Source organism: Lutra lutra, chromosome 2 (assembly GCF_902655055.1).
Source record: "Lutra lutra chromosome 2, mLutLut1.2, whole genome shotgun sequence".
NCBI classification, from domain to species: Eukaryota; Metazoa; Chordata; class Mammalia; order Carnivora; family Mustelidae; genus Lutra; species Lutra lutra.
In genome coordinates, this window is record NC_062279.1 from 141,332,215 (window position 1) to 141,403,008 (window position 70,794).

At 56.6% G+C, this 70,794-nt stretch overlaps 1 protein-coding gene across 9 annotated transcripts; it reads right to left on the reverse strand.

Moving 5' to 3' along the window:
- Positions 1 to 8,906: 8,906 nt before the first annotated feature.
- On the reverse strand, positions 8,907 to 57,916 carry FAM53A (family with sequence similarity 53 member A). 9 transcript variants are annotated; one of them, XM_047718607.1, is made up of 5 exons: positions 57,531 to 57,916; positions 47,901 to 48,127; positions 38,876 to 38,930; positions 36,493 to 37,097; positions 26,906 to 27,568 (listed from the first exon to the last, which is right to left on the reverse strand). In XM_047718607.1, exons 2-5 carry the CDS (start codon positions 47,976 to 47,978, stop codon positions 27,263 to 27,265), a joined length of 1,044 nt encoding a protein of 347 aa, XP_047574563.1. In that variant the 5' UTR covers positions 47,979 to 48,127; positions 57,531 to 57,916; the 3' UTR covers positions 26,906 to 27,262. The 9 variants fall into 9 exon arrangements, 8 of the variants coding, with proteins under 8 accessions (XP_047574562.1, XP_047574563.1, XP_047574561.1 ...); XM_047718605.1 differs by having other exon boundaries at positions 36,493 to 37,100; positions 57,645 to 57,914; XM_047718604.1 differs by having other exon boundaries at positions 36,493 to 37,100; positions 57,561 to 57,914.
- Positions 57,917 to 70,794: the final 12,878 nt, after the last annotated feature.

Here is a 70,794-nt window from a genome sequence, read left to right on the forward strand (position 1 = left end):
TGCTCTTAGGGTCCATCCTGGTGGGGGCAAGAGTCAGAATGTCCTCCTGGAAAACGTTCCATTGTGTGGATCGTGTGTCCGTTTCGTTTATCCATCTGTCCGTCTGTCCATCTGTCCATCCATCCACCCATCCATCCATCCATCCATCCTTCTATCTGTCCATCCATTCTTCTATCTGTCTATCCATCCATCCATTCTTCCATTCAGCCATCCATCTGTCCATCCGTCCGTCCGTCCATCCATCCATAAATCCATCCGTCTGTCCATCTGACCTCGAGGGTAGGGTCAGGGGGAGACTCGATACTGCAGGTCAGAACCCACCAAAACCCCAAGGGTTCTCTGGCCTCAGAGCAACACACAGTAGGTGCTCAGTGAAGGCCCCCACAGTGCCTTGAAAAGTTCCAAACCTTTGAGCACCAGGCTCAGATGCAGCCAGTCTGCTGGCGGGGTGTGTGTGTGGGCGGGGGGGGGGTCAGCTCCCTAGACAGGTGGACAGGTAAACGGGGAGGCCCTTGAACCCAGGGCGGGCGGCAGAGGGTGGCTGGGCAGGCAGGTGGTGCCAGCAGGCCTGGTCCACCGGGAGCGGGAGCACCTTGGGGCCAGGCCCCAGCGTCTGATGCAGCCTTGAGCAGCACTCTGCTCCCCCCAATTGCCCTCCCAGCCTCCCAGGGACCAGCAGAAGTCCCTGACTGTGGTCTGACACCCGGGGTCCCTGCCTAGTCAGCAGGGCCACCACCCACAAGGGATCTGGACCCCAGGCCCCTCCTGGTGCTCAGCTGGCCAGGTGGGAGGGCTGCGGGGGGGGGCAAGGCCTGGAGCTCTGAGCACCCCATGGGTGCCCGTTGGCCTCTATGGAGGTTGGGACGTTTATCACCCACTGTCCTTCACCGGCCCCCTGCTCCTCGCCTGAGGGAGAGCCGTTTGGACCTGCCCAAGCTGAACAATACAATATTTCTGTTGAGCTGTGAACTTGATTAATAATTTGGAAATGAAATCAATATGGGCTCTGCTTTCCATTCCTGGAGTATCTTCGTGCACAGGGACACTGCCAAGCCAGCTGGCGTGCTCAGACAGGGGCCACCAGGCGGGGCTGGGCGGCCAAGATCTGCCGGCCAGACTCACACTTGCCTCTACTCCACCGCAGAGCCTAGCACCTGGCCTTGGGAGGGTGGCTGTCCAGACTGCAGTGGGCAGCCTTGGTGACCTCGAACCTCCACCTGCATTCCCTCCTCCCCCCCCATGTCCCTCAAGTCATGGGGAGGCCCCAAGGTTACCTCCATGGGAGTCTCTCAAAACCTGGGCTTCCATGGAGGCCTGGGAGACGGTGCCTCAGCCCGTTTCCCTGAGGTCATCTGTGATCCTGGAGGGTGGCTGCAGAGCCCCCTGCCCTCCTCTTGGTGGCACTAGCTCCTCCCCCACTCCAGGATCTTCCTCCAGGGCCACCACACCCCTCCCACTGCACTCACCCTGCTAGGGCCCACGGGGCTGGAGCCCCCACGCCTCGATCCTCCTGCTCACGCTCAACTCCTGTAGATCCAGCCCCCAGACCCACAGCTGCATGAGGGAAAACCTGCAGGTTCATCTCAGTGGGAGCAGAGGACGGGTGTGTGAATGAACGGACAAACGAATATATGAATGAATGGACTAAAGAGAAAACAAACCCATGGCGAGGCTGAGGCCCTACCACAGAGAGTACAGAGGAGGTGGGAGGTGGGGCCCAGAGGAAGGTGGGGCAGGTCCTGGGATGAGGAAGGGAGCACCAGCGTGAGGGTCACCCCACCCCCTACTCCGGGGCTGGGATGCTGGGGCCACTGCACCTGCTCCAGAGAGAGGGCCCTTTGGGGTTCACAGTTCCCAAGGCCACCGTACCATATGCCCCAGAGTCCCTCCTGGTCATGTCCCTCCAGCCGCCCGGAGCAGGTAAGCCCTGTACCCCCTGGGGCCATACCCCCGCAGCAGCAAGTGTCCAGATGGCCCCTCTCCAAGGTGCTATGTTGGGGGTGTGGGCCTCCGCTGGGGCTGCTGGGGCTCTAGGCGCTGGGGCTGCCTCCACAGCCCAGCCTCCCCCCTGTGTTCCAGCTGCACCGTGTTAGTCTAGACCTCATGGCTTTCACCTGCCTGGTGACCTTGGGCAGGTCCCTGAGGGAAACAGGGGCTCAGGACAGAGGCCTCAGACCGCCCCGGTGATGGGTTTCACCCCAGCCCAGGGGCAGGGAGGGCATGGTGGGGGCAGACATTTCTGTCCTCACTTGGGCAGCAGCTCCCCCTCCCCACATCACTCCCTCTGCTCAGGCCAGAGTACAGGGGGCTGTGGGGTCCAGTGCCCGGGACCCTGGAGACCCTCCTGCCAAAAGACTCCAGTCTGATGCCTGGATGTCTGCAGTCATCCGACTCCCCATCTGTCTAGAGACCAGCCCTCCACGCAGGCCCCAGCCGTGGGGGGCAGCTCTGGCCTGGCCCCAAATGCTGTCTACCAGCTCCCCGACACCTCCGGTCCGGGACAGCACAGCTGACAGGGCCCCTCCTGGGCTACCTCCGGCTCCAGGGAGGACAGGTGGCTCCAGACTAAACAGTCAGGAGTGTTCCCGAGATGGCCCCGACACACAGCCAGACACCGTGCCCAGCCCTGCAGTGTCAGCCTGGCTGCGGAGCCCCAGGGTCTCATCCACTCCGCAGACAACATGCCGACACGAAGAGGTCCCTAAGTCAGCCCAAGATGCTCCGCGGGCCAGGGCAGCAGCACCCCCACCCTCCCACAGTGGGCTGCTGCACACGCAGAGGCCGATGATCCCCGCCTGGGCCCGCAGCTCCCCGAGAGCCAAAGTGCCTTGACCCGCGCCGGGCGAGGGAATGGCTGTACAGGAGCCATTGACCGGCAGCATTGATCCCCCAGAATGTATCGCACAAATCATTTTGCACTAAACTGCGGAATCGATGGAGAAATCTCCCGGAAAATTTATATTAAAAGTCTCTGTTTGCCTAAATGAGTTCCCTGTGCCCCATATTGAATATTTGGCTGATGAATTGAATGGGTTTAAATTTGAACATTGCAGACCCATTAAAGAATGAATTCTTAAATCAAACCCTGCCATTTATGATTGAAATGAGATTTCCTCTGTGATGGGCCAGCCGCTATATAAATCAGCCCTGCGTTTTATACCGAACCATAAACAAGACATAATTCTTTTAATACACAACAGGTGCCTTAAATCTTTTGATGCATCTTGTATTTATCTGAAGTTGGGATTGCTGTATTTACACCAGGTCCCATGGGGGCCTCTGCGGGTGCTGCCTGGGGAAGGGGACAGTGGCCATGCCTGTGGGATCCCACCCCCACCCTGCCGAGAAGCCCACAGGGGCCAGGTGAGGCCAAGCCCGGGCGTCCAGATGGGCCCCCAGCTGGGTCCCCCCTTGTGAGCACATACTACACACACGCTTGTGTGTGCACACGCATGCACACTCTGATAGCTCCTGTGCGCGCACACAGGCACACGTGTGCCCACGCAGACCTGCAGACGTGCACGTGGACACACAGAGCAAATTCACACACACACACGTCACAGTGCTCCAATCTGTACAAACGTGTGTACACGTGCAGGTCACACAAGCGTGCCCTCCTGTGTACACTCATTGACACACACACACACGGCAGATGGCCAGGTGTACACACGTGCACACGCACCCAGCTCTCCGCAGAAACCAGGCCCCGTGGGCCCTCCCTCCGCTAAGCGAGTCTCCCCTTGCACACGGCCCCTTCTCTGTGCCACAGGCTCCACCCCCACCTGCCTGGGCTCCTAGGGGCTGGGAGGAGCCCCACCACCCCCCTACCAAGCTGGCCCACTGCCCATGCCAGGTGGGACCTACACACACGTGTCCCCCAGCTGCCCATGGGACCCACCCTCCCACACGCCAACGCGTCCTCTGGGAAGAGCGAGACCAGCACCAGGAACCATCAAGTCATTAGAGATGCCAGCTGGACACCCAGGAAAGCTTCCTGGGGGAGGCGATGCCAGCACTGAGCTGAGAGCAAGTGGTCTCCCCACCTTGGCTTGGGGGTAGAGAGCAGGAGCATCTGTCCTTCTCTCTCCTGAGCCCCTCCACCCAGTCCCCCCTGCAGACTCAGGGTCCCCCCAGCGCCTGGGCCTCCCACTCCCGGGCCCTCGCTGCTGAGCTCAGCTGTGTACATGCAGGGGGCCCAGAACCCCCACCATGTATAGCTAGCACCCCAAACCTGTGCCCCCAGCCCAGGCTGATCCTCTGCCCCGAGCCCCTAGGCCGAGCCCAGCCCCCCCAGACCCCAGCTCTGGTGTCCTCACACCCAGAGCTCACCAGCTCGCGCTCCTCACCACTCGCCTCAGCCTCTTGCCCCAGCCCTCTGTCCAGGTCTGCTACACGGCGCCCAGAGCATGTGCGCAAAAGGCCACCCAGAAATGCATCAAGGCGGGGGTTTGAAACGTCCACCCTCCCCCACGCCAGAGCCAGAGCCAGAGCCGGCCGGCCCCTCGGCTTCTCCCGGGGCTCCCATCTCCCTGCCCAGATTGAGCGGCTCCCGAAAACAGAAGAGGGACTTCCACCACAGCTCCCCAGTTGGGGCAACACTGATGCCGAAACAAAGCCCAGGCAGGCAGCACAGGACAGAACAGCAGAACCCAGAGGAGATGTGTGTGGATGCGTGTGTGTCCACGCGTGTGTGCTCACAGGTATAGACGCATGCATTTTAAGTGAAATACTCTGACTTCTGACTTCTGAGCAGTGATGTGCTCCTCGTGACCAGCAGGACGGGCCTCAGAAAGTTCGTCTGTGTGACTCGGCTCCACCAGGAGCCCAAGGCAGAAAAAACACACCATCAGCTCAAAACCATGTAGAAAGGACACTTGGTAAACATTGCTTTCTGGTTTTTTAATCTCTCCCACACCAGGGGCGAAGGGAGACAGGATCATTACACGGAGAACATGGAGCTGTCCTCCCAGCTCTGGCTGTGCACACAGATGGAGTCCACGTCAGCAAGTTCTGGAAGCGGGTACGGAGAAGCTGGAAAACTGAACAGACTAAGTGAGCCAGTAACTCACAGAGGGAGGAGAACCTGTCAGTGACGTGGTCGCCCCGACAGGAACCGGATTCAACACCAGATACATGTTGCCCAAGTGAAAGAACTAGGCCCAGGGAGACAGGATGTGCGAGGACCACACGCCAGGCCCACGTGGCCAGGCCACCCGGCATCGGCCATCAAGGGAGGGAAGAGGGGGGCGGAAGACACGTCCACAGATGGATCTTAACTGGAAGGTCACAGGGGAGGGAACAAGGGAGGCCTGGTGCCAACATAAGCTCCAAGGCTGCAGTCTGTTCTCGCCGTCCAGGGCTGCTGCACTCTGGAGCCACAGCCCGGGCTCCTGGGGGAAGGCAGGGTCGGCTTCCTGGGAGCCTCTGGTCGCAATAGAACCGTGTTTCATGCGGCTTCTGTCTGAAGGCACCTTATTGATTCTGCTGTTGGCTCCTCAAGGAACCAGCCACTGACATCGCCGCACCTCAGGCCTGAACAAAACCCACCCCGCCCGCAGTTTTCTCCGTGGGCCCATCTCAGCCTCTGGTGTGTGGAGCCCCGGGTGGGACTCCAGCACCATGGAGGGGGGAGGGCGCGTTTTCAGCCATGGAGTCACAGACAAAATCACAAAAATGCGGGACATGGGGCACTAGACAGACAACAGACAGGACACTGGTTTCCAGGGTGAGCCGAACGAAGAAGGCTGGGCACTGCCTCCTCCTGTCTCTGCAGGAGATGTCGGGTCCCGCTCTGTCCTCACTGCTCTGGCTATGTCCCTGAACGACTGTGGACACCATGGGCTTACAAACAGGATTTAGCAAGCAGGTGAATTCGCTATTCCAGGATCTGTGAATACTGAATATCGGCTACAGAAACAGCACATGCACCGTTCCAGAAAGCCATGCACACAGTGAAGGCACCATGTCTGCAGTCAGTGGGGGCAGGAGAGGAGCCATGGGCGCAAATGCTGTGGGGATACTGGTTGGTCGTTTTGACAGAGGACAGCTGGCCTTGCCCGCACCGGTCATCCCCCCTCCCTGGGAGGGAGAACCCCCACCACATGCCTCCTGCCCATACTCGGTCGCAGACCACGAACCGCACCACAGGCCAACCTGGGGGTTGTTTTGAAAGGCAAGGGGAGGGCGGACACAGAGGACAGTGAGCCACAGTGAAACAAAACGTAACATGGAACAAGGTGTGGGAGCGTGTGCCCGGGGCATGCGGCAAGGAGGGCACCTGCCCAGGCAATGGTTCAAAGGCCATTCATGATTGTCCTTGTTTGTTTCATTTCATATCCAAACTTAACCCCAGAGCACGTGAGTTTTGATGTGTGATGTTCTCGGTATCACTAGTTTCTAAATTGCCCTTAATGGCTGAGCTTTTGTTTCCCCTTTGAATCAATGGTTATTTAGGGAATAAAGAAAGAGATTACATTTTTAGCGGGCTGTGAGGATGCTTAGTTGGTCTGGCTTTTGTTATTGATTCTGAGTGTTATTATATTGTAGCCAGAGAATATAAATGGGGTCACTTCTGTTTGAGAAATTGACTCAGATTTTCTTTGTGGACCATTAGATACTTCTTTTTTTAATTTTTAAAAGATTTTATTTATTTATTTGAGAAAGCGCGCGTGTGCGGGATGGGAGAGGGGAAGAGAGACTCCCTAGCGGACTCCCCACTGGGTGCAGAGCCCCACGCAGGACTCCACCTCACCACCCTGAGATCGGGACCTGAGCCGAAACCCAGAGTCGGACTCTGAACAGACTGAGCCACCCAGGCGCCCCATCCCTCTTTTTAATTAATGTTCCCTAAATGCTTAAAATAAAGGTAATCTGAGGGTACAGTATGAGGCTTGAGACATCCACATGAACGCATTTTCATCTGGCCGCTCCCCCCGGGTCCCTTCTGGCACTCTCCCTGCAGTTAGTTGTTCTTTAAAATGCTGTGCTGTGCGTCACAGAGTTTACACCTCCTGTGTCCTCACTGTGGTGTTTACCTCTTATCAGTATGAATGGACTTTGTCTCCATTTTAATGCTTCCTTCCTTCCTTGAACTATGCTTGGTCTTAAATGCCCATAGATGTCTCAGCACTCCTCCACTCAGGACAAGGAGGATAATTCCTGTCCCCCGCGGGCAGGCGAATGGGACACGGTGACCCGCTTCTCACAGAGCGAAGGACAAGCGTTGTGTGTGACTTTAGAGGTCACACGGGCATCGCAGTTTCCCCTCCAGCAAGGCCGCACGCAGAGGACCCAAGCCGGCCCCCAAGTCCCAGCCAAGGCTTTGGATGACACAGCCAACCGCTCACCCATCACCCAGCGAGAGACCCCCAACCAGAACCCCCCAGCCATGCTGCCCCCCAATTCCTGCCCTGAAGAAACTGTGAGACAAGCTGTTTACTGTTTGAGCTGCTAGGTTTTGGGTTAATTTACTGCACAGCAAAAGGATAACTGACCCAGTTTGGTGACACTCATACCTCACTTCCCTCTACAGCTCGGTGGGAGGTGATTCTGTGTTGGGCGCAGGTGGCGGGGTCCTGGCAAGAGGAGAGACAAGCCAGCCCCAACGAGGAAGCTGCAGGCTAAGGTGGAAGGGCACATGCGCAAGCACAGGAGTGGCAGGGCGAGCGGACAGAGGAGCGGACGCCAGCATGCAGCACCCTGCCCAGCAGCAGACACCCGCTGCCTGGACACAAACACAGTCATCATGTGGTCACACGGCGTCCCACTTACCCATGTTTGTCCCACAACCGCAGGGTTCTTGCAAGGCTGGTCTTCATGCTTCCTGCTCCCTCCACTTCTGCCATCAGCTGAAGACTTAAGTTTTCGTTGCTTTTTTCCCATTAGTGATTTTAAGAGTAAACATGCATTCTGTGTTTTAAAATTTACATATGGGATTGCTTCTCGGCCTTTTGGCTAAGATCAAGTGTAAAATTTACCTATGGTTATGTTTGTATCAAAACCACAACCTTGAACTCCATTTCTCAGTTTACCGTTACACTTATTTAGATTTATCTTCCAGGAGAACATCTTTAGTAATTTTTAAAGGAAGGCTACACAATGGGATATTCTGAGTCCTTTCATCTTGCAGAGTGTATTTCAATATCTTTACACGTTATGGAAATGATTAGATCATAATCTTGTTTCAAAATCTTATCACTTATTCACTGATGACACTATTGTTCACGTGGGAACCCCTGACCTGGCGGGCGGACTGGAGGACGCCATGGTGCTCACACCTCACCTCCCTCCCTCCATGTGCCCTGGACCCGGTGACTCGCATCTAACGCATAGAATCATGCAGGGATGGGCATCACTTCTGGGATTTAGCCATGAAAGACGGTGGCTTCCTTTCTGCGCATATTCCCTCCCTCCCCTCTCTTGGGCCACTCACCTGAGGGAACAGCAGCCACATCAAGGGGCAGCCGGGGATGGGCCTCAGGTGGGTGAGTTTCAAGTGGATCCCCACCCACCCCAGGAAGTCATTGGATGAGACCATGGCCCCAGCCAACAGTATGACTTGGGAGACCATGAGCCGGAGGCCCCCAGTTAAGCCACACCCACTACTGACCCTTAGAAACTGAGATTGTAAATAGCTATTGTTTTAAGCAAATAACTTCTGGGAATGATAACTAATACCCTGAGGAATCCACAAAACGACTACTGACAAACAGCTCTAGTGAGATCACAAGTTCAAGGTCAATGCACAAAATTCAGTTTAATTTCTGCAAGTTGATAGTTAACAATCAGAAAATGAATTTTTAAAAATCTATTTAGGGGCACCTGGGGGGCTCAGTCGGTTAAGCCTCTGACTCTTGGTTATAGCTCAGGTTACGATCTCAGGGTCATGGGATTGAACCCCATGTTGGGCTCTGTCCTCAGTGGGGAGTCTGCTAGAGATTCTCCATCTCCCTCTGCCCTCTCCACAACTCGTGCTCTCTCTCTAAAATAAATTAATATATATTTTTTAATCTATTTAAATCAGCACCAAAAATGAAATGCATGAGAATAAACCCAATAGAATGTGTGAAAGACCTCATGTGGATAACTGACAAATCAGAGACAAATACACAGAGACACAAACTGTGTCCGGAAAACTCAGTCAGGTTGGGACAGAAATCCTTCCCTAAACTGGCACATAGATTTAACACAATCCCAATCAAACTACCAATAGCCTTTTTTGGTAAAACTTGCTGAGTCATCTGGAAACACAGAAAGACGAAAACGGCCCAAAATTTTTGAAAGAAAGGAAAAGACTGGAGGACGGCACTATCTGATTCAAGGCTTACTCTAAAGTCACAGGAGTCCCGGCAATGTGACCGGGCATTGAGACAGGCCAGCACCATCTTCGACCATAAGTCAAGGCAACAAAAACAGGCCCATGAATGCACATGGCCAATTTACGCTGACGAGACACCGATGCTTGTTAATGGTGCAAAGCAGGTCTTCTCCAAAAACAGTGCTGGGACAGCAGGTGAATATGTCCGCTCCCTCACACACTCCCCAAATTAAGTCACGATAGAGCGCAGATCCAAATCTAAAAGCAGAACTATTAATCTTCCAGGAAAAAGTCACCAGAGAATATCTTCATGACTTCGGGGTCATTTGGGGGTTTATCTGTAGGGCTTTTGAGGTTTTCATTTAGTGGTGGCTCCTCAGTTTGCTTGCGTCTACACCACACCAGGGTCCCCATCCAGAATCACAGGACCACATCGTGGCTCAGCGGCAGGCAGCTGCAGGAGGGAGAGCAGCTGGCTCAGGAGTGGAGGCGGGGAGGGAGGCCCAGGAGCCCTGCAGGCTTGCAGCCCCAGCCCCTCAAGAATCACATGCCAGGGGCGCCTCCCACCTGACTGGGGCCTCAAGGCGGCGGCTGCTGTGGGCATGTGTGCAGATGGGGTTGGTGGCAAGGGAGCACTGGGCCAAGGTGGGGCCCCAGGGTGCAAACCGCTGACCGTGTGAGCCCCAGCTCTACACCCCAGTGTCCCCTGCTGCCCACCAGAGGCGACCCCGACCAGTGAGCCCGGCTGGGGATCCGCCCAGTGCTGGCAGGGAGCCGGGCCTGGTGTGCACCAAGATGGCTTCACGGTAGACCAGCCAGCAGCTAAGTGGTCACCCCGTCCTTCCCTTGCCCCCGGCACAGAGCGACACTTGCCATCGGGTGTGGACAGGGGAATATCCCAGGACCACTGATCCAGCCCCAGAACCAGCTGTGCACACCTCCCCGTGTCCCCCTCGGGCAGGACCTTGGGAGTCTCCTATTGGCAATGGAAGGAACCCCATCCCCAGGCATGCCGAGAGGAGAAACAAGCCCAGACTTGTGGGGGCCCCGAGGGCTCAGGGGCTGTCCATAGCAGCTGTGAAGTGCACCCTGAATTAACCCAATACATAAGCAGGTTATTCAAACTCAGGATGCCCTGACCTGAGTTGCGGGGACACGTGAGAGGCTGCAGGGGTGCCTCTGGGGACTCCCAGCCACGCCCAGCCTGCAAGTAGACACAGCATCAGAGCAGCTACACGGGGGGCCTGTGCCCTCGTCCTCCCTCGAAGCTTCAGGGCTGCTCGACCGCCCTCCTGGGCTCTGGCGCCTTCTACGCAGAACAGCTCAGCGGTCCTAGCACACGGGAGGGGCTATCCCCCCCACCTCACAAATAAGTGCCAGTGAGGGACTAGCCAGGGTGCTGTTCAGTTGTGGCCCCCTCCCCTAGCGGGGGGCCCCCCTCGCCCCCCCAGCATGTGGAATGAGGTGGGGAGCTGAGACCGCTGTGCGGTGGCCACTGCCTACCCCCAACCCTGGCTGCCCCAGGCCCCTGTAACCACTGGACGGCATGTGGTGCCTGCAGGACCCCAGGGTCCAGCCAAGTGGAGGTTGGGGGGGAGGCTGCTCTTGACCTTCGTGTGCCCTCTGGCCTGTGCACACAGGGGCTGTGCCCTCCAGGACACAGTCCTCTCCTGGGCCCCCACTTGCCACCTCTGCTTCTTCCATCACCTGGGCCGTCAGCCCTGCCCACCTCTGAAATCCTGCTCTCGTCCAGGCCTCCTAGACCCCCCTTTCCTAAAGCTGCAGCAGCCACCCCTTCCCCTACCCCCCCACCACCGCACCACCATCTCTGGGGCTCAGGCAGGAGGGCCCTGGGACCTCCCACAGGCCAGGGAAGCCACGTGTCCACTGGGGGCCAGGAGGCAGGAAAGGGCCCTGAGCCAGGAGCGCAGACAGGCAAGGGGGGGGAGGCCTCAGTGGTCCCACAGGTCCCACAGTGCATAGAATCCCTGGGACCCGAGTGGCTCCCCTCCAATGTCTCATGCAGCCACCTTATCTCCATGTTTTATCTCGTCTCCACATTTCCTGACAATAAGTTAAAAACCCAGCAATGCCTCATACACGTGGTTTCATTTTCTCAGGGAGAGCGGTCCAAGCGTCTTTGGCCACTGCCACTGAATGAGAGGACCCCTCCCACAGGACCCACTCCAAGCACGTTCCTTTCTCTCTGAGCCCGACAAGGCAGGCCTTTCCAGGGAGCTGTGTCCACATGGAACGGATTCTCCTCGGTTCCTGCCTTGGTCGGCGATGGTGCTGACTGACCCACCCACCAAAAACCAACCCCAGAAACACCACCAACAAAAGTAGGTTTAGTAAGTTAGGAGTTCATTTCTCATGGAGGAGACAAGAGCTGGGGGTGGCCAAACCAGGGCTGGTTTAGGTCCCATGGACATCAGAGAGCCAGGAGCCTCAGTCTTTCTGCTCCATCACCTTGCACGTGGCCTCTTGCCTCAAGGTCGCCTCTTGGTGCAAACAGCTGCCAGAGCCCCAGACATCACACCTCTGTTCAAGAAGCAGGAAAAATGAAATACAAAGGGTAGGGGGGCTTTTCCCAGCCAGGTCAGCCACTTGTATGGAGCTTACCCCGAAGTTCTGCCCAGCACTTGTACTCCCATGGGCCAGAAGAGTCATAAGACCCCACCTCCAGCTTTAAGGAAGACTTGGAAATGCAGTCCTGTGAGGGTACCTGGCTTGATCCTGACAAGCAAGGGCCCCAGCAGCTGGGGATTGGGGGTCCCGAGGCACAAGTCTGCCCCCCCAGCTGTAGGAGCAAGGACAGGGTCCCTGCCAAGGACATAGGGCCGGCACCAGCCCCACCCTGTGGAACTTGATCAACCCCCATGCCCTCTCCCTCACTGACCCATGCCCCCACCCCAACTCCAGGTCTGAGACCCCAGCAGGGCCCACCAATCGGGGCAAACATCTGGGCTTGCACCATCCTCGACATGGCACTCAGGGCTGATGTCCCCCCAGCTCCACAGTTTGGGACCCTGCAGTCAGCTCAGGACACAGGCCCACTCTTGAGTCACCCTGCTCAACCATGGGACAAAGCTCAGGCCTAGATGCCTGGACTAACACCCTCCCGGCCCCTGGCCCCCAGCTGGGCCCTCAAGGGCTGGCACCCCACTGCCTCTTCCCCTAGGCTTCCCCCACCTCAGAGCTCTGCCCCTCCCTGCACTGAGCCCCCAGGGCCACCTACACAGGACCAGGCCTCGGGGTTCCACATTTCCAAACACGCTGAGGATCTCTAGGAACTCCGCATCAGGCCTGAGGTCAGGGGGGCAGCACACCGGCCCCTCGAGGCTCCCAGGGCAGGGGTGGAACAGGAGCTGCCATCTGCCCCCACCAATCAGCATGCAGTGGGAGGGGCCTGGACAGTACGAGGCGAAAGGAGAGGTCCCTTGTAGGGGCTCAGGAGTGTCCAGAGACAACCTCGTGCTTTGCCCATGCTGACCTCCTACAAAGGGGAGGCACCATGTTCTTCCATCATACGAGTGGGGAAACTGAGGCAGAGAGCATAAAAGTTACCTGCATGGTCACTCAGCTGGGTAGCCCCCCCAATGGTGGCCATCTGCCTGGCCAGTCTCCATGCTGAGAACTGGCACCCTGGCCATGCCCAGGCCCCCAGAGCTTGCCTCCCAGGACAGAGTCACTTGGCTATAGCCAGATCCCAGCCTCCATCACCGCTATGCCCCTGTGGGGACAGCTGCTCCACGCCAGTCAGCCCTTCCCCAGGGACAAAGCTCCCCCGTCCTGCCCCAACCACTTCTACAGGGGAGCAGCCGTCAGAAGCCCAGCCCAGTTCTAATCCCTCGTGAAGTTCAGCCACGGCCGCGGGCTCCGCGGGCTCCACGGGCCCCAGGGCTTACTCGCCCATGTTTGCCGGGGACAGCTCCGTTCCATCTGCCACTGGCCGGGCCGCCTCGGGAGTCCACTCGGCCGCCCACCTTCCCCGGCGACAGAGGCCTGGCCAGCCCCTCCCGCGGCGGGTGGCGGCTGCGCCCGTGACCTTGTGATAACCCGAGTGCCATCCGTCAGCGGCCGGCCGCCAGGCTCCGGAACACTGCGGCAGCTCATCTGAATTCAAATTACCCCGGGAGCCGCGCGCCGGAGCCTGCCATAACTCAGCGCGGCAGGAGGAGCGCGGCCCGCCCGCAGATTGGACATTACCATACATTCCTGGGGCGTCGGACAGGGCTGCTAATGAAAATATCAATCAAAAACTCGGCTGACTTAATGGTCAATTTAAATTAATTAATTGGGGAGGAGAAAAAAGTCGAGGGGGCAGCATTGACGGGCTGCGTCTTGGGCAGGCGGCGAGAAGCTCGGTGCCTGGCTGGGCACAGCCCCCGGGCCGGGGAACAGGGCATCCCCTCTGCAGAGACCTCAGCAGGTGCACGGGCCTGGGGCCGGCACCCCCCTGGGAAGGGTGTGGGCCCTGCGTTCCCGCCTCGGCAGCTCCAGGCAGGGTTCCAGTGGCCTGTCCCACAGTCCAGCTCCCCGCATCCGTGGGGAGAGCCAGCTGCCTCCTGCCAAGTCCCCTCCCAGAGCCACGCAGTGGAAAAGCCACTTAGCCTGCAGGACTGGCAGGGGCTGGCAGGACACTGGTCCACTCAAGGAGGCTTGCCCACCCCACCCAGGCCTCAGCTCCTTGTCTGCAGAGGGGACAGTGGACTCCACCCCCAGGGCCTGGCAGGGGGTGGGCAGGAGGCCATGGAAGGGCTCCTGCAGGGACTTCCAAGGTTGGGCACCCCAGGGGCCCCTTGGGAGGGTCCAGAGATGGTCTTCAACATGCAGAGAGGGAGGGCAGGGCCCCAGAGCACAGCCTCAATACGGCAACACCAGGAGCCTGTGGGTAGTCGGTGTCCCCTGCAGCCACGTGGCACTGGGAAAACTCTCCACGAGCCCCGGGTGACAGAAGAGCAGGGTGCCAGGCAGGTCCGGGCCCCCCATTGCCCAAGGAGGACACGGAGCTCACGAGGCAGCAAGACCGCCCACTCTGAGTCCCAGATGTGACAGCCCAGGGGGCCCGAGGGGGACCCCAGCAAAGCCCACCAACAGATTCCCACCCCGGGCCCTCCAGGAGATGCTTCCCGCCCTCAGAAGCAGTAACACAGTCCTCCACATGAACCAAAGAGGAGAGATGATGGCAGCCGGGCAGCCCCGGCCCCCCACACCCCTGCAGGGCACAGGCCAGCTGCTGGATCTCTCCAAGAAAGCCGGCCGAGAACCCCGTCCCAGTGGAGCTGCCCCTCGGGTCGGAGGACAGCAGAAGGCTTTCTCAGGCAGCGCTGTCCTGAAAGGGTCACTCATGGACGTCAGCCATGGCGTGGGAGGCAGCTTAGCCCAGGCTCTAGGCCAGTGTGCTCAGCGCCGGCGTGGCCTGAGCAGAGTGGCCGTGGCCAGAGGGGCAAGTCCAGGTGGCCAGGGGCAATCCAGGGAGCCACACTCCCAAAGCCCATCCCTGATCCAGGACCCCACAGCCACAGCCTTTCAGTGCCAGAGACCTGCTGGCCCTGGGTCCAGCCATCATAGCTGACTTGACCCACAGGACACGAGGGGCCATGACGCACTGGCCCAGGAGGAGCCACACGGGCCGGGCCTGTGCTTCCGTGAGAGATCAATGCCACTAGCCCCTCAGCAGCGGCAGGACAGAAACCTGACCCGTCCAGAGAGGCCTCCTGGGCTCCTTGGCAGACCCAGCAGGAAAACCCTGCCACAGGATCGGGGAGGGGGTCCCCCAGAGACCCAGAGACAATGTCCTGGTCACGGGGGCTGGGATGGGGTCCCTGTGCACCTGTCCAAGGGAGAGGAACCAGCCCCCCCCCACCAGGCCCCTAGGTGGGCAGGGCTATGGGATAGGACCGGTACCCAGGCTTGGCATGGAGTGGCCCCAGAGAACAGAGCGAGGCCCCCACTGAGAGAAGAGCCGGAGGAACAGGAACAGGAGAGGGGGTTGGGGCAGCGCCTACTCAGCCCCCCACCCAGCCCCCCAGCCCAACCAACCTGTCTCGCTCCATCTCCACAGACTGCAGCCAGTTGGGTGTGGGCTGCCTCCATTTGGAAGGTTGTGGGGAGGGCAGGAGGGCCCTGGGTGCCTGACCCCAGCAGTGGCAAGTCCCAGTGAGTTAACTGGAGGGCAGGGTGGGGTCAGGGTAAGGCATCAGGGTGGCCGTGGGATTTGGGATGGGTGGGGGTTGTGGCTGGCATTCAGGCTCAGCTGGAGATTCGGGTCAGCACTGGCACTACTGTTGTGGTTGGGGCTGGGGTCCCAGGTGGGCCTTGGGCAGTACCCCCTGCACACACACAGCCCATCTTCCAAGGGTAAGGCCCACTGCTTCTGCGGGACCCAGGGCCTGAGGGCGACCCCAGAGGCTCCAAAGAGGGTCATCAAAGGACACACGAGGGCTTGGTGTCTGGTGCTGGGCCAGGAGGACTTGGGGGCCACATGTGCCCATGAACTGGGCATTGCCTCTGGCCCCTGCCAGGTCTTCCTTGCCAAGTGCCCCCCCACCCCTGCCCCCACCTGGCCTTGAGTCCCCCACTTGGCTTCCCTGCACAGGGGAGGCAGGACCCCGCCTGGTCCAGCAGGTAGAGGGGTCTCCCCCGCACAGTGCTGCATCTGGTCTGGCCAGACCTAACCGTGCCTGAGTCACAGGGACTGATTGGCTGGTGGCTCTGTCCCTTTAGTGACAGCTGGGATCCCTCATGTAGGGCACATTTCCCAGGACCCTTAGGTGTCATGACCACTTCTCCAATAGCCTCAGGACCAGGGAGACTGGGGGTGCCCATCCTACTACCCTCTGAGCCCAACCACCATGCAGCCTGGGTCTGACCCTACTTGTGCTCCCCCGTGACCAGAACCAGTGTGCACGCTAGCCCAGGGGGCCTGGACCTGCAGCCGAGGCCAGCGTGGAGTGGGGAGGGAACCCAGGGGAGGGGGCTCTCGCACCCTTACTGGTATCCTCCCCTGTGGTCCCAGGAGCAGTTCCTCCTAGGGTCTCCCCTCAGTGAGGGACTCTTCCCAAGGTCACGGGGCAAGTCAGTGGGGGCCTAGGGCTTGAAACTCAATTTCCCCAGAACTCACGGGGCTCCCCACCAACCATGGAGTGATCCCTGGAAGATTCCAGCTCCACTATGAGCTATGTGGCCTCAGGCAAGTCACCCCAACTCTCTGGGCTGAGGGTTCCCTCCATAAATTCTACACAACCACATAGGACCACACTCACAACCCACCTGGAACGATACACTCACCTGGGTCCACACCCACAGCCACAGCTCACCCCCACCCAGAGCTGGTGCACTCAACAATCCCCTTGGAAGGCTGGGCTTCACTGGGGGGCGCTGTCTCTTCCCCATCTATGTCCCCCTAGATGCCTAACACTCCTCTGAGGACAGCACTGTTGTCCCTTCCTTGGACCAGCACTGGCTAGGATGTAGAAGGAGCCACCAGAGGGCCTGGGGTAGTGGGGTTGGTGGAAATGACCAAGATCCCCACTGCCACCTTCCCTGGGGCCCCAGAGGGTCTGCACCCCCAGCCCATGGGCTCTAGCACCCCCCACCCCCCAACCCCGGCAGACTGAGGGAGCAGGCCCAGCCAGGGGTGATCTTTGCTGCCACCCAGCGGCTGCCAAGGGCAGCACGGCTGGGGCTGCAGGCCACCGCAGGGCCACCCAGGCACAGGGTGGGAGACAACCAGGGCCTCCAGGGACCAGCCTGCGGGGACAGAGCACTGGGCCTTGATAGTCGCCCCTGGCTGGACTGTGCACCTCGGGCCAAGCCCGAGGGCAACTGGGGACGGTGGGGACTGGAGGTCAGCCAGTTCTGGGCAGAACAGGACAGCACCCTCCCAGGACTGCCTGGGGCCATGCTGGCTCCACCAGGTCCAGCAAGAGAAGGCGAGCCTCCCGCTGCCCCAGGTGTCCACCATCCAGCTCCTGCAGGGGGGGTTCTGGCCGGCCCTGGAGCACAGGAACCCCCGGAGTCCCTGGAGAGCCTCCAGCACCAGGCAGGCACCACCGTGACGGCGTGCCCTTGGCACTGTTAGCCGGCAGCGCCTGACGTAGCAGTGGGCTCTCAGGCCCCAAGCCCCAGCTAGTGCGGGCCCAGCCATGACACCACAGCGGCTCCGGTCCTGAACATGCAGCCTCAGGGACGCACGTCTGGGAGGCAGCTGGACCTATTGGCAACAGAGGCTGGGCGCCTAAAGGGCACAGTGCGAACTGCAGCGTTGGTAAAGGGCAGAGCCACTACTTCCAGTTCCTGGGTCAGATGGTCTCTGCTGCAAGCCCCAGATAGGCGTGTCCCACAGAGGTCTCCATCTTCAACACTAGTAGGCTGGGTTTGGCCCCCTGGCCACAGCCCCCCACCTGGAGCACGTGTGGACACTGCAGGAACGAGCTTTAGGAACACACACTGCGGGCCAAGCTCGGGCCAGAACTGGCACTGGCACCAGGCTGCTGCCCCGAGGCTCCCCGTCTCTGCTGACTCTCCAGACCCAGGGGGCCATGCTCGAGAGTCCCTTCCTGTAAAGTGTCCAGAACACGCAAATCCACACCGACCATGCAGTCAGGCACACTGAGGGGGGCTGGTGTGACTGCCAAGGGCAGGGGGACACGGGGGCGCCCGTAGGCCGGGCAAGCGCACTATAGGCCTCCTTCAAACGGCCACAGCTGTTCTTACTGTGAGAACGGCACCTCAGAGTTTAAGACAACGAGTTTGGATGTACCCATCTCCAATGAAAGATCGCATCACTTTAAAATCACAATAATGGGGGCGCCTGGGTGGCTCAGTGGGTTAAAGCCTCTGCCTTCAGCTCAGGTCGTGATTCCAGGGTCCTGGGATTGAGCCCTGCATCGGGCTCTCTGCTCAGCGGGGAGCCTGCTTCCCTTCCTCTCTCTCTGCCTGCCTCTCTGCCTACTTGTGATCTCTGTCTGTCAAATAAATAAAATCTTTCAAAAAAAAAAAGATTTAAAATAAAATAAAATCACAATAATGTAACAGACAGAGGATGGCTTGTACCCCAAGGCTGCCACATCCACCCTGGCCCGGTGTCCTCAGCCCGCTGACCCATGGTGCCCAGGCGCCAGCAGCATGAGCCTCCCCACATGGCCACACCCCTGCGGCCCACGGCAAGTGCGGCCATCATCCCTGTCCACAGGTGACACCTAATGCCCAGGCCTTCGAGTTCACCCCAGGCGCTGGTGACATGACTGCATCCTCTGCAGGTCGGGGACAGGGCCACGGGGTCTCGCCTGCCACTTAGCATCGTGGTTTTCTGCTCCCTGAGTGTGTGTCCAGGCAGGTGGGGAGCTCCTCCAGGAGGGGTCCCGCCTGCAGGGACTGGGGGGCTGACCAGGCTTGGGCCCAGGATGAACTACCCTCCCCCATGGAGGGATACGCGTGAAGCTGGAGCTCAGAGGGCAGAAGCGGCTGCGGCAGAAGCTACCTGAACTGACACAAGAAGGTCGTTCTTACATGTCGGGGCCAACTTGCTGGAAACCAAAAATAAAGAGAAAATCTCAAAAGATTCCAGGAAAAACAAAAAACAGGACACGTTACAGACAGGGAGAACAGCGAAACCACTCTCACTTCTCGTCGAAAGCCGGCCAAGCCAGGAGGCAATGGACGGTTTCTTCAAAGGACAGAAAGGAAGAGACAAGCCAGAATCCTGGATGTGGGAGAATGAGCCTTCAAAAATTAGGGGAAAAGGAATGTATTTTTAGGTACGTGAAGGCTGACACAGCATTCCTGATTACAACAAATGGTAAAGAAAAATTTTCAGGGGCACCTGGCTGGCTCAGTCAGTGGAGCATGAGACTCGTGGTCTCAGAGTTGTTAAGTTTGAGCCCCACACTGGGTGTAGAGAAGACTTAAAAACATCTTTAAAAAAGGAAAAAAAGAAAAATTTCCAGGCTGAAGACAAATGATGCCTGAAGGAAACTCAAAGCCACTGGCAGGAAGGAAGGGCTGGCAAACATGGTGGCCAAAAGATAGGTGGGGCGTCTACACCATGAGGCCAAGGAGAATGTGAGCCGAAGTACCACTACAGACACACAGCATCAGCATGTACTTATGAAAGCTCGATGCAGGATAGATGTGTAGTAATTCTAAACACAAGCGCAAGCACGAACCGCCAAGAGAGACAGACGAATCAGCCCCCAGAGCCTACCAGGCACCAGGACTCAACGCGTCCGGTAGACAGAACATTCTGTAAGGGTGTAGATCTGCATGGTAAATCCAGACCTAAGAGACACATGCGCAATGCTGCACACATTTCCAGAATATACTTTCTTTTCGAGCACAAGTGGAATATCTATAAAAATTGGTCACGTTAGGACATAAAGTCTCAATAAATTTCTTACTATAACACAGGCGTTCAGTATAAACAGTAAAAAAAACTCCACAGACCCCCACGTCACAGCCTGCAGGACGGCTGCTCTCGGAGGAGCAGATACCAACAAGCCGTGGTGAGGATGTGGGCAGACGGGAGCCCCGTGCACCGCCGCCATGGAAAACAGTGTGGAGGATCCAGGATGAGTCCAAGGTCCAGCTGTTCCACATCAGGGTGTGTTCCCTGGAGAATGGAGAGCAGGGTCTCAATGAGATGCTTGCACCCCCACAATCATGGCAGTGTTAGGCCCTGCAGCTGAGGCAGGGAGGCACCTGAGTGTCCACGGGAGGATGGATGGATGGATGGACAGTAGATGGATGGATGGATAAATGATGGACAAATGGAAGGATGGATGGGTGGATGGCTGGATGGACAGATGGATGGACAGTAGATGGATGGATGGATAGATGATGGACAAATGGAAGGATGGATAGAGAGACAAATGGATGGACAGATGGGTGGATGGATAGAGAGATAGAAGGATGGATGGGTGGGAGCACCTGGGTGGCTCAGTGGGTTAAAGTCTATGCCTTCGGCTCGGGTCATGATCCCAGGGTCCTGGGGCCGAGCCCCACATCAGGATCTGCTCAGTGGGGAGCCTGCTTCCCTCTCTCTCTCTCTGCCTGCTTCTCTGCCTACTTGTGATCTCTATCAAATAAACGAATAAAATCTTTTTTAAAATCTTTTTTTAAAATCTTTAAAAAAAAAAAAAGGATGGGTGGATGGATGGATGGATGGATGGATGGACAGATGGGGGACAGACAGTTGGACAGATAAAAGGATGGATGGACAGATGGATAAACAAAACAGACACACAACCCACACAATGGAACATTCTCCAGCCTTAAACAGGAGGGACATTCTGACACCTGCCCCCACAGGGATGGACCCTGAGGACACTGTGCTCAGTGCCATGAGCAGCCACAAAGGGACAACACTGTGTGACCCCACTTCTTTGAGTCCCCAGAGGAGTCAGATGATAGAGACAGTGTGGATGGTGGATGTCAGGCTGGGGGACGGGAAGAGATGGGGAGCTCGTGTTTCTTGGGGGCAGTTTGGGAAGAGAAGAAAGTTCTGGAGGTGGGGGAGGCTGTTCACAACATTGTGAACATGACTGATGCCGCTGAATTGCTTACTTAAAAAGGTCACAGCGATAAATTTCATGTTGTGTGTATGTTGCTACAATATAAACATTGGAGGTAGGGTCCTTAAAGCAGTGGTTCAGGTAAAATGAGAACACTGGGGTGGGCGCTAATCCAATTTGATTGCTGTCCTTATAAGAAAAGATTAGGACACACACACACAGAAAGATGACCACCTAAGGACACGGGAGAGGATGGCTATCTCCACAGCACAGGGAGAGGCCTCAGAGGGAACCCACCCACCCACACCTGGATCTCAGACCCCCCAGCCCCCAGGGCTCTGAGAGAATCCATGTCCCCTGTGGCCATGGCCATTGTTTCAGCAGTCCTAGAAAACTCATATATAGACTGAAGAGGAACTATCATATGATCATCTCAATAGATGGATAAAAATAATAAAATTAGCATCTACTCACAATTTCGTGTAATTAGCAAACTAGGAATTAAATGGAACTTTCTGTATGAAAACTGCCCGGGGCCTCTCCAGCACTCCTCACACCTGCTCCGGCCACTCCTCAACGATGTGAGCCCTGGATGGGCCTGCCAGTGCCAGGCCCTTCAGATGCCACAGGGCCCTGTCCGCAGCAGACCTGGCCATCCGGCCCCGAGCATGCTGTGTGGGGTCAGCAGTGTCTGTAGTGAGCACAGCAAAGATTCCAGCTCCACCATGAGGATGCCGGCCTGCCAGACCACCGTGTGCGGCCCAGACCACACTGGAGACCCAGGAACGAGGGCAAAACTGGAGTGAGGACAAGGGCCTGCGGTCCTCTCATGAACCCTCTTGACCAGGGAGCAGCAGCCTGGTCAGGAACCACAGAACACACTACAGGCTACATGCACACGCGTGTGTGTGCGTTCACAAGGGCAGAGCGGCAGGCCGGGCGTGTGTGCACGTGCCTGCGTGTGCCTCACTGCAACCCAAACCATCACACGTCTGCAGCCCTCACTACCTAAACCAATGCCACCAGCCCAAAAATTAATCCAAGGAGCTAAGAGAGAAGCAGGAGGAGCTGGGAATTCAGAAGCACTCCCCTAAATAACTCCCAAGTCAGAGAGTAAGTAGAAGTTGCCGGGGCGGGATTTACAGCCGTCTGGGAGAGAGAGGCCACACACCCTCGGAGCTGGCTTTGGGAGGGCCCGGTGGAGAATTCACAACCCTAAATGCTTTTCCTACTGAGCAAGCAAGACTGATAATAAACACCGTAAACATTTGACATGAGGAGGGAAAACGGAACAGTAAAGTAAATCCACGGGAGCAGGAGGGGTAAAGATAAAGGCGAATTAATGAATTGGAAACAAGAAAAATGGAAGAACTCATCAGTAAATCCAAGAGCTGGTCCTCAAAATAAAGAAACAAAATAAAGCAACCTCCAGCCAGAGAGTGGGAGAAGTGGGGCCACGAGGGCCACGCATAGGGAGGGGGGCAGAGGCGCAAAGTGACAAGCCAACATGTCAGATCTCGATGAAATGGGCCATTTTCTAAGACAATATAAATTAACAAAAGTAACTTAACAAGGCTTAAAGAAGCCATATCCACAGCTGCAGACAATTAGAAAAAGCATGTGACTGGATGTTGGGGGATTGGTTCAGGCTTCCTGTCTGACATGATGCCAGGGATGAAATCGAGAGGACTTGGCCCCTACTGGGGCCAAGGTCACAGGCACAGGGAGAGGGAGTGAGGGGCTTGGCTCCATGGGCTGACACCCCTGTGAGCGGACCAGGGCCTCCTCCCCCACTGTCTGGAGGGTGGGGATGAAGGCTGCAGGAGCCAGACCCTGCTTGCCCATGACCTTGAACTTGGGGCACAGTGGGAGCGCCCTGAACTTCACACACACGGGAGGCTGTGCAGGCAGCAGGATAGTGAGTGGGAAGGGTGCCTTCAGGGCCCACTGACCAGGTGGGCCCAGCTGAGGCTCCCCAGGGCCCTGTGGGCTCCACTCCTGGTGCCCCAGTCCCCTCCAGCCAACTAGAAGGGCGGGCAGGGGAGCAGGAAGAGGAGGCTCTCAGAGGCCCACCCTGGGGGCTTCTCCACCATTGTGGCCACAGTGGTCAGTAGTTGGCCATCAGCAGCCCCTACCACCCTCATCCCTGCCCGTGTCCAATTCCATGTCAGGGTCACACTTGCGTATTTCTCGAGACTGGCCTCAAAAGTCAGCCTGTGCTGGTGCTTTCCACACAGGAAGGTGTTGAACCACAGCTTCTCGTCACACAGCATGGCCTGGGACCAGCCCTGGCGTCCCTCTCTTCTCCACTCACCTGTTGATGACCTTCTTCTAGGAACGTGTCCATTCCTTCCACGTCACTCATACCAGCCCCATTCTCTTCAAGGTCTGAGCAGCTCCTCCACCTACCAAGGACAACCTATCTGGCCCCCAGCCCTTCCCGGTGCAGCTCCCCACATCCTGTCTGGCAAAGCACTCTGCTGAAGCTGCCTTCTCATCGCCTGCTCTCAGGATCGTGTTCCCACTCCTCCCTTTGGCTTTTCTCTTTCATTCCCCACAGCCGGGGGTCAGCAGATGACAGTGCAGGGATGAAATCGGGGAGTGAGGTAAGGACAGACACCACCTGCGCTCCTCAAAATCCAAAATACTTCCTTCCTTTCAAGGACATTTGCTGACCTCTGCCTCGTTCTTCATTTGGAAGCTAGGCTGGCTCACTTCCCACTCATTTTTTCTAATTTAATCATGTAGGCTTTAGATGTTCTTCCTTCTACAACCTAAGATATATTTAACAAGTTTTGGTAGTGTACCATTTTCAGGATCATTCAGTTCTAAGTATTGTCTAACCCGTACGTTGATTTCTTCTTTGGCCAATGAGTTACATAAAGTGCATCTTTAAATTTCCTAAACACATGAGGTTTTGTTTGCTTTTTGTTGTTGGGGTATGGCAAGAAAACACAGTCTGTGTGATATGGGTGCCTGGAACTACACAGATATTTTCTTTCTGGCCTCCCCAGGGCCGAGTCCCAGCAGCACCCACCCCCTTGCTAGGGTCTCCACTGACGGGCCCGGGCTCACCCGCTGGGTGATCAAATCCTGTACGCCCGTACTGTTTCCTCTGGGGTCCCCGTAACTGCTACAAGGGGATGAATAAAACCCTCCAGCTAGGTCGGATTTGTGGATTTCTGCTTGGAATTTTGTCAGGTTTTGTTGTAGCATATAACTTCTGGAAATAGTTTGTAGGTTTCCCTTCGGCTCATGGGCTGTCTTTGTCCACCTTCAGAGAGTGCATTAGGCAGGGCATCTGGACCCTTGTTCCCCCCAAGTCCCAGGCCACCCTGGAGCCCCCAGGCTACTCCCCTCCTGGAGCTGTGCATGCGGTGGAACCGACTTCCTGACAGTGCTGGTCCTTTGCCTCCCCAGGTCCTCGCCAGCACCCATCCCTCACCTCTCCAGGCCCATGCCAGCACCCGTCCCTCCTCCCCAGGCCCACACCAGTACCTGTCCCTCACCTCCCCAGGCCTGTATTGGCGCCCCAGTCATTTAGCAACATCTGCCAAACGAGCAAGACGGGGGCCCCGAGACCTGGTTCTCTGATGTTTCCACAGAGGGGTCTGCATCTGTGTCCCTGGCCAGGTGTCAGGAGGCCATTGGGACCAGCATGGATCCTCCGGGGTCCTCCGGGGGGGAGGGGTGTCCTCTTCCACCCAGAGGTCAGACAGGCAGGGGGTCACAACCCGACCCGTGCCTTCACAGAAGGTGAAAGCATCGTCTCTCCCACTGGGTAGAAAGGCAAGAGCTGCAGACACCTGCCCCCGGCCACCACTGCCCTCTGTCACCTGGCTCCAGCCAGCAGGGAGGCAGAAGGTCTGCAGGGTCTGGGCACTGGCAGTCAGGCAGAGGTGGCCAGGGAAAACCCAGAACAAGGGATGAGAGCCCTGCACACAAAGGGAGCTAGCCCCATTGGCCCCAGCACTGCCCATCATGGCCAAGGCCCCTGGCCATGCCTCCTCCCTCAGAGCCTCCTGAGCCGCCTGGTGGGCAGGTGCATAGTCGGCCAGGACCACAGCCAAGAGGGCCCTGTGCACAGGCCAGCAGATAGGTGGCTGGGGCTGTGGACAGGGGACTCAGGGCCCACCCATCCCCAACGGCTGCCTTCCCTGGCCTGGTTTCTGGAGGTCGTTCAGCAGGCGACACTGAGGCCAAAGGGAGGGGGCAGGCACTGGCCCCAAGAGTGAGGCCAACCCTCAAGGTTGGGGGGGGGTCTCAGGGGGAGTGTGGAGGGTGATGGATGAAGCTTGGACAGAGGGTACAGGGAGCCTGGGCTATGAGGGCAAGTGGAGGGGGGCTGCTGTCCAACTTCTCAGCCAAGAGGCCCCATCTCCCATCTCCCAGCCTTAGCACCCTATCGGAAGCCAACACCCCCTGCGCTAGGAGGCCTGGAGTGGGGGGGGCCCAGGAGAGAGGACAGGGTCCAGGGGAAGAGCAGGAGCCCTGGGGTGGGGGCAGCCCCAGATGAGGGGCTGCTTCCAGGAGGACTGAGCTGGGGAGCCCCTCCAAGCCAGCCCACCGCCCCACAGGAGGGGACACTGGGCTGATCCAGAGTTGTACCCCGGGAGGGTCAGCACCAGGGATAGCAACCTTTCTCCATGGCACAGGGGATGAATGGCCCTGCCATGTCCACACTTGTGCCACTACAGGACCTTACCTGGTCCGGCCCTCCCCTGCCCGCTCGATCCCGACTGCCCCCGCCACAGAGCTAGACACTGACAAGCGGTTGGCACTCTCCCAGCCTGCTGGATGTGAGGAGCCCTCCACCCCCTCACCCCGCCGCCCCAAAAGTCCCCAGTCTGGGGGCCACCTGGACCTGCTCCCACCCACAGTCCATACCCTCTATCTCTGATGCTCTCCTGTCCTTTCCCAGCCCAGGACCCCCAGCCAGCAGCAGCCAAGGACTCACCTGGGAGGACCCTCTAGCAGCCCGGTACCCTTCCATGTTGTCCCCCCGAGGCCCCCTCCCATCTTCCCCCACCCGAGACCCAAGTCACATGCCCACCAAGGGCCTGCCTATGGGTCCCGGAGGCTCTCTGGGCCCCTCCCCCTCCTGCCTGGCGAGGTGCTGGCTCTGGGGACGCCGATGACGCCCGTGGGCACCAGCATCACCCCAAAAGTTCCTTGGCATTGCAGGTGTCCTGCTGGCTTTGATCCCACTCCAGACCACACGTGGCCAAAGGTCTGCCAGCCCCAGAGGCCGCTGAGGACCAAGGGTGACTCGGTGTCCTGGGGCAGGGGGGACAGCTCTGCCACACCTGCATCATCTCTCTCTCCTCTTTGGGTTAAACCCGGACACCTCCCAACAGCTCCCATCCCCATCCCGTGCAGGCGACACCCCGGAGGAGCCCAGACGCCAGTGTTTTCTAAACTCCCCCATGGTTGAGAGCCACTAACTGGACAAGTGGACTGTTCTAGAACAAAACACGGGCAGCTTTCTGCACCCATATGGCCAGAGCACAACTGCTATGACTCAGAGTGCCTGCTCCCTCAGGAGGCCCTCAAGGGAGCAAACAAGATGAACTGAGCACCCCCAGAGTCTCAGGGACCCTCAAACTGCAACCCAGGGTGGGAGGAAAAGAGTTCTTCCACAGTCATTGGAGAAGCCATAATGGCCACTTCCGACTTCCGTGAATGCATGTGTCAGCCCCGGTGCGGTGGGACATATCCACGCGGCCAGGTCAGTGGGCCAAAGGACCCCCCATCCTGCAGAGAACGGGCTAGCGGGCAGGCCCCAGAAAGCCCAGCGTCCTGCAGACCGGCACCTTCCATCTACATCTGCACCAGGGACGGTGGCCGCTGTGAATGGCTGTGACCTTGGGAAATGTTCTTTGGCATGAATAAATCAAGAAAATGTCTCCAAAGGTTATCAGTGTTTTCTTTCACTACCACAAACCGTAACCCCTACTCAAACCTCCTGAGGTCAGTGTCTTGGGCATAAATCCCCCATTTCATTAAATGAAATCCCTGTGCTGTGTGAGACCCACAGGCTCGAGGCCCGACGGCTTTCAGCCAGAAACAAACGTGGGGAAGCAAACTCCTTTTATTGAAATCAGACCACCGTCCAAGCTCTGAAGAGCTGGCAGGAAACTGGCTGCGGTGGGCCAGGCAGCACCCACAGCCCCCCGTGCCCTGCATGGCAGGGATTTCAGAAAAGGGACACACGCCCACTCTACCATCAGCCCGCAGCTCCCATTTCATAGAACGCCCTTCCAAAAACTCATTCAAAATAGAGCAGCTTTCTCCAGAATTGTAACGGCCATAAAAATCCAAAATACTTCTTTAGGAAAGACTGGATAAAAATTATACCTATTGTTCAAAGTTCTGCGTAGCCCAGCTTCTGTCCATTGCCAGCCCGGACCCCCACCCCGCCTGCCTGGCGTCAGTTGCTCTCAATCTGCCCCAGGTCCAGCTCGCCACGGCCAGGAGGAAAGGCGCCCTCCTCTCCCACGCCATCACTGGGGTCCCCGCCGCTGCCGCCCTCACCCTCAGTGGCCACAGGCTCCCAAGAGGCCCAGGGGCCAGGGCCAGTGCAGCGGGGGCTGGGGTGCACGCTCCATGGGCTGGAGCCGGGCGTGACGACACCCATGAGGCCATGTGGGTCATACGGGGCCAGCTTCCCCTGGCTGTCATCCTCCTCTTCATCTTCATAATCAAGGGAGCAAAGGCTTTTTGAATTTTTTAAAGTCTGCAACAGAAAAGATACAGGCTTAAAGCATTTCCACAGGGTTACACGGGAGGCAGTGTCCCAGTGTCCCAGGAACAGATCCCCACATTCACATAAAGCATCTTGGGTTCCCTGCGTGTCACCCACATACCACATTCAAGCCTGCCCAGAGTGACAGGCCTCCAGTGCTGACCCAGGAAGCTGCACCACTGAGACCCACTCCCCAGATGGGCTGGCACTGCCTCCCCCAGCCCTCCAGCCAAATCTTCCCCATGCTGTTAGAGACGGAGGCGCCCAGAGCCATCCTGTCCAACACCAGCGCTCTCCCCCAGCTGCAATCAGAGCCCTGCCCACTCAAGTGGCAACCCCCCCACCTCAGCTACTCCACAAGGGACCTAAGATCCAGCAGGCCCCCCAGCCCTGTTTAGGGTTCCTGACCCAGGAACTGGGAGCATGTGCTGGCCTCCCCTTCGCCTAGCCACGGCCCACCTCCAGACCACACACAACAGCAGCCCCCTTGGCCCAGTCAGGCCCCCGTCTCCCCAACACCAACGCCACCCCCTGGCCTCGCCCCGAACTCCCAGCCCTGCATTCTGGGGTAGCACCTGCATGGGGTCCACCGTGTGCAGACCCCTCAGCTGGAGAAGCCTCCCACCTGCCCAGCTGTGACCTCAGCGACTCTGGGGTCAGGCTCCCCTCTGACCCGCCCCCACACAGGGGTCAGCACGTGATTCAGGGTCCCTGAAGGTCACCTGCAGCACACAGAGGGGGGTGGGTCCTGGAGATGCAGCCACTCCGGCACTCTCACTGGGGTCCTGGCAACTACATCTGGGAGCCCAGAGCACAAGCCGAAACAATGCCACGCAGCCAAGTCCCAAACTTTCCAGAGCCGGGACCTGCCTCCTAACAGACCATCTCCTTGGCCAGAAAATTTCCTAGAAACAGTCCCACCATGAATTCAAGTAAATAAACACTTGCCCCTTAGGAGAGTAGAAATCCTCTTTGAAATCAGCACTTTTAAGGAAACTATTTGGGGGTGCCTGGGTGGCTCAGTGGATTAAAGCCTCTGCCTTCAGCTCAGGTCATGATCTCAGGGTCCTGAGATTGAACCCTGCATCGGGCTCTCTGCTCAGTGGCGAGCCTGCATCCTCCTCTCTCCCTCTCTGCCTGCCTCTCTGTCTACTTGTGATCTCTGTCAAATAAATACATAAAATATTTAAAAAAAAAAAAAAAAAAAGGAAACTATTTGGCTCTAGGAAACAGCCAGACTTTCCTTGTTGTTCTATAATATTTAAGCCACAGAAAAGTAAAATTCTAATGATTCAATCCTTAAAGATGCAACTGGTCATACAGTCTGCTCACAGAACAAGGGCTCATGAAATAACTTCTTTATTCAAAGTGAGGTGGATGTGACCGTGAGGGTCACTTCTTGAGGACACGGCCTGTCTACAGCCTGGCTGGGCTCTTGCCTGGCCCCCGACCCCATGGCACACACGCAAGCCACCAGTGGCTGGACAGTGGCGGAAGGACCGCTGCAGAGAGGGCCTCTGTCGCTGGGCCGGGAGCCCACCCACGGGTGGCAGCTGGAAAGCGGCAGGCTCTGTGCATGGCCACTCAGGCTGCCTGGGAGATGTAGCGGCCGCTGATGAAGCCACACACGCAGAGCTATGACCCACATTCAGCATCAGCACCCCCACATAACACTGGGGACGACGGGCAGCCAGGCTATAAGGCCCCCTCGGGGTGGCTGGGGCCACATGGCCACATGTGATCCTCTGCCTGGACAGTCCCGCCACTGCTATCGTCACTCTAGTTTCAGGTCACCCACTGAAGCAGATGAACATAAACTATGTTTTTTCCAAAGTCGAACGTCAAGACTTTAATTATAAATGAGGGGTTCTCGATTTGAAAGGGTCCCCCAGCTTGTGTGCCATCTGCAGGGATGCTGCAGCCCCAGAGCCAAGCTCTGACCTCCTGGGAGTACGAGCCGGCACCCAGTGCCTCCACCACCCCAAGCCAACATCCCAGCGCCCGCTAAGCAGCGAGACTCTGAAGAGAAAACAGAGAGGCACCCGTGAGCCATCCCAAGTTCCCTTCAAGGACTTTCCAGGACACAGCCAGCCCCATGGGCACCCACTGAGGCATCAAGCCGTCTCCAAACCACAGCCTGCGGACCTGCACTCCTGGACGGCACAGCCTCAGCCACGGGTGGGAGCTCCTCGCGCGTCTGCTCAGCCAGACCAGACCCTGCCCATGGGGCCCACAGGGCCCCAGCCATCCTAAAGGCCAGGGCCAAGAAGGAGCCCGGGTTGTGGGGGCCCAGCTGCCTGCAGGCACCTGGAGCCCAGCACCCACGAGCACTGGTCCAACCAGGGCTCCGGCTGTGGAGAGAGATAGAGACGCCCAGCAACAAAAAGCCCCACGTGGACCCACGTGGCAAACCCGAGTGCCGTCCTCGGCCAGCTGAGGGAGGAGGCTGGCCTGGCTCAAGCCACAGAGGCCTGCTGGGCTTTGAAGGTCCACATCACACATGGGGTGTACACCAGCAGGTGCACATGTGTGCAGGAGTGCTGAGTGTGTCTGAGTGTGCTGGGTGAGAGAGGTGGAATGAGGAAGCTGGCTGGGAAGCAATGGGATCCCTCGACCCTGCCCCCACTTACGGGCCAGCACAGGGGTGGGGACAGTCCAGGACACCAAGGACTGGTGGGTCTCAGCCTGTGGGAGGGACAACACGGGCAAACAGATGCCTAGCAGACATCTACACCCTGAGCACAGAGTCCCATCAGCTCCCAGCCTGCCCTGGTGGGGATCGGATGTGTTCTCCATGGAACCTGACCCCACAGCAAACTCAGAGATGGGCACTCCCAGCATGTGGATGCAGGTCACCCCCAAAAACCTCAGGCCAGAGGGCCACACCCACAAGACAGAGCCTCTGGTCCAAAACCCAACTGACATGAAGTGTCACAGAATATCCGTGGCCTCTAACAGGGAAGACAAGTAAGGCTGGAAACCAGAGAGGACAGTATGGAGGAGCAGGCAGTACAGGGGTGAGAAATAGCCCCAAACCCAAATCCACTGCCAGCATCCCCGGAGACAGGGCTCCAGCCCTGAAGCAGGACAAGCAGGGAATCCATGGCCTACAGGAGCCCCAACGTCTGGACAGCTGGGGTCCTGGAGGCTGCAGGCACCAAGGCAGGGAGGGCCAGTGAATGTGCACGCTGACCCAATCCCCCATCCCACAATCCAGGAAACTACCTGATGCAGCCCCGCACACAGCACCGTCCACAAAACAGACACACCAGGTCTGTCACCCAGAAGCCCCAGAGTTCGAAGGGCAGAGAGGAAGTCCGAGCCACACCACCTGCCTCGCAGCAACGCTGGCCCAGAAGGCAGCCAGCAGTGCCCCCTGAGCCCAAAGGAACCGCTCCACGGAGAACAGGACAGAAATACTTTTGGATTCACACAGTCTCCCAAACCTCCCCCACTGGCAGGCTCCACCCAAGAAGCTGCTCCCCCAAATAACACCACAGCAAGGAAAGGTACCCACATGTGTGGAGAGGGCCAGTGCAGAGCTGGACAACACACACCTGGACACCTCCCACCCACACCACCCACAGAGCACGAGCTGGGCTGCCTGGGGCCTCTGGGGACGCTCCCGTCACCACTCAAAGATCTGTGCTGACCCCACAGGAGAAGCCTGCAGTGGCCTGATGGGCACCCACTCCCACAACCTTCCCCCCACCTCATGCCCAGGAGCTGCACATTCCCAGTGCCCCAGCCATTGGGCCTGTGTGTCCCACACTGTGCCTGACCTGGCGCCCATGCCTGACCCTAGCATCTGCTCTGGACCCTGGTGCCCACACCTGACCCCACCATCGACATCTGACCCTTGAGCCCACAGCCCACACCTGATACATGACCCTGGTGCCCACACCTGACCCCGGTGCCCACACCTAACTCCAGTACCCACACCTGACACCTAACCCGGCGCCCACCTCTGACCCCAGCACTGACTGTAAAGTGGGGACCAGAGTGTGACCCTGGGTCTGCTGTCACCACAAGGATAACAACGTCCCTCTGCCCATAGAGTGGTGCAGTGCTCATAGCCTCACCTCCCACCTAACTGTAAGTAACAAAATAACCTGCTAATGGAGCAAGGAAAGGAGAAAAGTTAAAGGACAGCAGATGTGACACCCCGACGCTAACGCATAAATGAAAGGATCAAGTTTTCAGACAGACTCGCACATGGGGCAGGAACAGCCCCTAAGCAGACGGAGGACAAGCCCCGCACTGCAGGCGTCCTGACACAGCCCCGCCTGCCCACCCCAAATGCCAGTGGGTAGCACAGGAAGGCCCCCCCCCGGCCCCATGCACACACATGCGCCGACACACCTCGCTGGCTGTGCCTCGTGGAGAGTGGTGACAGTTGCAGACCCGCACATTCTCCAGCGCCCCTTCTGCTGCAAGCCCCCAGGGAGTGCCGCAGCAAGCCTGCTGGAGCAGACCAGACGTGACCCCAGCCACAGGATGGCAAGCTGAGTCCCTGACTCTCAGGCCATGGATGCCATGGTCTGTTTAATAAGTTCTAGGTCTCCAGTAACCACAACAGCCTGAAGAACCAGGGGTCCCTCTGCCTGCAGGACCCACTCACCCACGTGTCCCCGGGCAGCCCCCCACCAGCCACCCCTACGCTGCCTGATCCGGAGGACGGGGTCTCCCTCCTCCGCCCTGCAGGGGCTCAGGCCTCTGCCCACCCTTGTCTAGGCGGGAGTGGAAAGTCCATGAACACCCCCGCGTGTTCAACCCCAGGCCACCCACTGCTTGCCGGCTGTGTTCTCTTTCACAACTGTCTCGTTCAACAACCTATCCAGGGACTTTAGGATGAGATGCCACGAGTCACCACCCAGCTGTCCACTCAGACCGTGAGTTGGTTCCCTTGTCCTCATGAGGGGACCCTCACGAAGTCACAGCTAGAGTCCCTGCCAAAACCCCTAAAGGACTAGGTGTAACAAAAATAAAGAAAGGAACCAACATCATAGATGACAAACTGATAGAAAGCCACAGGTGACAAATAAGCTACAGCACGTGCCACACATGCCACGTGCCACAGACTGGCACATGGCTCCAGGCAGCGGAAGTGTGTGCATTCCCCTGTCTGCCCCACCCTGACTACATCCGCCCTCCTCGGGGGCTGAGTCTGCCATGGAGGCCACGCTGACCCAGAGGCAGGGAGCCACACGTCCAAGTCACAGGCTGGAGCAGCTCTGCGATCACGCCATAGATGGCTCAGAATGTCCTGCACATCAAAAAGTCTTCTGAAAACCCTGAAAACACACAATTTCATAAAAACAAAGGCAAAAACAAAAACAAAAACAAAAAACAAAAAAAAAAACCCAGCACCTGTTCCTATACCCGGCTGGAACCATGACTATCTGCACATTTTCTATAATGATGTTTTAATATCAACTCTGAAACCTAACTTTGCCAATAAAAATTAAAAACTCTCTACATTTTTCTGTGGAGACGGTCGCTTACCCAGAACAAGGATTAGCCAGTGTCCCCTCCTCGCTGACCAAAGCCAAGCCTCAGGCCCTGCTGGGCCCAGAGGAGGGCAGCCCAGAGCCAAGCCTCAGGGGCCACTGGGTGACCCTACCATGTGGACACTGTAGGGGGCAGGGCAGTGGGCTGCTCAGCCATCCAGTGCTGGCCTGCAGTCAAAGGCCCCACATTCTTACCCGCCCCCAACCCTCCCGCCTCCGGCTTCAAGTCAAGACACAAAAGTGGCCTGCTGATGTCAGGAGCATCAAACCATGGCACGCACACACAGGAAGGATGCGAGAGCCACCGAGAAGCTCCTGTGCCTGCTCATAGCCGCACCTTCACATGGACAACAGACGCGTCTGAAGGCGGGCCCCGGGACAGCCATCCAAACCCTGCCATGCCCTGCCTCGGTTTCCCCCATGGTGCTTTGCCCAGGCCGGTTCTGAGAAGCCTTGTGTACATTCGAAACCTCAAGAGAAGGGAACATTCAGGGTCTCCAGCCACAAACCTGACAGGATGTGCCCACTTCCCACAACTGGCAACATGCTTCTTAGAGGGGACCCCCTTCCCCCAGCAGCAAAGCACATCAGGGTGCACAAGATATCAGGGCACACATGTGGCCCCTGGCAACGCTTGGGGGCTCTGCACCCCCAGCGGCAGCCAGAGGGCAGCGGCCTATGCCCACCTCCCATGCACGCCCCCCAGAGCCCAGCAGACCCTGTCCGCCCCACATGCGCCTCACAGAGCCTGGCAGCCCCTGCCCACCCATCTGTGCCCCCGGACCCCAGCAGCCCCCACCTGCCCCCACACATACCCCAGCCACCCCCAGAGTCTGGCGGCCCCTACCCACCTCCCACGCATGCCTCCAGCAGCCCACCCCCAGCCACCTACACACTTCCTGTCCTCCAGTGCTCAAGGGTCACATCCACACTTCCAAAAGTGTTTTTAAGTTTCCTGCTCCCTTCCGTTACGTTGACCACAAATGAGTGTCCATCCCACTTGTAGGAGCCATCTAGGTGAACACTGCACCCGAGAGAAACCCATAGGTCTCGCCCAAAACATCAGAGTCACCAAACCTGGCCACTTAGCCCTTAACAGATCAGCTGTTGCTTCCACCTCTTTGTCCGGTTAAGACAACTGACCTTCCCAGATTCCTGCTGACACAGCAAGAAGTATGGGTTTAGCCTTTGGCCATTCCTGGTTCCTACCACCTAAACCCTTGGAACTTCCTGAGTGATGGGGTGAGTGGTATCTTTTGTGATTCATAATGAGCCCCATTCAACTACACCTGGGTTTACACTAACATAACCCCTGGGGACTCCTAGCCGGCTTTGGGATGGGGCAGTGGACAGAATGACCACGCCAGGCTTAGTGGGTTGGACTTCAAGTCCCCCACCCCCACCCCCAGGGACGGAGAGGGGATAGAGAGGTGGTCCATCTCAGTGGCCAGCGATCTCAAAAGTCGCATCTGGGCAGTGGAGCCTCCATAAAACACCCCTGCACAGGGGATGGAGGGGAGCGGGAGGGCTCCCAGGTTGGGGAGCACGTCTGGGGACTGGCGGGTGGGAGCTCTGCGCCCCCTGCCCCTCACCTCACCCTGTGTGTCTCTCTGGTCTGGATGATCCTGAGCTGTGTCCTTCATGATAAATGGGTCATGAGTTAGTACAGGTGCTTCCGCAGTTCTGCGAGCCTGAGCAGGAGGTCGTGGGAACCCTGATTTGGGTGGGTGGGAGGTACAGGAGGCATCTGAAGCAGGGGTGGTCTTGTGAGCCTGAGCCCTCAGCCTGCAAGGTCTGCACTCATGGCAGCCAATGTCAGAGGGGCACCAATTGTCAGACCCCTGTCGGCATCTGCAGACCAGAGACCTATGGGCGGGAGGCTGTATGCCCGGCACCAGAGGCGGTGTAAGTGGAAACACGGGCTGACAGTGTGCCCTGACCATGAACGGCACACTAGAGACCATAATCAGGGGCGGCCGGGAGCTGGGGAGGGACGGGGCTGCAGCAGGACCGATGGCTGGGCTCAGTGCTGGCCTCCATCCCCCAGGTCACCATGGGACATGTCCATCAGCTACCACAACGGCTCACGATGCCTCTATCTGTTTACGTTTAATTATTCAAAACATCAGAAATAAAAGAGACAGCTACCAACGCACCAAACATTTTAAAAGCCCTAAAAGATACAATGAGCAACTTTGTGCCCCAAATTGACACCTTAAATGCAATGCCACTTCCCAGAAACACGTCAATTCAGGAAGCCCCGGCAGACTGCCCCAGAGACATGGCATGTGCGGGTCTGCTCACCTCAACACACACCCCAGGCCCAGATGGCATCCCAGTGAGCCCCCAGCAAACAGCACGTGATGGCTGAGAAGTGGCTCATCTGGCGCATTGAGCTGGCGAGGGACACAGCCCCACGGAGTGAGAGCGAATGGGGGACAGAGCAGAGCCGCCCCACTGAGCATGAAACCGCATGGGCTCCGTGAAGGCTGCTACACAGGTGAAGCAAGCCAACAGGATGGTGAGGCTGGGGACTCAGGCAGAGGGGCTCTCCAATCCAGGGGCCAGCACAGGGGACCTCGAGGATGCGGGGGCAGGGGACACCCAGCAATCTACCAACAATGACAGAAAATATTTTAGAAAGACAAGCAGGGCACCTGGGGCTCAGTTGGTTGAGCGTCTGACTCTCGGTTTTGGCTCAGGTCAGGATTTCGGGGTGTGAGATTGAGCCCCGAGTCAGGCTCTGAGCTCAGCAGGGGCATCTGCTGGAGATTCTCTCTTCTTTTCCCTCTGCCCCCCCCATACCCACCCCCATACCCCTCACGTGCTCGTGCTCTCTTGCTTGCGCTCTAAAAAGACAGACAAGCAGGCTTCACATCTCCTGGGCTTTGTTTCCTTGGGGCTGCCGGGTTCAGCTCCCCACCCAACGCTGCACCCTGCCCTCCTGCTTCTAGCCACCCTGACCCCCTGCCTGCTGAACCCCACTTAGGTCTGCTCCGTCCTGCCCCCCAGCTCACCGCTCTGCTCCGCGGCTCCCCACACCGGAAGGTGGTCATGGCCATCCCGCTCCAGGGAGGGCAGGGGCCCCAAGAGCCATGGGGACACGTGGGGCCAGGACCCTGACACATCTACACGCATAAGCACACACACACACACACACACACACACACACACACACACACAGACATGCACACACGCACGCACAAGCACACACATGCACACAGGGTGAGCACCCCACCCAGGCAGGCAGGCGGCATGGCCACAGAAGCTGGTGCAGGGGACATGGCAGCCTCAGGCCCTGCCAGGCCCAGAGCTCAACCCCAGGCCACCGGGCTCCCACAGAGGGGCAGAGACTACAGGACCAGTGCCACCAGCCGAGCACACAGGAAACAAGACAAGCCTCACCCGGGTCATTTTCAGAAAGTCCAAGGACGGGCGTGGCCAGCGAGCACGCTCCTCTCGCCGGCGCCGCCATCTCCTCCCGACGAGCACACAGGGCTGTGAGCGACACCGGAGCAGGCCCAGCCGCTGGCCCAGCTCGGGTGTGGACGAGCGGCTGCTGCTGGTGGATGGCAGGGCTGTGCCCAGTCCCACCAGGTGCTCCTGGGACAGGGACAGGCGGCGCCGCCAGGAGGGGCACGGGCCGCCCTCACAGCCGTCTGTGTGGCCGCTGCTGGCCCAGGGCGGCTGGGGTGCGGGGGGTGAGGTGGGGCCGGGCCCCAGGCTTTCCTGCGGGGTGGCGCTCCCGCCGCTGTGGCACCGCCTCTTGGACACCGGCGTCCAGACCTTGGAGCCTCCGGGGCGCCAGGGGGAGCGGCAGCGGGCCAGCCCATCCGGCTCTGACAGCGAGCGGCAGTGGCGCTTGGTTGGTGGGGCCAAAGGGGGCCCTGCACTCTCCCTGAGGTCTGTGGTGCTCACAGCCCCCAGGCCTGCGTCGGGGCCCTGTGTGCCCGTGACCGTCTGACTCCCGACAGGCTGTCTGCCACCTAAGACCTTCCAGGGGCGCCTGTCTTCTGAGGAAACACAAAAGAGAAGAGATGGGTGAGCAGGGGACCAGGCACGGTCTATGCCAGGCCCTGAGGCCCCGGCTCAGCTGGGGACGTGGCCAGACACAAAGCCTCAAGCCATGTGGACACCAGGGGACATCGCATCTCGGGCCCAGACCCACCTGCATTTCCCGGGGCAGCTCAGCCCAGGAGCCGGCCTCACTTTTCCAAGGAAGACACCTGTCAACGAGACCAGCTAGTCATTCCCTGAAAATGACCGGAGCACGCTTTCGTCCTTTCATTTCATGGAAAGACTTGCCCGGTGTCATCTTCCCTGTCTGCATCCACATCTTCCTCCAGTGTGCGACCTCACCTGTAAGACCCGCCAGGCCGCTGCTTCCTGGCAGCTGGGGCCCCTCCCCTCCTCTCCGGGAGGCAGCTCTCAGCTTCCAGGACCTCAAGGCATGGCCACGGCACACGGCAGCAGGGACCACGCATGGGGCCAGAGACCCCCACCCCTAGCCTCCACATGCTCACATCCCACAGCTACCAGCCTCCCACAAGACTCAAGGGTCTGGGGTCAGCGCTCCACACCTGGCAGACCCACAAGTGAGCACCCACCATGCGAGCACAGGGGCTCCCTCCGCCCACCAGGCCCCAATGCCCCAGGAGGAGCCCACCCACCCCAGCCCTTCTTCAGACTCTCCTTCACACACACCGAGGGCCCAGAGCCCAGATGCACCCACGGGCGGCAGTCAAAAGCTTTGCAGCTCCCTGAGCCCCACTGGGGGCAGAGTCAGGTGAGTGGTCTCCTGGGACTCCTCCTATGGAGGCAAGGTGCACCACAACACCCTAACTCCCACTGACCTGGCCAATAATCAATTCGGCAGCCCCCACCACTGCGGCCACTTGCAGTCACTACCAGCTAGGGACCTGGACATGGAGGCAGTGGGGCCCAAGAGAGCAGGACAGGACCCCTGCAGGGAAAGGCAGGGGCCAAGGCACTGGGGTGACCCTAGGCAGCAAAGAGGCAGGGTCAGACCCCTGGGAATGCCTGTTGAGGACTGGCCCCGTGTGCAGGATGGACTCCCACTGAGGACACAGAGCCAAGGGCCTGGTGCTGGGCTCACACTCCTACCTCTACCAGATCACAAAAGAATTTGGTAAATAACCTTCACTTCAGTAGTCGAGAGCCACGTAACACAGCGCCCTTGCTGGTGGCCTCTGAGTGCCGCCCAGCACCCATGGTGAGCAGGGCCGGCCGAGGGAGGACAGGCACTTGAGTCAGAGCCCAGCTAACAGGGTTCACCACAGCCCGCAACCCAGAGCCGAGGTTAGTAAGAGCAGAGGGCAACAGGCTCTGCACACACTCACTTACACAGTCACACAGGGTGGATTTTAGATGGTCAGGGGGCGCATGCACTGGCAGGGGGCTGAGCCCCAATGCACGCTGATGGCCCAGCGTGGGCCACATGGGAGATGCACACGCCCTCCGAGGTGCACCAGATCCCTCCCTGTTCTCCCTTCAGTGGCCACAGGGCCCCAGAGGGCGGGCCTCTCCAGGAGGGCCTGGCCTGGCAGAGGGAGAGACCTGGCCGCGCTCTGACTTACAGCCCAGCAGGGAGAGGCCTGCTGCTGGTGACGTTCCCCGGCAGCAACAGGAGACACACCACCCATGGGCTTTTGCTGCGGAAGTCAGCACCACACCCCAGCTCCACATTTCATGCCCTCTGCACACCATCCCCTGCCCATGGCCACAGAAGCCCAGGAAGACGGGTCTGGGCTTTGGAACACTTACTTACCATCGCTCTCAAAAGGGAACAAATGACCACTGTTGTTCAGTGCCCCAGCAGAACGCTGAAAGTGACAAGAAAAGCCAGTATGAACACCGTGGACAGATGCCGAGTACACAGCAACACCAAGTCAAAGCTGACGTGATGGTCTCATCTCAGCAACCCCTTCTATCTTTCCCCAACACTATCTTTTTGGCAATGAAAAAGAAAAGGAGGGGTGCCTGGGTGGGTTGGGCCTCAGACTTTGGCTCAGGTCATGATCTCAGGGTCCTGGGATCAAGCCCCGCATCAGGCTCTCTGCTCAGCAGGGAGCCTTCTCCCCCCTCCCTCTGCCTGCCTCTCTGCCTACTTGTGATTTCCCTGTCAAATAAATAAATAAAATCTTGAAAGAAAGAAAGAAAGAAAGAAAGAAAGAAAGAAAGAAAGAAAGAAAGAAAGAAGAAAGCATGGACCCCAGAATACCCTTTTTTCTTAATCAAGATTCTTTTTTTTTTTTTTAAAGATTTTATTTATTTATTTGACAGAGAGAAATCACAAGTAGGCAGAGAGGTAGGCAGAGAGAGAGGAGGAAGCAGGCTCCCCGCTGAGCAGAAAGCCCGATGTGGGGCTTGAACCCAGGACCTGGGATCATGACCTGAGCCGAAGGCAGCGGCTTAACCCACTGAGCCACCCAGGCGCCCCTCTTAATCAAGATTCTTAAAAGCCAACAACACTTAACTGAGGGAAGATCAAAAGCCATGTGCATGCCTCCGTGTGCTCTAGCAGATAGTGCAACCTCCCACAGCCAGGGCCATCCTCAAGGCCTCCCCACGCAGGCCCTCTCCCACGCATACCAGCCCCCAGGCCAGGCCCTAAAGGCAGTGGGGTCTCCCTGGAGCCCGCAAAGCTCTGTGTCTCGGCTGCAATCTTCCCTGTGGCACCAGAGGGGCTGCCTGGCAGGTCAGTAATGCTTGCCTGGGTCTGTCTGCTCTTCTGGGCTCTCCCCACCTGGCCCAGAGGCACCATCGTCGTCTGGCCGGGTCCCCAGGGCAAGCCCCTGGTGCTGTGGGGACATAGAACCATCCTGTGGGGTCCTGGAGCTGCCCAACGGGTTCTGCCTTTCCATCTCCATGAGCAGGAAACCTCTCCCGAGGCCAGCTTCCTAAGGGGTCAGGCCCTGCGACCTTTGAACTGGTGCTAAATTAGAAGGAGATCCTTGCTGATTCTCATAAAGGGATAGAGGTCATTCAGGACCCAGAAAAAGTGCTCATCAACAGCCAGCCTTGGCAAAGACACATGCTGTTCTGGGGCCAGGCCCACATCACCAAGCAGGGCTACAAAGACCTGGAGAGACCTGGCCGACCAGAGGAGGACGAGGGGACCAGCAGTTCTACAGACCTGAGACCCAGGTCAGGCGGCACAAGGAGGAAGCAGCTCTCTAACTTCCAGGAAGTAGTCAACACAGAAGCCAGTCATTTACACCATCAGGAATCATACCTCTCTATGACTATAAATCCTCCCCAGGGACCTGCAGCTCCCACAGAGTGCTCCCAAGGCCCTCCCAGCAACCCAGCACCCCCACAGCACCCCCCAAGGCCCTCCTAGCACCCCAGAACCCCACAGTACCCTCAAGGCTCTCCCAGCACCCAGCACCCCCAAAGTATCCCCCAAGCCCCTCCCAATCCCCCAGCACCCCCAAAGTATCCAAGGCCCTCCCAGCACCTCAACACCCCCGCAGCGCCTCCAAGGCCCTCCCAGCACCCCAGAACCCCACAGCACTCCCAAGGCCCTCCCAGCATCCAGCACCCCCACAGAGTCCCCCAAGGCTCTCCCAGTCCCCCAGGACCCCCACAGTGCCCCTCAAGGCCCTCCCAGTTCCCCAGCACCCCCACAGCACCCCAAGGCCCTCCCAGCACCCCCACAGTGCCCCCCAAGGTTCTCCCAGCACCCCAGCACCCCCACAGTGGCCCCCAAGGCCCTCCCAGTCCCCCAGCACCTTCAAGGCCCTTCCAGCACCCCAGCACCCCCCCACAGCTACCCCCATGGCCCTCCTAGATCCCCCTGTGCCCCACAGGACCCCCCCTGGCCCTCCCAGAGCCCCCATCCACCATGCCCTCCGCCGCAAGCTGGATTGGCCAGCCACTGTCCCCCAGGTGAGCACCAGGCAGAAGCACTTTCCGAGGGCTGTCATCCCCACACACAACAGGAAACCTGAACAGAAGCACTGTCTGTCAAGGAAAGGTTCCAGTGGCTCTCACGCAAGGGGCCCAGGCTCCAGCCCAGTGTGAAGGTGCAGCAGCCACGTGGGGCAGCCAGAGGGCATGGGCTTTGTGGGTTGCGCCTGTGCTGGGGAGCGGGGCAGGGCTGGCCCCGGGCCTTTCTGTGGAAGGACAGCTGCAGCGGCATGGGCCTCCACGTCCAGAATGGGTCTGTACACCCTACTTCATGCTGTTTTTGACCAGACAAGGCCGCCTCCAAACATGCCCACAGGACGCCAGGGGCCACGAAACCACAGGCTGGCACCGAGGCAGGCCCAGCCCCACCACACCTGCCACGACGCCGTCCACCAGAGCCCAGGGTCAGCCCATGCAGCTCACGGCCTACAGTCCACTCCCCTGAGCATCCTTGACAGAGGCAGGACAGCTCCTCTGTGTAAGCCTCAGTCTCCCCACCTGGGCCAGGGTGAGAGTGGGACACACACATGGGGTAGCTCCTGGGCTATGTGAGAGCACAGAACCTACCAACTGATGGTGGATAGAGGACTGCCATTTCCAGAAAGGGTCCAAGAAAGAAAACCCACCCTTAGCCTGGCCTCATCTCACACACTACTTGGCTCCAGGGAGAGTACAGTTTTCAAGCTAAAGGAAAACAGATGCTTCTAGAAGAAAACAGGAGGATATCTTCAAGCCCCAAGGTAGCAAAGATTTCTTAAGTGAGATACAAACACGCTAACTTTTTTTTTTTTTTTTTTTGACAGAGAGAGATCACAAGTAGGCCGAGAGGCAGGCAGAGAGAGTGGGGGAGGCAGGCTTCCTGCTGAGCAGAGAGCCGGATGCGGGGCTCGATCCCAGGACCCTGAGACCATGACCTGAGCCGAAGGCAGAGGCTTTAACCCACTGAGCCACCCAGGCGCCCCCCAAACACGCTAACTTAAACGGATGCTTCCATCTACGCTGAAATCAGAATTTCTGTTCACTGAAAGTCACCTGTGACAAAGCAAACCACAAGACAGGAGAAAATATTTGCAAACAGGAATCCAAGAAAAGGCTCATAGCAGAATGTATCAATGACTTCCCACAGACCAATAAAAAAAAAGGCACACGCCCCAACAGGAAAATGGCCAAAGACCTAAGTCACTCACAACTGGCCACTGAGCAGAACAAGAGGCACGATCTCCCTCGTCATCTGGGGAAAGCAGGCAGAGCCTGGGGACACAGCGCCAGGCATGACCAGGGCACTGTGGACAGAACCAGCCCCTGGGGACCGCACATGGGCTGCTCAGCAAATGTCTGTCTCAGCAGCCAGAGCCTGGGAAGGGCTCAAACGTCCACTGATAGCAGGACAGAGACCGCACTGCAGAGGAAGGACAGAAGCACCAACAACCATCTACATGACGAGTCTCCCGAGTTCCCACCAGGGAAAGAAGCCAGACTCCAAAAGGACAGGCCGCACAGCCCAGACGACCCAGGATGAGCTAGGCCACATGGGCCCCCAGAAGGTCGGAACCCATCTGGGTGGTGGAGGCAGCATTACCCGTGTGCACAGCCAGCAAACCTCACCCAACAGGACAGCAGAGCCCGTGTCACACTCCACCATGTGCAAAGTCTGCCTCACTAAAAAAACAAATTTTCCACGAAAGGTTTTTGAAAGCCAAACTCCCCACCATCCAAGCCCGTACCTGTGCAGCTGGGCACGTGGCTTGTGGACAGCCCACACCACAGCTGGCAGTACTAGACCCCTGAACGCCCACCCCCACAGCACCCCAGCTCACGACCCTCCTCCTCGGCCCCGACACCCCACAACACGCACCCCCAACCCCCCTCGCTGCCCCTGCAGCCTCAGGCAGCGCCCTGCACTCCCAGACCCCGCCGTGGCCATAGGCCATACACGAATGAAGCCCAGAAGCTATAGCTCACCCAAGAGCCGCAGGGTCCGGCTCCACAAGCACCGTGGGGTTTTCACCAGAGCTGTGACCACCCTACAGCAGGCAAACGGTGCACCCTCATGTGAGTGCCCCTCATCCCCACGGACCCCAAAACCACCCGGACACAACTCTGGGCGCCGTGAGGAGCAAAACAAGCTTCTCCCCAAAGATCATGGAATTGGTGCAGACAATCCTTGAACGACGAGCCACGGAGGTGGAAGAGCCTGGCTGGAGGGAACAGGTGTGTCCACAGCGGGTCCACAGGAGAGAGTGGTGGACCCTCAGGGAACGGGAGTTCGCACTCTGTCTGCGCTGCCCCACACAACAGCCAGCAGCCACAGGCTGAGACTGAAATCCGAACTTCAATTACACAAAACACTCCCAGCTCCCCATCACCCCAACCACATCGTGGGGCTCAGTAACCCCATGCTTTAAGTAGCCACACACTGGGCCAGCAGGGAGCATTCCCATCACCACAGACTATGGCCCTGGATGAAGCTGCCCCAGGCTCCCCATCCACACTCATGGGGACAGACAGCATTTGCTGACATGACCCAGAGCACCAGCTACGGAAAACACCAGAAACCTGAGAGAGTCCCGTCTGGGCAGGGGATGGGACAGTGGGAACCGGACACAAACTCATGTGTTTCTAGGCCTTTTTGGTCACAGTTAGACTAGCCTCTATCCCCCAAGAGTCACAGAGGCAAAGCAAACCCCCCCCCTCCATGTTCAGAAGGCTTTATAAGAGACTAGGGGCTTTGGCGGGAAATGGGAATGCACCGGAGGCCAGAGAAAAAGGAACATCAAACAAAGGAACTACCCCCACTGAATGGGTGAGGACAGAGTGGCCATGGGGTCGACCAAAACACCCACGAGAGGCACTAAGCACAGCATGGCCAGGCGCACAGAGCACTCCTCACATCTGTATTGACTGAACCATGCTACACAGGGGCACTGACCCCGAGACACATGTCAGCTCTCCGTCTGACAGGGCAGAGACCCTCAAATGGATCAAGCCCTCAAGACTGGACAAGGTGCCCCCACTAGGCCTTCTGCTCCCACCACCTGCTCCTGACCACGCAGCAGGTGGCAGTACTCAGGGAGGGATGAGTAAGTGACCAGAGTGGCACATGGCTGGAGAGACAAAGGCACCGAGTGTTTAGTGATTTCCAATTTTATTTACAAGTATCCTGAATTTTAGTTTTAAAACAAATGATTCAATTTTTGGAAAACTTTTCAGTGTCCTTAGAACAAGTGGAGTGTTCTTCAACGATAAATTTCACGAAACCTAAACACAGATCAGACATTTCTGTAATGAGAACCTGGTGTCCAAACTGAGATCTGTTGTAAGTGTAAAGTACACACTAGGTTTCAGAGACTTTGTTTTTAAAATGTAAACTTTTGGCAAGGGCGCCAAGGACCAGTCAGGGGGAAGGAAGAGTCCTGTGAAGAGATGGTCCTGGGACAACTAGGATCCACACACAAGAGAACGAAGCTGGACCCCTACCTCACACCACACACTACAAGTAGCTCAAAGGGATCAAACACCTGAATGTAAGAGCTAAAAATATACAACTGATAGAGGAAAACAGAAGAGTAAATCTTCATGACCTTGGATTTAGCCAACGATTCTTAGATACAACACGAAAAGCACAGGCACCAAAAGGAAAAAGAGATCAGTTGGACTTCGATAAAATAAAGCTTTTGTGCTTCAGAGAACACCATCAAGAAAGACATCCACAGAACAGAACAATGTTTTTTCAAATCATATATCTGATTATGGATCAGAATATATAAAGAATCCTAACAACTCAAAAATTTAAAAACAGGCAACCCAGTTTTTCAATGGGCAAAAGACTTGAAGACCTATTTCTTCAAAGACAATCCACCAATGGCCAGAGGGCACGAGAAAAGGGTGAGCATCATTACTTGGGAGGGAAGCGCAGATCAAACCACAAGGAGACAGCAGCTGTCAGGGTGGCTGGAGTCAGACAGCGGGATGGCTGCAGTTGTTAAGGAGGATGAGGAGACTGAGGACTCTCGGTGCACAATGGTGTGATCGCTGCAGGAAAGAGCTCGGTTTCTCAGGGTAAACAGAGTCACAACACATCCCACAAGTCCCACTCCTGGACATACGCCCAAGAGAAACAAAGACGCCTGTACACAACCATTTACGGCAGTGGTGCTGGTAACTGCCGCCAAGCAGAAGCGACCCAGATGTCCACCAACCAACAAACGGACAGACAGAATGCAGTCTATCCAAGGGGACTCTGGCCGCACCCGGCAGAGCTGTCCTGGAGGTCCTCCTGGGAGGAGGGGCCACCAATGCACCGCCTGCTGTGGGAGCCACTGGCCACTCTCGAGACACAGGGCACCTGACGTGTGTCTAGTGCAAACAAGAAATAGCATGTTGTGTTTTATTTTAATTAGCTTTAATTTCAATTTAAAAAGCCACATGGGTCAGGGGCTGTCACATGGGGCAGCCTGGCTCTTACCAGCCATCTATGCAACACACCGGGGACAGGAGACACCCAAAAAGACATCTATAGAGACACACACAGAAACAGTCCGAGAAGAACAGTCTAGAACTCACTGTGAGACAACCACAGGCAGGCTGTGGGGGACAGCACAGACAGGACAAGAGGCCAGGGCGTGACAGTGCTGACCTCAAGGTCTCTAACGCTCTACTCTTACCTGTGTTCTGATTTTGACATGAAAATACGAATGTTAGCCACCTTCAAAACTTGCATTTCTATTCCTAGACAACAAATTGGCTTTTTAAACTGTCGACTTGTCTCCGTGAACGTTAGAAGTACCATGCACTGAGATGCACGCAGGCAGCATGAGGGGGCAGTCCCCAGGTAAATCGCTGACCACCGGGGACCCTGACAAGTTCTGCAGAGTTGACCGCACCAGCCTTACTAAACCCCAATGTCAAATGTGACAGAGACAACAGACTTCTGGCTCGAAAAGACAGGACCACTCGTGCCTTTCACTGCCTATAAATTACATCTGGTTTTTTTTTAAAGTGAACAGTTAAAAACAGCAGGTTTCTATAAACAAAGCATCAGCAGATGTGGGCAGAAACCCTGCAAACGCAGGGACCAGCCTCCCCAGGAGGTCGGCCAAAGGCCTACCGGTAACAAGGCAATTCTCTTCCACTGGGAACTGACACCAAGTAAATCTATTTGCATCATGATGGGAAGATTCACAGGTAAAATTTGTTTCGCCGTCGCCCTCTCTCTAAACAAACACCTGCGTGCAGGCCCCGTGGACCCACAGCTCGTAGCGCCGACCCCACAGTGGCCCTGACCCCACAGCGGCCTCCCTGGGCCACAGTTCACTCCACACACACCAAACCTCCATTTCCAACAGCAAAATGGCTGCTGTAGATTTTGTCTTGGGGACAGGAAAGGCCTGTTCTCCTGTTTCAGGAAGAAAGACCTACCACATAATTAACAAGCTATCTATCTCATCAAAACCACATGTCTTGGGGCACCTGGGTGGCTCAGTGGGTTAAAGCCTCTGCCTTCGGCTCAGGTCATGATCTCAGGGTCCTGGGATCGAGCCCCATATCAGGCTCTCTGCTCAGCAGGAGCCTGCTTCCTCCTCTCTCTCTGCCTGCCTCTCTGCCTACCTGTGATCTCTGTCTGTCAAATAAATAAATAAAATCTTAAAAAAAAAAAAAAAAAAAACCCACACGTCTTGAGGAAACACACAGATCGCCCCTGAGGGCAGAGAACGGAGCCGGGAGCGCCACGGGCTGACCATGTGGGCCCTCCTCCTGCGTAGGGCGCTCCCAGCAGCCCTTCTCTCCCACAGAGGGGTGACATGTTCCCCAAACATGGTAGGTCCAGCCATGTCCACTCCTCCATGGGGGCCCTGCAGGCCCGATCTGTCACCCATCTCCCCAGCAAAGCCACACAGCACCTGGTCGCCAGCTCCCGGCCACACCGTCTGAAGGGCATGTGGCCATCGGACACCATGTGTGATGTGCTACAGCCTGGCTTTCAGTCACTGTCCAGGAAACAGTCACTGCGCTGAGCACAGGGGAGGGTGAGAACATGCACACGGCGTGCCGCCAGAATCCCATTAGGGCCCTGAGCCCCAGGCCGGAGAGCCACACCCCACAAAAGCCCTGGGTGCCCCTAAACCCCCAGGCTGCAGACACAGGCCAACCCCCCCGGCCCTGGCACTTCCGTCCGCAGCACTGAGACTCGGAACCTCACAACCACCCACAGTGACACTGATGGTGATGGTGACAGTGGGCCATGAGCAGAGGCCTGGAGACCCAGCTTCCTGCCGCCACAGGGAGCCCTGACTCACAGCCCAGCCACAACAACAGCACTCTGGGCACCTGGCATCAGCAAGACTGTTCAAGGCCTCTGAGCACCGTGTGGGCTGCACACCCAGCCACCTCCACCCGCACATACAGCCCAACCCAGACAACCCAGACAGTCCTGAAGGTCACACTCATGCGACCCTGGAAAACCGGCTCCACCTACAGGAACCTCAAGCCAGGTAATGAAGCTGTGGGGGCGGATCGAGAGAGAGGCCATCAGAAGGGATGGCACCAGCACGAGGGGCATCAGGGTGCAGGCACCGCGTGCTCAGAGATGTGTGATGGGTAGGGAGAGCTGCGTGCTGCACACTCAGGACTGGCACACCTCCAGGACTTGAGTGGACATTCACTAAAAGCTGGGATTTGTTTTTAATGAGGCTAAAAACCCACCATGAGGGCGCTGAGATGTGGGGCTGCATGTGCACAGCATGGCCCCAGGACACAGCCCCCTCCAGCCCTCCTCCCACCACGTCCCCACAGACCTTGGCTGCACAGTCCAGCCCAGTCAGTCACCCCCAGACCGCTGGTGGGGCACAGGGTCCTGCCTGTGGCCGTCACAGCCAGCTTACCGGGCCGGCATTGTAGCTCTTGTGGGCAAGGTCATCCAGGCTCTGGTTCTGCAGCTTCTCAGTAATGAATGTGACCATGGTCAGGAGCCCGTGTAGGTACCGAGGGGCCCTGGGGGGCACAAAAGCAAGCTTCAGGAGGCCTGGGCCACTGCTGGGTCAGAGCTGACCCTCCGGATGGATTTCCACTTTACAGAGGAGGGATCCATTTCCAGGGACTCTTCAGGATTCTGTGTTTGTGGGGAAGAGAGAGAAGTGATTATGTGCAGAACCACTGGGTCGATGCTCCTACTCTATGCTGAGTACTTTGTGTGCAGAATATTTCTGTTATCTCCGGCTGATAAAAACCCTCTTGCTTCACAACCACCGTACAAGTGCCCAGAAACCACTAAAAGCGCCGTTCTGGTCAAAGGACGGTAGGTTACATGCACAGCTGAGGTCCAGTGCTCCCGAAGCCCCAAGGAAAGCAGCCCTGAAGGCCAACCTGCCTCCCCCAACCACCACAGCAGATAGAGCAGACAGTGGTGGAGGGGAGACGTGGGGAAGATGGGCAGGAGCAGGAAGCCACAGCCTACCCCAAGAACCAGCTGCTTGAGAACTAACTACTGAACCCCCACGCACCACTGTCCCCCAAGCGGCTACACAGCCCTCCCCCAGTCCATCCAGCTGGCCCCATGTGGGAGGCCACAGGGGGTGCAGGGCCCGCCCCAGGCCCCGCAGTGGGGAGGCTGTAGGGGCAGCTGGGGGGGCCCTCCAAGCCCACGAGTGGGCACTCACGCTGCACCTGAGACCTGGTTGCCCACAGACACCAGCAGGGGGAGACTCCTGAGCCCCTGTGCAGCCTGCCACCCACTCGCCATCCCCAGCTTTCACCCTTCTCATCGGCCCACTGCTGAGCGTGAGTAGGGCCACCTGCCTCGGAAGCCACGGAGAGCGCCAGCCTGACAGGAGGGCCCCAGCCACCCAGAGGAAACAGCATCGGTCCTGCCCTCAGAGGGAGAAGGCACCCAGTCCACAGAATAAGATCAGAATGCCCTTAAAAACAAGTATTCAGGGGTGCCTGGGTGGCTCTGTGGGTTAAAGCCTCTGCCTTCAGCTCAGGTCGTGATCCCAGGGTCCTGGGATCTAGCCCAGCATAGGGCTCTCTGCTCAATGGGGAGCCTGCTTCCCCCTCTCTCTCTGCCTGCCTCTCTGCCTACTTATGATCTCTGTCTGTCAAATAAATAAAATAAAAAATTAAAAAAAAAAAACAAGTATTTAAAGAAAAATGAAAAGAGCTCTCAGAAATTAAGAAATGAGAACAGTGACAGAAGATAATCTCCAGGGAGCCAATTCAGAGCCTGCCCCATCCCCACACCTGCACCACTCACCCACAGTCCCCTGGGCAGGACCCACCGAGCCCACAAGCTGGCCTGGCTCTCTCTGCCTCTCCCCACAAATTCTCCCAGAGCCCCAACTCAAAACCTCCCTCCCAGGACAGTGGCACTACCAGGGGCCCTCCAGGCCGACCAGCTCTGCTGCAATTACACCCACCCACAAGGGCCAAGACCCTACCCTTCAACTCCTGTGCCCGCCATGCCCAGCACTCAGGGGCTCTCCCAGCCTCCCATCTGACCCTCTAAGCGGCACACGGCATGTGCAACTCCGGAAAAACTACAGCAGCCACAGCAAAACTTGAAGAAACTATAACATGACCAGCTTTTCACTGGAAAACCAGGTCGCGCATCCCTTGGGGAGAACGCTGGTTTCCAGGGCTGGGGCACAGACAGAGGCCCCGGGGGTCTTGGGCACCAGGAAGCCAGGATACGTGCAGAGAATGGGGCCAGGGCTCCCAGACGTAAGTGCTCTGCTCTACAGAATGAAGTGAGAGCCCAGGAATCTGACATGAACAGCTGGGAAAGATCCATAAGTAGCGGAGGGAAGCTGGTCCCACACGCAGGGTGCAGACCAAGGAGTGCAGACGGAAGGACGGACTGTCTTTACTTAGGTCAGCGTGTAACCAACACCTCACGCTGCTTCAGGCAAGAGTCATCCGTGAACGCCACCCTGGTGTTCTCACATGGTGTCCAAGCCTCCCCCAATAAGATACTGGCTAATGACACAGAGGGAACTGGTCTTTCGTCCACAGAGATGGCAGACGGCACCTGGAACAGTGGAATAGGCAGTCCCGTGGACGGGTGACCACGTGTGGCATGCGGGCGGGACACAGCTGCCGCCTACACCCAGGGGTTCTACCCGGACTGAGGAAATGCCCGACAGACCCACACAAGGTAAAGGGCACAAAGGAACTGGTCGGTGTTCTCCCACAGTGTCAGGGGCACGAAACACAGGAGTGGGGCACGGGCCAGCCTGGAGGGGACAGAGGGGACCTGATGACCTCCCCCAACTCCTGCCCCAGTCAGAGAGCGGGCTCCAGGGCAGACACCGCAATGTGAAGGAGCCCCACAGATGGGAGACCAGCACACGTTCCCCAGACGGTCCTGCTCAGGCGCCTGTCAGGCAAGAGCAGGGGCCCCGGCTGGCACAGTCCATGGCGACAGCAAACACGGCTATATCACAACTCTCAACGGAGGTTCAAAAGAACAGAATAAAACAAAGTGCGCAGTGTCCAAATGCAAGGGCTGGCCAGCGTGACCTTGGCGAGTGGAGCCCACAGTGGGGCACAGGGTGCACCTGCGTGTGGAAGGGATGGCACCGGGCAGCTGGCGGCACCTTCCAGAGGCCACCAAGATGGGGAAGGAGGGCTGGGCATGCAAGTTTCATTTCCTGTGAGAAGAAATGCATAGTATCGGGTGGCCATTCGAGCGTGCGCCACACCCACAGGGGATACCAAGGCCCCCCTGAGATGCCTGAAACCACAGACGGTACCAAACCCTACAAATGCCATCAACCCCTGAACAATACAGTCTGAACTGCACAGGCCCACTTACGGGGGGCTTTTCATCCATAAACACAGGACAGCACTGGAAATGTCTCTTCCTTACAATTTTAATAGCATTTCCTTTTCCCCAGCTTACTTGATTGCAAAAACACAGCACGCAAGAGATGGGAACACACAGACGGGTGCTCCTGAACGGTTCATGCCATCAGTAACACTTGCAGACACCAGGAGTTCATCAGCAGGCAAGTTTTGGGGGGTTCCTAAGTTCTACGTGGATTTTCGACCCCCCCAACCCCTGTATTGTTCAAGGGCTAACTGTACTATGTTTTCTCCTACACATGCGTACTTGTGATGAAGTTAATTCACACGTTGCCACAGCAAGAGATTAACAAGAATAACAATATACTAGCACAAGGGTAATGTACACTGCGATACAAGTGTGAGTGTGGTCTCTCTCTCTCTCTCTCAAAATGTCCTGCAATCACCCTTCTTCTTGTGACAACGTGAGGTAATAAAGTGCCCACATTTTATCATGAGGGGCACCCGGGGGGGGCTCAGTCAGTTGAGCAGCTGACTCCTGGTTTCAGCTCAGATCATGATCTCAGGGTCTGAGATCTAGCTGCATGGGGCTCCATGCTCAGCCAGGGGTCTGCGCCAGTGTCTCTTTTTCTGCCCTTCCCCCCAACTCTCTAAAAAATGTAAAAAATAAGAACTAACGTAGTTGCCCGTGTGAGATGGAGGAAGAGCATGACATGGGTGTCGTGACCTAGTGTCAGGCTACCGTTGACCTTCTGGCCACAGTCAGGAGGAGGATCACCACCCTCTGGACCGCGCTGACAGTGAGCGACTGAAACCACGAAGGCAAAGCCACGGCTCAGGGGAACTACTGGGTATGCACTGAAATCTGAGTGTAGTAGCTTCCTGGGGCTGCCGGGAACTGGAGGCCAGAGGTGGGAAGTCGAGATGTGGGCAGGGTTGGCTCCTCTGGGCACCCCACAGGAGATGGGTTCCCTGCCTCTCCCCCAGCTCCTAGTTGTGGCCAGTAATGCCTGGTGCCCTCGGCTTGCAGCTGCCCCACATGTTCCCACAGCCCTCTTCCTGTATGTCCTGTACCCACATCCCTTCTTTTAAGGACACCCCCACTCCAAAGCAGTAGGTGGCCTCACCTTAATTTATATCTTAATTATATCTGCAAAGACCTAGTTCTAAATAGGTTATATGCACAGGTCCTATTGAATCTTTCTTTTGGGGGACACAATTCAATCCACAATGCCAAGCCAGCTCCCTGTATAAGAGATGGAACCATCAGGATGGAACGTCATGGTCACAAAGCCTAGCACACAGTCACAGCAGAGAGAGCCAGGGATGGAGCCACTCAGGACAGTGCTCTGGCCCTGAGGGAATGCACGGCCTGCAGCAAAAGCAAGAGACAAGCAAAACAAAGCCAGGTGAGGGCAGGTGCAAGTAGTAGGGAAGCTGGTGTGGGGGCTCAGAGAAGAAAGCCAAGACTGAGACTGAGCAGGTGCCGCTAGGAAACAGGGGCAAAGCCAGGACTCTGGGCACTGAGGCCAGACACAGGCAGGCCAGAAGCCAGGGACCAGGTGAGAAGACCGGTCGGACAGAGAGGTGAAAGGAGGGGGATGAGGACTCCGCAGAAGCCACCAGAACTGACAGAGGACATGTGTCTGGGCTCACGGGCACCTCTGGGAGCACAAATGACCAGACCTCTCCTATAGCTCTTGCACAAGCCCGGGATGCCCTCCTCCCCTAACCAACACAGTGAGGGCCAGAGACTCCCCACCTTCCACCTCCAAACCTCCCAGAACAGCTGTCTGAACACTCCATCGAGCCACCACGGACATTATCATGTCCCCATAAATAGCACTCCTGGCTGAGCTTGCACAGGGGAGTCGCTCCCCAATGTTAACAACCCACCTTTTCTCACATGCCATGTCCCTGCCCAATACAAACTCCTCCCCAGAAGAATAAAACTCGAAAAACAACTCAGCCCTTCCATACCCCCAGCCTCCACTCAGGTGAGGGGGGCCACCCCCCGGCCCGGAACTACACTGATCTGGCAGCTTTCGGTGTGGGGGGTTGCCTGGGGGGGTGCCCACACCCCGTCCCCCTCCCTGGATGCCTGCGGGGCTCACAGGGTCTTCTTTCTCCCCGAGTCAGGGGTCAGAAAACTCACAAGGGCACATGGGGCGGGGTCTTCCTAATGGGATTTGCTGGCGTCACTGTGGAGTGCTGCCCACCCACACCCCTGGTCTGTTTCTGGACCAGCTGGTGGTTTGACACAGGATGCTGGGGCTGGCTCTCCCTTGCCTTCAGTCTCTGCCACTCTGCTGCTGCTGACCGGCTTCCAGGAATGGCCCCCTACCTCATGCTGCAAGCCTTCCAGGGACATGCTTTATCTCAAAAGCCCTGGGAGTGTGCTCAAAAACCCAGGAGCTTGCATTGACAGCCAGCCACCAGAGCCCCAGGAGCCTGGTATGTGGATCCAGCCGGCTCCACAAGCAGTCTCTCAGCCTCCCAAGTCCCAGGCAGAGGCCTGGCTGGCCCGCAACCTGAAGTCCTGCCCTGGTCGCGAGTCAGACCCCTGAGCTCAAACCTGGGTCCTGGACGAGACAGGCCAGCTCCTCCATGCTGCTTTCCGGAGCATGAACCGGGAGAACAGCTCTAAGTTCCCAGTCAGTGTGCTGTGCCCAGAGCCTGCCACACTGCACACGCTCAGCAAGCGTTCTCAGTCACAGGAAGCGTCCCCAGGAACGAAAGGCCAGAGCCGGGCCCTTTACCCAGCCCAGAACCACCAAGTGCCCAAGATGGTTTCCACAGAAAACCATAGGAAGTAGGCCCACCAACACTGTGAGACGAAGCTCGTTCCAGACTCCAGGGGCACCATGTGGACTCCCCACCACGCAGCTCACGCAGGACAACCAAGTCCAGGTCTTGGACTGTCCTTCAAGGAGTACCCAGGCAACCACATGGCCTGGCTGGACGTTCGTTATGAACCAGCCCTCAGTACCATGTGGGTCTGAGCACGTGACTGCGGATTCTTTGGCACAGCTCCCACAAGAAGGCAGACTTCAGCTTGCCCTTCAACGGGGACTTCCAAGACTTGGGTGGGAGAGGTCCTCCCACCTCCTGGCTCTTGCAGGATGCGTCCCAAGGCTGCTGCGCTCATGGAGACCAAGAGCCCCAGGGGCCCCGCTGCTCAAGCCTTCCCAGCCCAGGTACTGGAGGCAAAGAGGGGGATGCCCGCAAGGAGACGCTTGGGCCCCAGCCAGCACTGGACCAACCTGCACATGCCCCCTTTCCCCCAGCAAAGACAGTCAGACCAGCTGTTGAGAATTCTGGACCCCTGAGCCTGTGAGCAACAGTAAGTGGTTCCTGTTGTCTGAAGCCACCACTTCTGGAGGCTTGGCTAATGCTGCCACACAACTAACAAAGCCAGATGGGGCCAAACACCCCTCTGGCGTGAAGGAGGCGGGCCTCAGCACCATTCCTGTATCACACAGAGGCTGGGGACCAAGGGGAAGGGGCCACGTCCTTACATGCATACTCCTGGGTACAAGCCACAAGGGATAGCCACAGCAGACCACCAGAATCACTCAACTGTTTTCCTTTGGTGGAGCCTGGGGTCCAGCTCCACTGGAGGGGTCCGTACCTTTCCTAACAGGGCATGCGTAGGGGCCATACTCAGTAGCTCCTGGAAAACCCTAAGGCAAAGCCCTGTGCTGGCCCCACAAAGCTGGTGCTACTGAAACACATGACATCTTTTTTTTTTTTTTAAAGAGATTTTATTTATTTATTTGACAGAGAGAGATCACAAGTAGACAGAAAGGCAGGCAGAGAGAGAGAGAGAGAGAGAGAGAGAGAGGGAAGCAGGCTCCCTGCTGAGCAGAGAGCCCGATGCAGGACTCGATCCCAGGACCCTGAGATCATGACCTGAGCCGAAGGCAGCGGCTTAACCCACTGAGCCACCCAGGCGCCCACACATGACATCTTTTTGAAGAGACTTCAAAACAAAAAGACCAGCATCACCCGTCCTGACGAACCAATAGCTAATATTAACACCTGCTACTAGAGTTTGGAGAGCCACACGTGGGGTTTAAAGGTGCAAAGAAGGGGTACCTGGGAGGCTCAGTCAGTTGGGTGTTGGGCTCCTGGCTTTGGGTCAGGTCAGGATCTCAGGGTCGTGAGGTCAAGCTCCGCCTCGGGATCCTTGCCAAGCATGCAGTCTGCTTGGGCTTCTCTCTCTCCCTCTCTGGCCCGCTCCCCATTGCTTGCATTCCCTCTCTCTCTCTCCCCCTCAAATAAATAAATACATCTAAAGGTGCACCAAAACCACATCCGCAAGTCAACAAAGAAACTCACATCGTAAACTAGATCATCTTTGCTCCCCCGACTACTATGGGGAAAGTATAGCACACTGAAGAAAAACGAACTTCATTCTGAGAGGAAGGACATATGGCGGGCTCTGGTGGGCGGGAAGGAAGACTGACTTCAGCCCTGCTGGGCTCCCCCAAGCAGGGGACCGCACCTCCCTGGGCCTACCTTTCTGCACTGAAAACGGTAAAGACTCACACACCTCATGAGGCCACAAGGAATCAAATGCCATAACATACGTGAATATGCCCAAGTCCCTGGGACACGTTTAAAATGGTGGCCACTCATAACGGAGGCTCAAAAGATTGTGAGTCAACTTTCCTTGGAGAAACATTACTGCAGAAAAAGCCAAAGGGATTTCTATAAAAATTTCAACTTCCTTTAAAAAAAAAAAAAAAGTTTGAGGGCCCTTGGGTGGCTCTGTCAGTTGGGCAACTGCCTTTGGGGGGGTTTGTGATCCTGGGGTCCTGGGATCCAGCTCCGTGTGGGGCTCCCTACTGAGTGGGGAGTCTGCTTCTCCCTCTCCTGCTGCTGCTCCCCCCAACTTGTGCTTGCTCTCTCCTGGGCTCTCTCTCAAATAAATAAATAAAATCTTTCACAAAAATAAAATAACTTTTTAAAAAGTTTGTTTCAAGGGTGCCTGGGTGGCTCAATGGGTTAAAGCCTCTGCCTTCAGCTCAGGTCATGATCCCAGGGCCCTGAGATGGAGCCCCACGTGGGGCTCTCTGCTCAGCCGGGAGCCTGATTCCCCGCCCTCTCTCTGCCTACTTGTGATCTCTGTCTGTCAAATAAATAAATAAAATATTTTTTTTTTAATTTTTAAATATATTTAAAAAAATTTTTTTAAAAGTTGTTTCAAATGTTTGCAAGGCGCCTGTGAAAAACGTCTGTGTTCCCTTGAATGTTTTATCAGTAAATATACGCCCATTCCCCGTGCACATAAGCGCCATGCATGTGACTAGGTAAGGGCCCCAGATGTCCACTTTTTAAAAAATGACGATAACTTTGGTGTTTCCTCCATCCCATACTTGCAGGAGCCATCCCAACGGCTCTCTGGCTCTCTTTTCTACGGCCCGCACACCCAACCTCAGTCGAGAGAACCCCGGGCAGAATGTTAGGACGGCCCGTTGACACCGCTCGCTCCCACCGCCATCGTGGCACCCTCCTGGGGTCACCCCAGAGCCCAACAGAGGGCCCCAGCCGCACAACCGCGGAGCAGGCTCAGGTGCCAGGGCCCAGCCACGAAGGGCCGGACGAGGGGCTGCAGGTGGGGCTGCCTCCCGCGAACCGCGGTCTGGACCCGCACACAACGAGAGCAGCTGAGGGAGAAGCCAGGGCGTCTATATGTCCACTCTCCTGCTCCTCCAGCGACCGGCCACGCATCCCGACCTGGCTCCCCTGGGGACACGCCGGACCCGCGCGGCGCCGGAGCAGCGGCAGAATCTATGCCGTGTCCAGCGTCGTGCACGGGAGCCCGCGGCCCGATGAACCGCCATCCGCAGCTCGCGGCGCTCGGAGACCGCCCTGCAGCCGGCTCCACATGAGCCACAAAGGGCATCCTGGAGCCCGCGAGCCCGGCCCTAACCCCAGCAGAAGCGCCGCGCCCGCCGAAGCCGCGGAAGGCCGGCCTCCCCCGGACCCACCGGCTGTCCGGCCCGGCCGCCCGCCCGCCCGCTCCGACCACAGGACGACAGCCGCGCGCCGGAGAACCGGAGCCCCCGCTGACACGGCCCCTGCAGCCGGCGCGGCGGGACACCCCCCAAGCCGGGTCCAGAGCTCCGGGGCGCCCGCCCGCCGCGCCCCCCCGAGTCCAGCCGCGAAAGCGCTCGTGCGCGCGCCGACAGACGCGGGGACCGTCCAGCCCCAGTTCAAGCGCGGCCCCGCGCGGGGAACGCGCACCCGGTCGGGGCATCACGGGCCGACGCCGGGCGGCGTACCTGACGGCGGCCGAGCGGCAGTGGCCACAGCTGGACCGGCGGAGCGCGGGAGGCGCGGGCCCCGCAGGCCGCGTCCCTCCAGCGAGGAGCCTGGCGCCTCAGCAGCGTCGGAACACAACCGCGGCCGGCGCCCCGCCCCCTCCGGCCCCGCTCATTGGCCGCCGCGGCCGCCGCCGCGCCGGTCAGCCGGCCCTCGCCGAGCCTTCCCCCCCGCGGCGACGCGCGCACGGGGGCGGGCCCTGCGCCAGTGCGTGGGCGCGGCCTCTCGGCGTCCCGCCCGCAATTCCGCCCACCGTCGCCCTGTCGGGAGCGCGCATCCATGGCGGGCTACGGGAGGGCGCGTGCGCCGTCTGACCCCGCCCCCCCCGTCGGAGCTCCGCCCACCGCGCACGCCGGCTTGCCGGGGAAGTGACGTCCTGGTACCTCGCCACAAAAGCTGGCAGCGGCGGTCACCTGCAGCGGCAGCGGCAGTGGGGGTCATTTAGGGTCCCCACTCCCGGGCCGTACGCCTGGCTCGTCGGGCGTGCAGGCGGTGACCTTGGCAGGGGCGGCTGCGGCCGGCCTGAGATCCGCTGTGTGACCTTGGGCAAGGAGCTTGTCCTCTCGGGTCTCCCTCCAGATTGGCCTGGTGTGTCCGGCAGGGCGGTGGGAGCCGGCTGTGCGCGCCGGTGCCCGAGCACCGTGGTGGTCCAGGGTTCCTCCCGGGCAGGGAGAGAGGAGGCCCTCCGGCCCTCCTGAGACGGCCGCCCGCAGTGACCGGACCTCCGGGGTGGGGGTTGGTCCCTGTCCCTGCCGCAGAGACCGCCCTGCCGGCTCAGGCTCGCCGCGCACGCGCGTTCCTGGCTGGCTGCACTACACTCTCGGCCCGCAGAGGTCGTTAGGGACCATGTGACCCCGGGGCTCCGCAATGTGAGGTCCTGAGCTTTGCCCGGGGCGGGGGGGGGGGGGGGGGGGGGATAGTGAGGGGGTGTACTGAGAGGGGCCAGATGGGTGCTCACCACGGCCTGGGGATAGGGCATGAAGTGGGAGGGGGACTATTTTTAGGTAGAAAAGGGAGTGGTACTTGGGAAGACACCCAGAGGATGGGACAGCAGGGTAGGGTAAGGTGAGGTTTCAGGGATGCGGCTCCCAGACACCAGGCGGGGCCCCCTCCCCACGGTCTGAGAAGGACTCTGGAGCCAAGCCAGCTGTGGCCAGGACTGGAGGGAAGGATGCAGCCTGTGGCAGTCTGGATGAGCAGGAGTCCCTGCGGGGCTGGTGCAGGAACCCAGCCAGCCACATAGGCATGAGGGCAGGTGCTCAGGTCATTTCCACAGGCAGCCCCCCAAAGCCACAGAAGTCTTTACTGCTGTCCCTCTAGGCCCTCCAAGAGTCCATCCATACTAGCCAAGACAAGTGGCTCTGTGACCCAGGCTGGAGCAGGACCCGACACCTGGGAGCACCTGTTCCAGGAAAGGGGAGCTGGGTTTTCTTTCCTAGCCTACCTGAACCAGTGACAGTCTCAAGTCACCAAGGGCACCTTTGTGCTTATCAAAAGGCTTGTGACTGGTAAATTTTATCCACTTGCCTCTCTCAGCCTTGATTGGGACAGTTCCCGAAGGCTTCCAGTGGAAGAGATACCATCTGCCACATCACAGTAACGTCTTTGATCAAGCTGGTTGTGAGATGGTGTGAGATCATTCCAAACCCTCCTGCAGCCAGAGGTGAAGCTGCGGGGACAGAGTAGCAGACCAGAGGTCACCACCGGGGTTCAGTGCTCACATGTGGGAGGGTCAGACCAGGCCCAAGTTTCTTGTCCAGCACGATGGAATGTGTTCCAGCCTGCCATGGCTTTGTGTCAGGAGCTCGGCCCACATTGGCTGGGAGCCCAGTCACCACAGTGTCATCTGTCAGGCCCATGCTGTGCCTCAGCCAGGGGGAGGGATTCAAATTGTCCTCATGTTACAGACAAGTAAGCAGAGCTTAGAGTAAAGGGAAGTCAGAAGAAAAAGTGAAACTTGAGGTCAAAGAAAGTGTTTTAATACACAGTATTAATCTGTCTTTAGACCAATGCTACCATAAGATGCGATTTTTTTTTGTTTTGTTTTTTGGAGGAAGGGCCCTTGAATAATGTGGGCCTGAAGCAGGGAGACCAGAGGTACTACAGCTCCCCTCACCCTTGGGGGCTTCCTGGAACACACTTCTGCCACGACCCGTGGCCACAGCCATCACCCACCCAGAAACTAGGGCACTTATGGTTTTGCAGAGTGGACAGAATCTAGACCACCAGCTCCCAGCGAGCAAGGCTCTAGGAATGAACCTGCACTCAGCACTCTGCAGCGGGCCGTTAACCCAGCTCCTTGCTCCCTGCCTCTGCCCCTGGTCGGGGAGAAGCTGAGATGTCACTGACAGACCCTATTGAGGGGAGGCTGTTGACATTCTCCAGGGAGATAAACGTCCTCATGTTTTTATTTTACATGGTTTTGTAGTTCTCTTCATGCTTAAGGGAATCAACTCACTTGACCTTTGACATAGGAATTAAAAGCCCCATTTGAAAAGAGGAAGCCAGGGCCCTGCAGGCTGGGGTCATAGCCCCAGAATGATGGTGTGGGGCCAGAGCCCCTGTGTGCAGCTCCCTCCACACAGCCTGCACACCCTGCTGCCTCGAGGACGGTTCCTACAGTCCCCCTTGCTCCCTTCCCTCAGCCCTCAATGCTTCCTGGCATTCAGTTGCCAGCCCCCCACAGGGAAATGGTCCCCCCACTGCTCACCAGCCATCACTGGGGGACACAAGCAGACCCACTGAGGCCTCACTTAGGCAAAGGGAGAGATGGCCCAGCCTGCCAGTGGCTATCATCTGACTCTATCATTTGACCACAGGCCAAAACTGCCAAGGCCATGACTCAGCAGGAAGCAAGAGTCAGGTCACTTAGCTTTGCTGCACCTTGCTTCTAACTGGCAAGTCTGGGATAGAGGGAGGTGCAAATGGGGATGTGAGGCCGAGTAGGCTTTCAAGTGACTTGCCCTGTCTTATCCCAGAAGGAGCCACAATACAGTATTTTCAGCCATTCGTTCACTGTGCTGTCCATCGGTGTTCACTTGGCAACTCCATGTTATTCCACCTTCCTTGCAGGACACATCAGAGCCTTTAATGTGCTGATGTCACTGGACAGTTCTAAGGAGATGTGGAATGCTGCTTTGTCAGAGTTGAGTGAACTTCTGATCCTGAGCATCTCTCAGGCTGGACTTTGAAGGAAGCTTTTTATAAATGCCACCAGGGTGGGGAGAGGGCAGTGCACTAAACTAAACGGTTTTTTTGACAGGAGAGCTCATGACTCAGGAGCTGAGTGCCAATCTGGGATGCCCTGGCCCGCCCTCACTCCATTGCTGTCCCCAAGAATCACGGGAGCAGCTGGCAGTATCCACAATAATTCCTCTGCCGTGCACGCAGCCACGTCCCCTGGGCAGAGTGTCCTTGCATCCAGTCAGTCCTGGGCATGCTCGTTTCCCATTTTACAGATGAGAAAACTGGGGCCCAGAGGAGGGGGCAGGAACCAGCACCAGCCTGGCAACCACTGGGGTGGCCAGGAGAGCATATGTCTGGACCGAGCAAGGGCTCAGCCATGACTCCAGGGCACCATGCATGCCCCGCGCCCTGTGCAGATCCTGGGACTCACTCCCGGGCCTGCCACCCTCAGAGTTCTGGGCTCTGGGCCATTTCTATGACCTTGGTTCGCATAATGTGTCCTGTGTTCTGGAAGGAAGTAGGCACAGTATCTGAGAGGCCGGGATGGGGACTGTGGGATGATCCTCTGGGGAAAGGCCCTTCTCCAGAGCAGGGGTGCACAGGCTGGGCTGAGAGAAGGACCATCACCCTGCACAGGTAATGGAAGCAGGGGCCGCCAGGAAACAGCAGGAGTCATGATGTGGTCTGGATGCCCAGCAGGGAGCCCTCAGGACAGGAGCCAGACAAAGGCCCTGAGGCAGGTGAAGCTCAAGGCTCAGGGGCTCAGAGTGCAAGGGGCGGCAGGGGCCGAGCAGCTTTGTGTGAAGGGCAATCAGAACCCAAAGCACAAGCGTCCAAACACCTGCTATTGGCAAGCAGCACACCCACAGGGCTGGGTCTGTGCCCTCCCCACACCCACAACTGCAGGGTCCCGGCAGGGACAAAGAGCCCACTGCCCTGTGGCGGTGCTGTGATACCCTGAGGGGAGGGGGCCCAGCTGCAACCCTCACCTCAAGCAGCCCCAGAGGGCTCACTGGTCACACGTCCGTCCACACATGGGAACCATCCCAGAACACACACAGATGCATGTGCACCAAGTAAAAGGCTAGAAAAAGAGACCCCATATTAACTCCAGTCAAAAGAGAGTTGCAGGCATGGCCCTCGCTCCACGGGGAGACGGGGAGGAGCCGGGTGGGAGCGGGTGCCACTCTGGTCAGATCACTGTGGGGCTTGGATCTGGAGGGGCCACAGGGGTAGGGCTCAGACACATGGGCACACAGGAGCCAAGGCCCCTCAGGCAGCTGCAAGAACTCCCAGTGCCACCCCCATGAAATGTCCCTCGGAGGACGGAGCCAGCCGACTTCACCAGGGTTGGGAGCAGAGCCATCGTTTAAATGTCCGTGTCCTTGACACCCAACCTGGGTGGTTTTGCTCTTCGCATTAAAGATGCCTGAAGTAACTGGTTTGTTTCCTTTTATTTTCCCCGCAGGCTTTTTCAGAAGTGCCTTTTTTTTTTTTTTTTTTTTTTAAACAAATCCTTAGGGCTCTCCTTGCCTTGATTCTTTCTTTTTTTTTTTTTAAGATTTTATTTATTGGACAGACAGAGATCACAAGTAGGCAGAGAAGCAGGCAGAGAGAGAGGAGGAAGCAGGCTCCCTGAGAGAGCAGAGAGCCCGATGCGGGGCTCGATCCCAGGACCCTGGGATCATGACCTGAGCTGAAGGCAGAGGCTTTAACCTTCTGAGCCACCCAGGCGCCCCCTTTGCCTTGATTCTGATCCACCATCAGCTTTGATGAGCTTGCCCGGTCTGCCTGCCTCACAAACGTGCTTGCCATTGTGAATTTTCTTTATCTCTGTAAATAGCTTGTCTGTGCTTCTCCCTAAGGACATCTTTCTCCCCTGTGAGCAACAAATTGTTTACCATGGTGGGGACAAAGGCTGGCGTGGGTATATCAGGGAGAGTTACCCGGCAGCAAGAAAGACATTTTCTAAGGAGAAGAGGGTCATTTCTTCAGAAAGATGCGAGGACTCTGGGGCGCCTGAGTGGCTCAGTGGGTTAAAGCCCCTGCCTTCAGCTCAGGTCATGATCTCAGGGTCCTGGGATCGAGCCCCGCATCAGGATCACTGCTCAGCAGGGAGTCTGCTTCCCCATCTCTCTCTGCCTGCCTCTCTGCCTACTTGTGTTCTGTCAAATAAATAAATAAAATCTTTAAAAAAAAAAAAAAGAAAGAACAAGAACCATATGATACTCTCCATAGATGCTGAAAAAGCATTTGACAAAGTACAGCATCCCTTCCTGCTCAAAACTCTTCAAAGTGCAGGGATAGAGAGCACATACCTCAGTATTATCAAAGCCATCTATGAAAAACCCACCGCAAATATCATTCTCAAATGGAGAAAAACTGAAAGCTTTTCCGCTAAGGTCAGGAACACGGCAGGGATGTCCGTTATCACCACTACTATTCAACATAGTACTAGGAGTCCTAGCCTCAGCAATCAGACAACAAAAGGAAATTAAAGGCATCCAAATCGGCAAAGAAGAAGTCAAACTATCACTCTTCGCAGATGATATGATACTATATGTGGAAAACCCAAAAGACTCCACTCCAAAACTGCTAGAACTTATACAGGAATTCAGTAAAGTGTCAGGATATAAAATCAATGCACAGAAATCAATTGCATTTCTCTACACCAACAACAAGACAGAAGAAAGAGAAATTAAGGAGTCCATCCCATTTACAATTGCACCCAAAACTATAAGATACCTAAGAATAAACCTAACCAAAGAGACTAAGAATCTATACACAGAAAACTATAAAGTACTCATGAAAGAAATTGAGGAAGACACAAAGAAATGGAAAAATGTTCCATGCTCCTGGATTGGAAGAATAAATATTGTGAAAATGTCTATGCTACCTAAAGCAATCTACACATTTAATGCAATTCCTACCAAAGTACCATCCATTTTTTTCAAAGAAATAGAACAAATAATCCTAAAATTTATATGGAACCAGAAAAGACCTCGAATAGCCAAAGGAATATTGAAAAAGAAAGCCAAAGTTAGTGGCATCACAATTCCGGACTTCAAGCTCTATTACAAAGTTGTCATCATCAAGACAGCATGGTACTGGCACAAAAACAGACACATAGATCAATGGAACAGAATAGAGAGCCCAGAAATAGACCCTCAACTCTATGGTCAACTAATCTTCAACAAAGCAGGAAAGAATGTCCAATGGAAAAAAGACAGCCTCTTCAATAAATGGTGTTGGGAAAATTGGACAGCCACACGCAGAAAAATGAAATTGGATCATTTCCTTACACCACACATGAAAATAGACTCACAATGGATGAAGGACCTCAATGTGAGAAAGGAATCCACCAAAATCCTTGAGGAGAACACAGGCAGCAACCTCTTCGACCTCAGCCGCAGCAACATCTTCCTAGGAACATCGCCAAAGGCAAGGGAAGCAAGGGCAAAAATGAACTATTGGGATTTTATCAAGATCAAAAGCTTTTGCACAGCAAAGGAAACAGTTAACAAAACCAAAAGACAACTGACAGAATGGGAGAAGATATTTGCAAACGACATATCAGATAAAGGGCTAGTGTCCAAAATCTATAAAGAACTTAGCAAACTCAACACCCAAAGAACAAATAATCCAATCAAGAAATGGGCAGAAGACATGAACAGACATTTCTGCAAAGAAGACATCCAGATGGCCAACAGACACATGAAAAAGTGCTCCACATCACTCGGCATCAGGGAAATACAAATTGAAACCACAATGAGATATCACCTCACACCAGTCAGAATGGCTAAAATTAACAAGTCAGGAAATGACAGATGCTGGCGAGGATGCGGAGAAAGGGGAACCCTCCTACACTGTCGGTGGGAATGCAAGCTGGTGCAACCACTCTGGAAAACAGCATGGAGGTTCCTCAAAATGTTGAAAATAGAACTACCCTATGACCCAGCAATTGCACTACTGGGTATTTATCCTAAAGATACAAACATAGTGATCCGAAGGGGCACGTGCACCCGAATGTTTATAGCAGCAATGTCTACAATAGCCAAACTATGGAAAGAACCTAGATGTCCATCAACAGATGAATGGATAAAGAAGATGTGGTATATATACACAATGGAATACTATGCAGCCATCAAAAGAAATGAAATCTTGCCATTTGCGACAACGTGGATGGAACTAGAGGGTATCCTGCTTAGCGAAATAAGTCAGTCGGAGAAAGACAATAAGTAAGTCGGACAAAGATCATATGATCTCCCTGATATGAGGGAGAGGAGATGCAACATGGGGGGTTAAGGGGGTAGAAGAATAAATGAAACAAGATGGGATTGGGAGGGAGACAAACCGTAAGTGACTCTTAATCTCACAAAACAAACTGAGGGTTGATGGGGGGAGGGGGGTTGGGAGCGGGGGTGGGGTTATGGACATTGGGGAGGGTATGTGCTATGGTGAGTGCTGTGAAGTGTGTAAACCTGGTGATTCACAGACCTGTACCCCTGGGGATAAAAATATATTATATGTTTATAAAAAATAAAATTAAAAAAAAACTGATTGAAAACAAACAAAAACAAATAATACACAAAAGGCACAAATCATAAAGTTTTTAAAAACTGACAAATTGAACTTTATCAACATTGAAAATATTTGCTCTTCAAGAAACACTGCTTTAAAAACAAAGAGGTGGCCACAAGGAACAGAACAGAGGTTCTTCAAAACCCTAAAAACAGAATTACCATATGACCCAGCAACTGCACCTCTGGGGGTATAAACACTAAAGAACTGAAGATTGGGTCTTAAAGAGGAATTTGTAAGCCATTCACAGTAACTTTAGTCACAACCGTCAGATAGACAAAGTGACCTGAATGCCCCGTCGATGGAAAAACAAAATGGCGCCCATCACTCTGGTGGAATACGGCACGGCCTTCAAAAGGAAGGACGTTTTGACACCTGTTACAAGAGGGATGAAACTTGCAGGCACTGTGCTTGGTGAAAAAAGCCAGACACAGAAGGACTTATCTGATGTGTGTGTCTGTCTTATTGTATGAAAAAGAACAAGTACCGTAGTACTGTAACGTATTGATGTATCACTCTGCTTCCTGTTGCTTCTTTCTCCAGAACCCGACTACAGATGCCAAACATAATGGATGACCAGGATGGTGACAATTTCAGAGCACTGCCCCGGACACCTACCCTGGACAAGAGCAGCTCTTGAGCTTCATCTCCCAGAGTCCACAGATGACATCAGGGTCCCCCTGGTGGGGCACATTCTGTGGGTCTGGACAAGGGCAGCAGGACAGGCACCCACCACCGCAGTATCACCGAGTTGCTTCCCGGCCCCCACATGCCCCGTGCTCCCTGTTCGCCCTCCCCCCCCAGCCCCCGCAACCACAGGTCTTGTCACTGCCCCCGTGGTTCTGCCTTTCCCGGGATGTCCCACAGTTGGACACTCACTCATTTTTTGATATTTACGTAGTAAAAAAATGATGCAGCTTTTTCCACCTCTGGCTTCTATTTGTTTGCTTTCTGATTACTGAATTAGGAACAGGAGGCACAGGGCATTGACCTAAGGGACAGATGTGTATCAGACCCTGGGAAGAAGGTCTGCAGTGAGTCCTGGATCCCACAGCTCAACTTCCACCAGCTCACCTTTCTCTGCCTCGGGCTCAGGGTTCCAGAGTCCTCCAGTCACCCACTGCCTCTGCTCGCCTTCTGCTGGGCCAGTTTGGTGGATTCGGCTGTGCCAAGGCAGAGGAAGGAAAGGGGTGGTGGTGGCCTCTCCAGCCAGGCCCAAGGCCATCTTCCTCAAAAACTTCTTTTATTTAAATTCATTCTCCTTGCTTTGGATGGTCTCCTTTTCCCATCCCAAAAGTTATACATACTTTTTCCAAAATCATCTTCTAAAGTCTTGTTTACATTTACATCCATAACACATGCGAGGCTTCCGAGGGCTGGCCGACCCCCCGGGGGTCGTGCACCACTCCACACTTGCACCCCTCGTGTAAGGCAGGCACCTCCATCACCTCCATTCTCCTTATCTGCACCCAGTGGCTTTTCCTGGTGGCCTGGTGCCTGACAAACAAGCAGCGTGGGCTGGCCAGAGGGCTCGGCCAGTGCCCAGGCCCGACATGGGACCGGACCGGGCATTCAGCGGACAGCAAGCAGGCGGAGGAGGCCACCAGCCTGCAGTGTCCTGGGCAGCAGGGACAGGGGATGCAGGCAACAGTGGCCAAGGCAGGAGCCAGCCTGCGCAGATGCATGCCCCGTTTTGTTGAGTGTACTAGAAGCCACTGAACTGTGCACTTTAAACGAACAAACTATATAGTATGTGCATGATAGCTCAAAGCTGTTTATCATAAGGCTCCCCAGGAAGTGCTCACGCCCCGTGACATGCCCCTGGTTCGCTAGGTCGACGTCAGCCTGAGTTGAAAATCCTCACTTCCTTGCCTTTAAAAATTGCTGGACGGGGCGCCCGGGTTGCTCAGTTGGTCTGTCTTCGGTTCAGGTAATGATCCTTGAGTCCCGAGATGGAGTCCCACACTGGGCTCCCTGCTCAGCGGGGAGCCTGCTCCTCCCTCTGACCCTCCCTTGTCTCGTGCTCTCACACTCGCTCACCCTCTCTCAAATAAAAGAAAAAAAAAAATATATTAAAAAAGAAGAGATGGGACGCCTGGTTGGCTCAGTTGGTTAAGCAGCTGCCTTCGGCTCAGGTCATGATCCCAGCGTCCTGGGATCGAGTCCCGCATCAGGCTCCTTGCTCGTCGGGGAACCTGCTTCTCCCTCTGCCTCTGCCTGCCATTCTGTCTGCCTGTGCTCGCTCTCTCTCCCTCGCTCTCTCTGACAAATAAATAAATAAAATCTTTAAAAAAAAAAAAAAAAAGAAGAGAAAAAAAAAAGAAGGAAAAAATGAGAGAAAACATCATGCAATAAAATCTTTTTAAAAATAAAAAAGATAAAAATAAAAACTGTTGGAGCCCCAAGGCGACTGCCCGGACACTGTCTGTGTCTGTACTTGACGTCCCCTCAGTGACTCGAAGCCACAGAGGTGCCTGAGGCCTGGATGTGGCTGCTGTGTCCTCCGGCAAAGCCAGCAGTCTCCCTCCTCTTGACTTCCTGCTGGTGGCGGACTGATCCAGGGTCTGGGTCTGACACCGCTCTGACCACACGGGTCACACCACCGATGCTGGCGGACAAGGTCAGGGGTGGTGCGGATGCCGGGCACTGCCACTCACCGTGAGGTCTGAGCGGCCACTGACACCTGGTGCTGTCGGGCTGCGCATGCGGATGTGCCCGTATTCCAGTAGCTGTGCCTGCACTTATCCACTAGAATCCTGGCGTGGCACTGCCCCACGTGGGGACCCTGCGAGGAGATGCAGGAGGAACGGGAAAGCATCCCCACACTGAGAAGGCTCTTGAAGACCAGAAGGAGGCAGGCCAGTCCAGGCCGTCTCGGGTTCACGCAGGGTAACAGATAGGACCCCGTGCAGAGGACGATCCACAGCCGCTGTGGTTCTTCTCTGAAAGTCCCCAATTTCGTAGAGCACCAGGGACACACAGAGGAGCAGTGCAGATCAACCCAGCACCCAACCTTTAAGCAGACCTCACGGCCCCACCTGTGCAGCAGGAGGGGGAAGGCTGTTCTCTCAAGCAGATTCACAGGAGGCAGAAGTATGCCTCTGTGCCTCTTAGCCTTGGCAGGCACGTCTGAGTACGTCTGTCAGTCTCTAAGGGGCCCAGAACATGTCGCTCCAGTAGACAAGGCAGAGGGCCAGAGAGAGAGTGGGTATTGTCAGCAAGCCTGCCGGCCCCGTGGCACAGCTCATTCAGGTCAGGCCAGACACACTGTCCCCTCCACTCTCCAGTGGCTCTCAACATCTCCCAAAAGTGGTCCATTTCTTGCTTTTTCCAAAATAGCATTATCAAATTGTGAATGTAAAACATCTTCATGGGTTTTCATCTGTTACATTTCTTGTCCCCACTGAAGATCAAACTGTCCCAGCTTTGGCCGGCAAGGAGGCCTCTCCAGGTCACTGCCAAGTCCTCTGGGTGTGACCCTTCCAGACATTCCTCGCCCAGGCTCATCACGAATATCCCCAACACCTTGGACTGGCCATTCTGTCAAGAGGCCCTCATGGTGACCAACGGGATTTCAAGACCACAATATGAGGGCAAAGGATGGTCACTGTTTCTAAAGCTTTTCAGCAGCAAGAGCATGAGGGCAGGTAAAGATGATACAGATTAGATACGGATATTAAGTATAAAGTATAGATTACAGAGAAGATTCAGACCAAATGCTCAGCTACAGACAGATGTGCACGATACCCACAGAATCCCTGCTGGCCGCTGACCTGCCCTCCACTTCTGTCATTCTCCCTTCCCATCCGCTCTGTACAAGGACCCATGCAGTACACAGCCTCTTGGACTGGAGGATTCCTTCAGACTCGCTGGGGCTGGGCGTCCACACAGCTCACCCCTCTCTACTGCTGAGTCAGACTCTGCAGTCTGGCAGCTGCTCACCCGCCGACTTTGGCTGACCCTGGACCACACAGCTCTTCTGAAAGCTCTTCACTGGGTACAAGTGTGTGTCCTTTGTCCCACACGGAGGATACAGTGTCAGGGTAGCAAGGCTAGCACCCACAATGTGATCACTACAAACACAAGCCTTGTGTCTGCCCGTCCTCCCCTGGCCTTTTTTTTTTTCACGATTTTGTCAGAGAGGGAGGGCACGCACGCACAAACAGGGGAGTGGCAGGCAGAGGGACGCCCCTCTCCATGTCAGCAGCAGCCCAAGCCAGCAGCAGCAGCACCACAATCACTGCAAAAATTGTGTCCTGATCTTGTTGACCATCAGAGCTCATTTTCCAGCAGATTCCTCAGGAAGGGCTCCCAGGAGCAGGTTGTTTGGAGTTCTCCCATGTGGGTAACAATGCCCTGTGCCGTTTATACTTGCAAGTTGAGTTTTCTGGGCATAAAATCCTCGGTGCACATTTTCTCTCTTCACATCTTGTAAACATGCTACCACTTGCCATCTCCTAGGATAAAATACTTGTCAAGAAGTCTGATAATCTACTGCTTTCCTGTATTTTTTTTTTTTTAATAAGATGTCTGAAGGATTTTTCTTTTTCTTTCAAGTCCAGTAATTTTGCTAGAACATGTCTTGGCATTGGTCATTCTGGGCCAATGTGTTCAGAAATGTGGTGTGCTTTCAATGTGTGGTTACAGATCTTTTGTACTTCAGAGAAGTCTCTGTGAATGGTCCTTTCCCTGTAGGATAAGGTCTTGCAAAAGGAGAGTACACTCTCACACCCACCACGGCACCGGCGACACCGTTGGTCCCTGTGGGGATCCCACCTGTGCAGCACACCATAGTTTCCTGTTTGCCTGCCCAAGGGCATCTGGGTTGTCTCCAGTTTGGGGAAGCTCCGATCACAAGCCCAGTGAACATTCAGGTACGGGTTTTTGTGTGAATGCGTGTTTTCCCTCTGGGATTAAAGCCCGGAACACAAGTACAGGGCTTATGGGGGCTGCATGTTTGGTTTTTAAGAAGTAGTCAAGCTCGTCTCCAGAGTGGCAGCAGACCTCCCACCAGCACTGCAGGAGGCCCCCAGACACCCGACCTGGTTCTCAGCAGCACTCAGTGTCGGCACTGGTGTACGCCAGCCACTTGGACAGGCAGGAGCGTCCGGGGACAGTCCCCTCCTCCGGCTCCTCTGCCATGCCCCCTTCACACCCTCTGGCTTCCTTTCTTTCATTTTTTTAAAGGTTTTATTTATTTATTCGAGAGAGAACGAGTGGGGAGAGGGAGAGGCAGACTCCCCACTGAGCATGAAGCCCAACACAGGGCTCAACCCCAGGACCCTGAGATCACGACCGAAGGGATGTTTCATCAATGGAGCTACCCAGACAGCCCCTTTCACTCACTTTCCAACTGGAGTTATTTTGTATATGTGCTGCCGAAGCGAGCACCCAACTGGAGTTATTTTGAATTTTGAGACTTTTGATATATTCTGGATACAGGTCCTGTGAGGTGTGTCGTTTACAAAGGTTTTTCTCCTCCTGTGCATTTTGTCTTTCCATCCTCCTAACAAGTTCCTTCACAGAACAAAAGCTTTTAACTATGACAAGGTCCGTTTCAGTAATGCTTCCTTTCACAGATCATGCTTTTGGGGTCAAGACTAAGAACTGTGCCCAGCTCCGGAGTGCAGTGATTTTCTACCAGTGTTACACTTTACATTTAAGTCTGTGGCCCATTTTAAGTTCACTTCTGTACAACATTGAGGTTGCAGTTGCGACCCACGGCCATAGATGCCCAACCGTCCAAGAGCGCCCCTGCCGTAGGCTGACTTCTAAAGCGGCTCCAGCAATCCCCACCCAGTTTCACACTCCTGGCTGATCCCCTCTCCTTGGGTGTTGGCTGGCCAGCAACCAGCTGCTCAGCAACAGAAGTGACAGGCC

What these genes read in the sequence shown, in the direction of transcription:
- FAM53A (XM_047718600.1), bottom strand. Translation starts at nt 57,428, where the DNA reads ATGGATGCGCGCTCCCGACAGGGCGACGGTGGGCGGAATTGCGGGCGG. An exon ending in TGCCGCTCGGCCGCCGTCAG is followed by an intron (nt 38,931 to 57,107) that starts GTACGCCGCCCG and finishes TGTCACTTTCAG; the next exon opens with CGTTCTGCTGGGGCACTGAA. An exon ending in ACTTTCTGAAAATGACCCGG is followed by an intron (nt 27,569 to 36,492) that starts GTGAGGCTTGTC and finishes TTTCTGTTGCAG; the next exon opens with ACTTTAAAAAATTCAAAAAG.